This window comes from Puccinia triticina, chromosome 6A (genome assembly GCF_026914185.1).
Source record: "Puccinia triticina chromosome 6A, complete sequence".
Classification (NCBI taxonomy): Eukaryota; Fungi; Basidiomycota; class Pucciniomycetes; order Pucciniales; family Pucciniaceae; genus Puccinia; species Puccinia triticina.
The window spans coordinates 4,067,507-4,132,985 of record NC_070563.1 but is presented as its reverse complement, the minus strand read 5'-3'; the positions used below and the strand labels follow the sequence as shown (position 1 = coordinate 4,132,985).

Genomic DNA, 65,479 nt, shown 5'->3' with positions numbered 1-65,479 from the left:
CAATAGTCGACTGGGGGGGATCCCTCCCGGAGGACTGATAAATGTATCAGTCGTCCGGGAGGCATCCCTCCCGGTTGAGAGGTTCATAGAATAGTCAACCGGGAGGGATGCCTCCTGGAGGACTGATACATTTATCAGTCCTCCGGGAGGGATACCTCCCGGACAACTGCTCCATACAACAGTTGTCCGGAAGGGATCCCTCTTGGACGACTGTTCTATGTATCAGTCGTCTGGGAGGGATCCCTCCCGGAAGACAGGTTCATACAATAGTCAACCGGGAGGGATGCCTCCTGGACGACTGATACATTATCAGTCCTCTGGGAGGCATCCCTCCCAGTCGACTGATAGGTCGACATGGGCTGGTCAACATGAGTACCCTTTCATCTAGCCTTGTCAACCCCGCCTAGGAGGGGAGGGATTACTACTAGTCGACATCGGCGCATATTCTGGTTGACCTGGTGGAATTCCCCCCAAGGGCTAGTCAACAAGGGCTTGTATTATGTGTATGGAAATACATCCCCTTGTTGATGACCAATGAGCACCAGTATGGCTCAGGAGCTTGGGGCATGCAAATACTGAGCTATGATGCTGAGCTAGCTGAGCTGCCCTGCGATTAATTACGGAATGAAAGTGGATGTCCTGGAAGTCTCGCCCTGGATTGTGCATGTCAACTGACGGCGCTTTCTTGAGTTTTTTTTCACAGTGACATGTCCTATTTTTTGTTTTCAGCCATCATATACATAACAATGGCTAAAAACAAAAAAGGACATGTAGGTCTGCATCTTCAATGAAAAATGTTTACCAGATACACTCCATGTATTGTATTTGTTTCAGTGTTGGTACAATTGAGCATGTAGTTTGGGCCCTCAAAGTCCAAACTTCTTGAGAATCATTACCAAATCTTCAACTTTTACCTACACATTCAATAGAGGGTATCAAATATAAAAAATCCAGTATTAGAAACCAGTTGATAAGCCAAAAATCAAATTTTCCATCTGTGGGTCCCAGAGGGTGATAGGTGAAGAACCAACAGGTTTTAAAAATGGTTCATGTTTCAAAACCAGTCAATTAAATAATGGTGTATTAGACTACAAATAGTATAATAACTTCAAAATACTCATTGTGCACTACAGAGGGTTTCCACTCAATGCTGGGGCCACAGTGCATGGTATTTCAAAAGGGTTCACGGACTGCAAATGAAATGTTAAATTTACCTCTATGTTCAATTTCTACCCAATACAATTGTAACTGTAGTTCAATTCTTTGTGAAATGATGTGTAACTCAATGCCAACACACAAAAATCTCTCTGCTGAAGTTTTGTGTTTGATTCATCATTATTAAAATTGCAGAAGTGAGCTTTATTGCACACAAAATTTTCAAAGAATGTACCTATCTTTATGCTCAAATATATTCTTAGCCAAGTGCCAGGGAATATTTTGATTTGCAGAATTTTTCATTCAAAACCCACATAAAATCACACTATGGAACATACTTGTAAGAAATAGCAAATTCAGAGGATCTACCAACTGGCGGATGAATTGTTGTGGCATATTTCTGACATGCCAATTAGCCTATCAAATTGGCAGGAAAGTGTTTTGACATAAGATTTCTATTCTTCAACTATTAAAACATGTCAAAGCTAAGAAAACCTGTGTAACATGCAGTTGAACTCTCAGCAATATGAAATGTGAAAATACCAGATTCAGATTTCCCTACCATATTGACCAAGGGATCAACCATAATTTTTTGAGTTTTCAGTGTCAATAGCTGTTCATTTTGGAATATGCACCTTGCCTAGTACATGACCACAAATTGTACACTTTTGTAAATTTAACTACACCTAACTGAAAAATGCAGTGTAGAATCCTCATGAAGGCTGTTCAAGGGAAAGGGGGTAGAGTAGTGCACTGCCAACATAATTGGCTAGGTTGAGGTTATCCCAGTTAAACTGGGATGACCTCAACCAATTTAAACTTGGTTGATCTCAACTGATGAAATATAAATCCAAGGTACCCCCCTTGGTTTCATATTTCATTGGATGAGATCAACCCATTTTAAATTGGTTGAGTGCATCCCAGTTAAACTGGGATGTCTTCATCCCAGTCAAATATGCTGGCAGTGGTGGATAATCAAAGGTGCACCAATTTTCCCCTGCTTCTGAAACCAGCTGGAGAAATAATTCAACAGCTGGTCTGAGAACTCCAAATTGAACAGTCAATTCTTAAATCCCCACACAAATCACAGTATGGGTAGCACCATTTTTCTTGTAGACTGATCATCTTACATCTTTTCCCCCACCATTTTCCATTAATTTTCTTTTATGTTTAGAATTAGTTCATCACAGGTCCCTTTGTTTCCATGTGTATGGTGCAACAACATGGTGTGTATTTCTCTCATAAAATGGTGCTAAATTATCACTGGCTGTTATTTAAAGACTTCTGCACTGTGTGCTTTCTGTATCCAGACCACTTAAAATTATTGGCCATGGGCCAGCAGCAGTGACACAAATATGTGAGGAAAAGTGTTAAAAAAATTGTGTCTGGGAGTTTGAAGGTTGTCACAAGTGAACTATGGATGCGTGGGGAAACACAGATTGGCTTAGTATCCCCCTGTTTCCCCGGGGAGGGTTGATTTTCTTATGTAATTTCCACCCTTATATTTGGGCAAACATTGGGGTGGACATGGTTAAAATATCACACTTTTCCCCAGAATTGATGAACAGTGAGTTTTGTTCATCACGCTGGGAGGTACCTTCTCATTGGCCACCACAAGCTGGCCATCCATATGGGCTTTTCTGAGCTCTGCGGACAGCTTATACTGACTCACAAGCTTGGAAAGTCCAGCGCGATGACCAGTATGTCCTGGTCATTGCGAGAGGGCTCCCCCGACTCGGGGACCCCTTTATTTTGTCCACCCTATTTTTTGGCCGTACCATAGTGTGGACAAGTGTGGAAATCAATCCACTGCCTCGCCAAAGGCAAATTCGATGGCCAGTACCTACTGGTCATCACATGAATGCCCTATCCCAAGGACCAGCCCATACTGGTCATCGAGGCAGCCTTCCCAAGCTCCCAAGTCAGAATATACTGGCCATCCAGCTTGCAAAAGCCCAGCCGGATGGCCAGAATCTACTGTGTATTGATTGGGGAGTTCCCCAGCACAATTGATAGTAATTACTGGTTTTTCAAGATCATAAAAGCCCTCCTTGATGAATATCATGTAATTTTCATTGAGCTTGGCGGCTCACAGCCCAGTAAACTTTAATCAAGTGTATACCATCTCCAATCAATGGCCAGTATACACCAGTTATTGATATGAGAATCCCTTATCTCAATGGACATACACAACAGCCATTGAGATGAGGATTTCTCCACTCAAATGCTGGTATAAATTGTCATCAATTGGAGGATGTATTCACTTCATGGCCAATACACAGGATCATGGAGTGGAGAAACCCCCCACCTGATGGCCATCTAGAACAGTCATCACATGGAGGGTTTCTCCACTTGATGGCCATGTAACCCAGTAATCAATTGGAGTTTGTCTCAAATTCATGGCCAGGTCACCTGTCATTGGAGAATCTGTGTGTGTACTTGCTGTCAAGTGGAGAAAGCCATTATTTGAGTTTAATTAACCAAATCCAACAAGATGTGATACAGATAAGATCAGTATGAGTTGAGTATGAACACATGGCCAACACACAACTCATTTACACATGGGGAAATGGTTCATATCTGGCAGACTTCTAGACAGAAATTACAGCCTGGCACTCTCTATAGAGTGCAACACTTTCTTCCCTGGTGGATCTTTTTCCAATAGAACTGTTCACATTGGGAAATTCAATTATAATTTTAACAGGTTTGTGAATAAACTGTTACCACCTGATTACACATCATGATTTGGGTTTTTTAAGGATTCTGGGTAGATTTCAGGATGACAAACAAGCCTGGATCTCCATGAGCCTCTCAAACCATTAATTTTTCCATGAAATGTAATTTATAGCTATCTAGATGTGAGTCTGTGCTACAGAGCCTGCACTACAGCTCATAGCATTATCCTCCCTTTAATACCCAAAACCTCCCTCTTTTCTGATCTGATTAATGAGAAATTTTTAAAAAAAAATCTTCCTCTTTTGGCTCTGCATTCTGTCCACAGGAAGTGTTAAAAAGCCCAGAGGGAAAAAGCTTGCTCTCTCACTTTCCTCTCTGTGTCCACCAATGTCTTCACAACACCTTAGGAAATCTATTTTTGAAATCCACCAATAGGTCCCCACTGTTCCACAAGTTTTCAGCTGGTTCCCATGAATTCTCCTCAGGTCCAAATCCATGCCGACTGGTACTTCAATCCCCCACTCATTTCCACCTTTTTCTCTTTTTAATATGTTTCTGACTCAATTATCTCATACCTATCATCTCTAGACTCTCCTCTCAGTTTCAGTCATTTCCTAGTGCTTGCTTTGCCCCTGCATTGTGTTGGAGGCCTGAGAGGAGCTGCTGACTACCTCAGTCAATGAAAGGTGAGACAACAGCATTCTCATCTGATGTGCAAAGGATGGACTTTTCTTTTCATCTCATAACCCACATACTGGAGGGTGGTGGCATTGGAATTGGGTGTACCCTGGGCAGTGGGGTCTTATCTAACAGCTGGCAAGATAAACCCCACAGAACAGAAATAGAATTAGGAATCTGCCAAAAAAAAGAAAAGCCAAAGCTCTCCAAGTGTTTTTGCAAACACCATTGGCACAGTTTCTTTCTTCAAAACATAGTTACATCTACTTACGGCCTGTCTCCACAATAATGGCTTGAAGGTGTGTGTGAGAATTCAGAGATCCCAATCTGTGCTCAAAATTTATTACAAACTATTGCATCTTTTTCCTGCATTCATTCAATTTCTGCATGTATTTAAATCATGCCAGATAAAATTTAGAACCTGGTTTTCCATACTCAGACTCAGAGACTCCAAATCCAGCACAAATTAAATGCCTCTGAACCATTCTCTTTTACCAATAGTCTGATACTGCTGCAAAGAAAAACCCAAAATATATTCTCAGCAGTTTCAAAAATGGATGGCAGATGATGATATCTAAGTTAGATTTATAAGGTGTTCAAAGTTGAAATCATAAAATTTTCAATACATAAAATCATAAAATCATAAAACTTTCAAGTGATGATTTCATATGTACCATTCTAGAAATGTTGCTGTAATTTGAGTGTTTGGGTGGTACATATTTTTTTCAGCTCAGAATTTTATGATTTTATGGTGTTATGATTTTATGCAAGTCAACTTTGAACACCCTAAGTGGGTGAGTTGATATAGAACCTGAAAAGTAGATTTCCCCTCAAAAATAAGGACTTTTAAGGTCTATCTTGACATCTGTGAGGGTCCCAGAGTTGACATGAAGCCATCCATCCTGAAAACTCTGAGCAGTCCAATATCTCAACTACAATACCAATACTGATCCTAATTAGATATGCAAATCGAGTGAAACATTTATGGTGTTCAAAGTTGGTTTGCATAATTTTATGCATGCATAAATCATAAAATCATAAAAATATTTTGGTGAGGAAATTTTGTATTACATAATCAGACAGTCATATCCCCTGCAAAAAAGATTTCATGATTTTATGATTTATGCATGCATAAAATTATGCAAACCAACTTTGAACACCATAATAGAACCCGAAATTCTTATCAGACCACTGAGTTGAGGACAGATTCCGCGACCATGCTCGGAATGCCGGCAACAGAGTCGGAACTGAGTGGGAGGGGCAAAAAGGTATTGTGGTGGGGCCCTGTATCGGACATGGATTGCTGCCAGTCACAGGTCGACAGTAGTCCTAACTTAGCTGCAGTAGCATTAGGCTGAGTGCAGAAAATCAGTACATAACATGTTTTTTTAGAAACTGTTGAAACGAGGGTATGAGCGACTTGTGTGTTCAGGGGTTGGGATGCCGGGCCGCCGAACCTTTACGGGCCGAGCGGGGAGCGAGCTTAACTAAGCCTCAGGCGCGGAGCGTCTCCAGCGAGCACGGGAGGCACTGGTGTTCAGTTCGAGCGGGGAGGGGGTCGCAAGAGGCCAAGCAGACGGCTGGGAGTGAATACGGGGCCCCAAGCCTCCTGGATCCTCCTGCATCTCTCCGCCCCGAGGAGGAGCAGCAGCGCATACAGGGTGGATGCACTGCCTACGTAAATCCTCCGCTCCTGAGCAAAAAAAATAAACGACGCATACAGGTATGGTGCCCCACCTGTCAAGCCGAGCCCAGAGGCCGGCGAGGGACCAAATACTTGCAGGAGGCATATGCGATATGCTCGTGGCTATGATGTGGACATGCGGGGCTAGTCAGCATGACATATCCTTTGTGGCGAGCTTCGGCTTGGTTTCCAGGCGTCAGGAGGAGACGGAGACGCTAGGGCAAGCTTGTTGACGATCGGGCGCATATATGTGTGCCGATGCCGCCGGACAGTTGTGGGACACAAGGTTGTGGAGGCAGTGCAGCCGAGTCACTATCGGTGCGATTGGGCAACTGTGTCAGTGTCATGCTGGATGGTGTGGGATTGTCACTGCGAGTAATCGGAACAAGACATTTCATAGAATGGAAGCGACAAGAACTCTGAACAAAGGCATGGCAGAAAAGATAATCCAAACGACGGCGATCAGCACATGGTAATATATATAGATATACGGTTCCCACTTTTGTTTTCATGGTGAGAGGAGGGAGGAAAGGAAAAAATACAGGACCGTTATGAAGGGAGAGCCAGGAAAGACGGGAACACAATGGAATTAGGCATAACAGAAAGGGCAAAAAATGGACCGAAGTGGCAAACAAAGAAGAAGACAAAGAAAGATCAAGATAGGATATCAGAGGGGAAGGGAGACAGCCGGATCACGATTTCTTCGCTGCTGCTTTGACTTTCTTTGTCGTAGAGCTTGTCTTCTTGCCAGTAGACTGTAGAAAGTAAAGAGTGCCAATTAGTACCGATCAGACGTGCTGGGGATGAGGTGAAAGGAGGACTTACTGCCTTGGCGGCGGCGACTTTCTTTGTGGGGGCGGTGGGGACCTTCTTGGTTACCTTCTTGGCAGCGGCTGGGGCCTTTACTTTCTCGGCGGCGGGCTTCTTAGCGACGGGCTTGCTGGCAGGCTTGGCGGCTTTGGGGGCTGGTTTCTGCGAGACGGAAGCGGAGTCAACAACGGCACCAGTGGGGCTGCAGGATGGGAATGGGCTTACGGGCTCTTTGACTTCCGAGACGGGTTTGACGGGTTTGGCTAGTTTGACCTTGCCGCTGGCGCCCTTGGGCAGAGCGAAGACACCTTTCTCGGCCCCTCGGGCGATAGCTTTGTTCAGACGAGCAATGTTGGCCGGGGTGTCAAGAACCTTGAAGCGGAAAGCAAGATATCTGCGAACGTGGAGTAATAGAGTCAAAAAACATGTAAAGATCGCGGCGGGGGCAGAAAATTGGCTTACTTCTTGATGGCTGGTCGACTGACGCCACCCCGAACGTTTTCCTTGTCGTTCTTGATCGCATCCTTGATCATGTCCTCCATGGTAAATTTGATTTCGGTGGGTGCGGCCTGCAAACGAACATCGAAGTTGGTCAGATGTGCAATGCTTGGAGCGAGATAGTATGAGATAGTACATACCTTGGGTGGGGATGCCTTCTTAGGAGCTGTGGCTTTCTTGGTGGTGGTGGAGGTAGGCTTCTTGGTAGCCGAGACGGGCTTCTTAGGGGCGGCCGCGGCAGACTTGATCCTGGACGATGGCGCCTTTGACTTGGAGGCAGGTTTCGCCTTGGAAGCAGGCTTGGTAGCGGCTGCTGCCGGGGAGCCGGCGGCAATGACTTGAGGGTCAATGGCGGCGCGGGAGGGGGAGGCAGACATGTCTGATGATGTAGAGTCAGGGATGGTAGCTGAAGGTGATGAAGGGTGTGTAGGGTGGAAGGGGTGACTTTGGATGATATGTCAGAGTCAAGGACCTTTGAGCAGAGATGTGTTGTTGTTGTCTGTGCTGTGGGCTGGAAGGATGTGTGTAGGGGGAGGTGTGAATGTAGAAGTGTGGGTGTAGTGTAGGGGGATTTTAGGGTGAGACAGATGTTCGGGATGGGGGAGGGAGGACGGAAGGGCAGGAAGGGGGGTGCCCTTTTGAGCTCCACAGGGGGAGGGATGCTGGACCGCTGGACTGGCGCCGGGTGGTTGCTCAGACGGCCGCGCGTGGGTAGGAGCAGAGCCCAACTGGTGAGACTAGCAGTCCCGGGTGGTACGTAGGGCTGCTGTTGTAAAGGAAGAGAACAAAGTGATCGCTCAGCAACTGTCACGCTGTTTGTGTAACGCTCGAGCGCGGTTCCACTGAGTGGTGAGCTGTCATTGGTCAGGTTTCGAAGACTTTCGAACTCAGCCAACCGCGTGCGATATCCGGCTGATAATCCGGGATTTCCTGTATGGGACCACGGATCACACCAGATGTCTGAGAGTCGAGGCTCCAAGACATGCGGATAGGGGCGGATATTTCTTGATCCCACAATCTTACACCACCGAGCGCGCCCAACCACAGTCTGACGCGGGAGGCCAACCTTCCCGCCCTCGCCTTGATATTTGGTGTGCTCCACCGCGGGAGGACTCGGCAGCCGCGGTCTGCGCAACCTGTCAACCGACAATGGCCGGCCGTGGGTATCCGTCAAAGGAAAATGACCAGGGCTTGAACCCACAACCTCACTCATTCCAGAGGTGCGCAGATAACCTCATGCAGAAACCACTATTACAGCCCGCAAACAGGTGACAAAATTCGAATTTTGTCATGATGATGTTTTCTTGTGCTGTGTTGCTGGCAAAACATCAGTGTGATGAAGTCCATATTTTGTCACCTGCTTGCAGGCAGTGTAACCCAAATCCACATTATTCCTAGTATCCTCAGTGTTTCAGACCTTCCAAATTGGTCAAGTCTTTCTGTGTGTGTGTTTTTTCTAATTTCTAGCTGCTCTATTGTTCACATCCACCCAATTTGCTTCACAGACAATGGAGTAATGCTTCTTGTTGCTGTTTTGGTGTTATGTAGTATCTTTTATCACTGCTCATTATGTTTATAATGATTTTTGAAAACCATCAGTTTTTGTCCTGATATGACTTGATTTGGGGTGCCCTGGTTGCTTGATCCACTTGCACCAGTGTAAAAAACAAACAAACTGTGATTTGATAAGAATCATTATAAAATCACAAGATTATGTACTCCTTCTGAGTTTGGGTAGGATGAAAAGCATCATGTAGCTCTTCAATAAACCCTGACCAGACATCCTCAAAGTTGTGAAGAAAGCTTTTCAATGCAGTTTAAAGTTTGCTCCCACCCAAAGAGTGGAAGATCATCACCAACCCCAGTTTGCCTTCCTGAGGCACAAGTTGCCCCTGCGGGGAGTTCCCTTTGCAAACCAACTGGAACACCTTGCTGGTTGGTGCCCCCCCCCCCCCCGCAGCAGAAGAATTGTGTGAAGTTCACTGTGACCTTAGTTGGGCAGGCGCCGGCATGGGTGGCCGCCAGTGGTAATTAAAAGTCAGTTTGACTGTATTTTTGACTTTGACCATAGATTATTTCTGCAACCAACCTTTTTAACCTCAAGTCTTGGAGTAAACTCAGTGTGGTGGTTTCTGGTTCTCTTCCTGAAAAAACAACATCAAGGTTAATCATGGGCCCAAATTGGACAACAATGTCATCAAAGAGAAGGAAATCTCAGACCCTCAGAGTCCAGCACCTAGCAAATCCCAAGAATAGAGTCAATAAAAGAAGCAAAGAACTTACAAGTGGGGTTTGGGACAACTTATCCAAGATCATAGGTGAGTGATTTCCTATTTCTGAATCTTAAATATTCTTCTGCCAGTCATCTAATGGTAAGCTATGTATTGATTTGTAGATTCCAATGGCAAATAAAAGGTTAAATGTAATTACTTCCAAGCTAAGTGTAACTTATAAGGACTCTGTCAAGTCCTTTACTGGATTTTAGTTGAAGGGGCACAAGGGGTGGAATGAATGGGTACCTGCTATCCCCTGTTTGACCAAAAGGTGCAGATGTGGGTGTGGATGCCTGAGATTCAAGTTAAAATGGACCAAGTACCCAGGTATTTACAGGAACACCCACCCACATATGTGGTACTTTTGGCCATCAAGGGAGTCAACAACCCTCTTGATGAATGGCACAGACCAGTTATTGAGGGTACACAACCTCCTGATGACTGGCACATACCGGTAAAAAACCCTCTTGATGACCAGCACAGACCAGTCATCAGAGGGTATTGTACACCTCTCAATGACTAGCACAACTAGTAATGGAGGAATGGTTGGTGCTGCTCATAAGTGTATTTTAAGTGACCTGTGGAATACGCAAATGTAACCAGACCATAGCACATCGAATTGAATCGATTTGAGTATTTGTATTCAAATTTGATTTGAGTCAAATAATGCCTGGGCAAATTTAAGCTCGAATATTTGAATAAATTTGAATAATGGCTCAAAGGGGCGCGTAGAGGGTCAATGCAAGCTTTCCTGGGGCCCAAAGGCCCCAGATGAGTTTGAAATGGCCCAACAGTGGGTCAGCTATGCTAACCATAGCTGTTAGCGTAGCGTAGCGCAGCGCAAATGCGCTATTTTTTAGTGTGGCGTTAGTGCAATTGCGCGCATCTGCGCTGACGCTACGCACACAGGGCGCAAAGCTATTTTAGCTTTTAGCGTAGCGTTAGCACAGATATGCGCAATTGCGCTAACGCTAAGCACGCAGGGCGCAAAAGAGCGCGCGCTAAGCTGCGTCTGCCACTATCAAAAGTGTGTCCCCCACTATGAAAAGTTTTTTCACCACTATCAAGAGTGTGTCCGGCACTCTGAATAGTGTGTCTGCCATTATGAGATATGCCTCCAGCAATATTGTAAGTGTCTTTGGCACCATGATATTTTTGAAGGATGACCTCCTCAAAATTTATGGGCCAGAAATGAGCCAAAAGAAGTCAAAAACACAAAAAATGTAATTCTTTGTGTTTTTAATGTATTTTGGAGGTTTTTCCGTCAAATATCTCCGAATACTTGAATATTTGATGAATCAGTATTTGACGGGCCCAAAAAAAGCGTCAAATACCACTGTGCTATGGTCTGAATGTAACTGCCCAAGCTAGCAGGTACACACCAAAAAGTGTGGATGCAGGTGCAGATGTCAGGATTTGGCACAAAAGGTCAGTGGGTACACAGGTTCAAAATCACTGTCTCTATTTTTGGCAATGTTACATTTGTCACAGTTAACAATGTAGAAACCACAAGAAAAATTCTAAAAACTGCTGGCAGTGAAGATTGAGAAGCTCAAAGGAAGCTTGAGGTGATAATCAAGCCTTTCTCAAAGGTTATTTCAACCACTACAAGAAAAATTTGTGCAACTGATGGCAGTTGACATGCAAGATAGTCCACCATAATGGCCATTATGACACCACCCAAACACATGATTTTTTTTTATTTTTGAAGTCACTGTGCAACATGAACAGTGAATGTGCATTGAAGCTTGATTGAGTTAACCTTAGACAAAGGTCAAAGTAAGACCACCGGCTGCCTCAGAGCTCCTGCATTTCAACTGGTGGCAGTTGCTTGAATTTTTCTTGTAGTGAACCAAGCTTGAATGCACATTCAGTGTGAACATTGCGCAGTGAATGTGCATGAAAGGGCTTGCTGTAATTATATTGAGTTACAATGAAAGTTACACTGGAGTATTCTGCATGTCAAATGCTGGCAGTTTCTAGAGTTTTTCTTGTAGTGAAAGCAAACACTGCAGCCATGGTTTGAATTCATTTTCTTTTTGATGATCATGGTGTTATTTTAACCCTGGCACTGCAACTTTTTCCCAATATCACATGCACTGTCTAGCTCACATAATCAACTTGTTCATCAATGATGGGCTCAAGATTGCCACTTGCCAGTGAAACTGTGAATCAAATACATATCTGATGATGTCCATTTGATTCATGGATCTTTTTTTTGCATAGACAGCTTTGAAAATTCCCCATCCACATTGATATCAAGAACAAACCTTGTTGTAAGGACGTCCCAAATTGATGGAACTCAACTTACAAGGCATTAGAGATTGTCAATAGGTAACCATTTGGCAGTACCTGGCACCGCCTGGCAGGTACCGCCTGCACCTACCCTGCACCCCTGTAGACCCTCCTCCTTTATTGGGGTTCACAAGAAGTCAACATGTGAACTTCAACCTATCACAAGCTTGTATGTACTCACAGCTCTCTTTCTTATCTGGCTAAGCAGAGAACTGACTGTAGTCTCACAAAGTCAGAACCACACAATTTAATTCTAGTTTCTCCCAGAGCTTACCACAGAGAGCAGCCCTTCAAGCACCTGTGATTATTGTCATTATCCGTGACATTTTATCATTTACCATCCAAGCTCATCTTACCTGTTGCATAGGAGTTCCACATTGTTGAGGGGAGTACCCTTGATGACCATGAAAAACCTTTTAATGAACAGAACAGGTTGGTCATTGAGGGGAGAAACTCTTGATGAATTATCCATTCCAGTCATCAAGAAAACCTCTCCATGTCCTGTTTGATGAAAAAAAGCTGATGGTACCCACCTTAATTATCACTGGTACCTGACAGGCACTGCCAGGTGCCAATTTCGGGGAGAAAACATGCAGGTACCTATTGTGCAACTGGTACACGGGTCCATTTTTAAATTCTCTACAAGGCATACTTGCCATGGAATTTAGCCTTCCAGAAATTTAAAATTCTATAAAAAAAGTTTGGATCTTGTCTGACTAAGCTTCAATGGGAGGAGCTGGTTCTTATGGACCAGTTTCTTGACTCATTTTACCAAGGTTTATGTTTCTTTGCTTATCACTTTCTCAATAACCTTTGGCTGATATTTTTCCCACTTGTTTTATTGAGTGGCACCCAATATCCAACAATCAATTAAGCCTACCTTGTGATGAAAGGAATTGACAAGCAACTCAAGGAGTTATTTTTAAATCCAATTATTGAAATATGGTTAAGCCAATGAGGCCCAAACTCAATATCATGAAAATATGATTAAGGCCCCATTTGGATGCACCATTATACATGATAAATGGGTTGAGTTATCAAGCACAACCCCTGGGGGTTCTAAAAGTTTGGTGGAGACGGGGGGGTTGTAACTTGTGTGTGATAAATTTCCCCATTTATCATGTATAACCCAGGCGTCCAAGCCATTGATGCCAAACTTTGAGAAATACTGGGATCCAAAACAGGAAGTCCTTGAAATTGGAGTTTTCTTTGACCCACATTTAAAGATGTGATATCTTTGCTATAACCATGAGCAGGGCTTGGCGGGTTACATCTTGCATAACAATGTTATATGGGGTTTGCAGTGCATGGGTTACATGCTGCCTAACAATGTTGTACGGGTTTGTGGTGCCCAAAGATGACTCCCAAAGAGGCCCTCTGCAAAGGGCCTTTTGGGCAGAAAACTCCCATTCCTTGGCAAAAATAAGTAAATAATAATAATAAATTTTAGTATTGATGACTCCCAAATCAAAAACTGATTTGGAAGAACAGCTCCCAAATCAAAAACTGATTTGGGAGAACAGCTCCCAAATATGCTTGCGGTGATATATGGGAGTTGTTTTCCCAAAATATGGGAGTTGTTTTTCCAATCCTCATTTCTTATTGTGAGATCTATCAAATGAGACTTGGCCAACTTTGGACACACCATTAATTGTCCTAAAAGGGGCAAATTTATGACACAGGACCTAAACTTTGCCACCTGTTGCCACTTTATGATGTACAAGAGCATCTCCACCCGGGGAGGTAAACCCGGTTTCTATCCTGCATTTACCAACCCAAACCCAAAAAACACCACCCACTCAGGGTGGCAAATGAGTTTCTATTTTCTCTCCGGAGGTAAAAATCAACATTGGGTAGCTACATCTGGCAACCCGCTAGCAACTCTATAGCAACTCCTCCCAGCTCATCCCCCCTCCAAACTCACCAACTCAAATAGATATGTACAACAACCCGCCATCAAAACAGTCATTGAGAGCAATACAAGCTATAAATGACTGGCTGTTCTGCTTAAATATCTGTCTGGTAATTGAGAGCATCAAAAGCTATTGATTACCGGTTGCATATACCAAACATTGAGAAAATTGATGACCAGCTATACTGGTCATTGAGATCTCTCTCAATTAATGGCTTACTGGTCATTGAGAGCTGTCTCTTGCTGACCGGTACAGCCAGTCATAAAGAGCTATCTCTTGCTGACCAGTACAGCCGCCCCTTGAGATAGCTCTCAATGGATGGCTGTAGTCATATAATGGTCATCAAGAGCTCTCTCAATGACTGGCTGCAGTGATATACCAGTCATTGAGAGATCTCAATGACTGGCTGTAGTCATCAAGAGCTATCTGTTGAAATTAAAATCTCAGGCCTCACAAAATCAACACAAAATATGAGCCAAGATGCTTGAGATAAGGGACATTGAGGGTGAGGTGAAAAAGCTCACCGGATGCGGTTCAGGGTGGTGCGGAAAAATAAGAGGTAGAACAGATGATCTTAATTGCTTGTTGTATGCTGGGTTTAAGTAGACTAACAACAGGCGGCCAACATGTGGTTGGAAGAAAAATTGAAAGGGAAGGTGAGACAAGTTTCAAGTATACTTTCTTAGAGACTACATGTGATAAATGTATGGCAAAATTTCATCTACCACTCATGGTTCAAGACTACATGGTGTGATGGATTTTGTACTAACAATGATTCTGGCAATGCTTCAAGAATGATGCAAAACATTGTTTTAGAGGTGTTTTAGAGGTGTAAGTAAGACAAAATGACAAAATTCCCACACTATCTCAATGACTGGCTGTGGTCATTGAGAGAGACCCCGGTGGTCAAGAGCTCTCTTGATGACTGGCTACACCGGTCATCAAGACGGTTATCAAGAGCTCTCTCATTGACTGGCTTCACCAGTCATTGAGTGCGGTCATCAAGAGCTCTTGATGACTGGCTATGTTGGTCTAAGGGAGGTTTTCAAGCTATCAATAACCGGCTACACCGGTCATCAAGTTGTGTGAGTCATCAATGACCGGCTGTATGGTCATGGAGCGCTGCAGCTCCATTGGATGACTTGGTCATTGGGGGGTGCTTCTGGTGTGTATGTGTATTATAGCACCCACAGGTGGGTGCCAGAACCTTGCAGGTTGCTATATGCAAAAGTTGAGTTGCCATCCCGGGGTTTTAGCAACCCGGTTTTACCTCCCCGGGTGGAGATGTTCTAACAGCGTGTTCAAAAGGGGGCTTGAGGATATGATTTTCTGAAACATGACATATTTGAAAGATAGTAATTGAAATATGTCTTGATGTGTCTCATGAGCTGTGGCGCAGGCTTAGCAGGCCCCTGTCACATAGCTTATATGTACATGTCACAGACCACACTCTTGAGGTTTGAGAGTCTGAAGATCCAGACTGCTTTCACATCCTGCAATCTACCATATAGGATCCAGAACCCCCAGATCTCATCTTTCTCTCCATAATGGACCTGACCATAACAAGGTGTTTATTTGATTGTGCAATTTTTGAGTTTCAACACTACACCAAAAGTGCCAGCTCCAGCTTCAGGACTGGGACAAAATCTATAAAGATTAATTATGCTATGGTCATTTGAGGTCTTCCCGCTGAATTTATTTGGTTTCCTGTGGTTTTTTTGTTTTGTGTGCTGTCACCAGGAATCCAAATTGCATCTAGAGTGTAGATGCTCAACTCATGTACGAACCCTGAGATTGAAATGATACTTTTTTCCCAAAGGATATTGATCCAATCTATTAATGTGAGTCAAACTGTTCAAACAGCTCATCAGGGTTCTGAATTAAGAATAATCTCCATCTTCTTGTGAGAACTGAGTTTTCTTTTGTTGACGGTTGAGTGTTTCAAGTGTCCGACTTGGGATCGGACGACTGGTCGGGAATCGTTCCTGGGCTAGTGAGCGGAGAGGGGAAAAGAGAGGAAAAGAGGTAAGCAAGCGTGTCAAAGAAAATGAAGTACAAGATACGTAACATGTGATCGCTGCTGAGACAAGGATGATGAAGAGAGGAGAAGAGAGTCAAAACATACGATTTCTTTTCGGTAGTGTTGGGCGGCTGGTCCTGGGCAGAGTTCGAGAAAGAGTTAGCCGCATTTTCGACGACAAGTTTAGGAGCCTCGAAGAGTCTGTTCATGACAGAAGCACGCTGAAGGACCGCGAGTTCGTCCAGCGACGATGACCACCAAGCGTGCAGGTCCTGCTGAGTTTTGGGATCAATTTGCGCTAGAGTCTTGTCGTCTATTTGGCTCGTCCCCAGGACTTGTGGTAGTTGTTCGGAGAACTTCTGTCTGGTTTTCCGGGTAAAGTACTCCCTAAAGTTGTACGATCCAAACTGGCTTGAAGCTGCGATGAATGATGCCTCTAAAGAACGGATGTGTTGCTGTTGCAGTTGCCCAGTAAGACGTCCTAGTCCTCGGCCTACTGACATCCTGGGTTCTTCTTTCGTACGTGTGCAGGGTGATTTTTGGACTATTGAGCGTGCTGGTATGGTTTTGGGCAATACTGGACTGTGGGCGCTTGAGAGGAAACTTTGGTCGCCAAGCTTTAAAGTTGAGTCCAAGCGATGTCAATCGGGCGGCTTTGAGCGTTCCGCGGGCTGGCCCGTCTCAGCCCGCAAAATACATACATAGTATTCAGCTGTCCGAGACTCTCCCCAGCTCAGCACAAATACAGCTTGCCATGTTGAATTCTTCCTAATACCACACGTTTTTCCTGCACATCAGGCAACAAAGATTTACACTATGATTATGTATTTGGCAGGACTTATTGTTGCTAGTTTCGGCAACGCATTGAGAATGTAGTTCAGAGGTCAATTCATTGAGCAACACGGAGAATATGTACTGTCCCGCAATTTCGAATGTATAATTTACAACATGTGTGCATAGGATTGTGTTTTGACCGGGTCATTTTTACATTCGAGTTTTCGTTTAGGCTAGCACGGTGGCGGGAGGGAGTTCAACTTACATATAACAACACAACCTGAGTGGATGAGTAATGGGGGATCAAAATGGGAGGATGCAGAGAGCTCAAAAGAACTTGACTCCATCGCCATCACCGGCGACGCCATCGATAGATCCTTTGAACAGTTTAGCCTTTCCCCCCTTGACCAAGATGCCTAGGGCCTTACGGAGGATGATTGGGTCGAGGCCGACGAGGGGTTGGTCCGAAGGCTGGTGGTCGGGGCTAGTGAGCTCGTGGAGTGTCATCACCGAATTTGTCAGCCCGTTCGAGCTGATATATTCGTAGATCCGATCGGCCCACGTCGTTGGTGAATCATAGTGTATTAGTATATACGTCTTCGTCGCCATCGGCGTGCTCATGCCCTGATTCAGCTTGGTGGGGTTCGACGGCCGCGTCGGGTAGTACTCTGCCGTACCTGTTTTTCTCCAGCAAGGAACTGTTAGTAATTTCGCCTCACCACTATTTGTTCGAGGCGCATGGACTCAACCCGACTGAACCATTATTTCAAGGACCGACAGGATCGCCTCTGAATTCAACCTTCCTTTTTTTGTTTTTTATCATAAGTCGTCTACTCTCGAACCTGGAAGAAAACGATGTTGATGATGAAGGAAAAGAAAGCTCACTCAACTCGAAATCAGTGGATTACTGAACATTTCAGATTCCTCCAGAAACACTGTCGATGCGCCAGAGATGTCGAGCTTGAAAACTCGATGGTATTTGCAGTACGACAGGATAATCTGTTGCCAGAGAGAAGCTTGATGGGCCCATGTTTGCTGGTTCGGCTGCTTTCTACCAAACAAAAGGACACGGCAGTTCTTTGTTCAGTTTTTCTTCGCTCAAAAATCTGACACCCCGTCTTATTTGTCTCTAAATAATGTAAGAAACTCGATAAAATAAGTTACTGATGGAATATTTTTCAACTTACGTGAAGAACGGGGGAAATGAGAAGATGGAGGGAAACTTGAAGCCCGTCTTCGTGGTCAGATTGGCCAATTGAATTTTGCTAGTCGATGCGGTTGTTGGTCTTTTCCCGGCTGGATGATATGTGTCGTTCATGGTCTAACGTTAATTTACCGTCAAAGCCTCAGAGGGGACCAAGTTCGGTGCTGTACTTGTCGTGACATCTGACATGCATGTCACAACAACCAGCCCGGTCCAAGTCGATCGAAAGCCGCGCGGGGGCGATTGTGTACAGGAAATCCGACTTTTCTTGAGAAGCAAGATGATAACCACATCTGGTGAGTACCCAGTGCCTAACTCTCGCAAAAAAAGGACTTCTGCTTAGGGTACTCATGGTTATGCGTGTTGACCTTCGGTGAACGTGTGTAGACGAGCTACACTTCGAGTGTATGCGCAAAGCGATAGCACTAGCTCGTCTCTCCAAACCGATCCCGACGGCGTTCTGTGTAGGATGCTTAATGACCAAAACGGGCACCTTGGAAGTGGTCTCTACGGGGTACTCGAGGGAACTAGAGGGGAACACCCATGCCGAACAATGTGCGATAATGAAGCTATTGGATGGACGCTCGGCGAGTATGCCAACTGGGGACTTGGACCTGTACACGACGATGGAGCCATGCTCTGTTCGACTCTCCGGAAATAAGCCTTGCGCGGATCTGATCCTCGAGTTCAATCGATCCCATCATCCTCATCTTAGGATCAAGAACATCTATTTGGGTGTCGTCGAACCAGATGACTTCGTGAACTGCGACGGCGTCAAAAAACTGCAGGACAGCGGTCTCACGATCTTTCAAGTCATTGGGTTCAAGGAGGAGTGTCTGAAGATTGCGCGAGGTGAAGATACGAATAGTTCATGAGCACCTTCTCCAGACTTCCAAGATACAAAACAGCCAATGGCCCTCTTCGTGGACCAGGGCTTCGCCTTTAGTTAAGTTGGTCACAGGAGTCAGAGCGCGTCCCACCGATCTCCAATTCAGCTACAAAATGCTCTCAATGACCCGTCATCCTCAAATGAGCGATGCAGAAGTTTGTTGGAGGGAATTTAAGACTTGGTCCAAGCTGAAATAGATAGCGTTATGCGGGACTTCCGATCATCGCAGGGTTTGGTGGTCTAGTAGTATGATTCACCCTTAGGGCCTCCATCAGGAGCTGCTTGGGTGAGGTCCCGGGTTCAATTCCCGGCCAGACCCTTCTTTTGCCCCCCAGTTTGGGGCACATCTTTGCACACCATGAATTGAGCCCTAAAGGCGCCCGATCAGTGGTAGTAGATCTGCTTGGCATACACCACGGGTGCAACAAAATATTTTGAATACCAGTTTGATTGGTTTTCAGATTTTTTTTTAATTGAGTCCGGACGTCCTGAAGAACAAGCCGGACTAACCATTTTCAGATATTTTTAAAATATTTCTGGAACCACCTGAGGTGGTTTTAAAAATATTTTGGAAACCAATTTGGTTTGAAGAATCTTTGCAGAACCATTTGAAATGGTTTTGGAAACCATTTGGATGCTCCTTCTCTCACGGCACGGTTTTTGGGACCTTTTTGGCAACGGAATTTGTCCACAAACCAGATTCAGACCAATTTGGTTCTGAAAACCACTATCCAATCAATTTGGTTTTGACAACCATCCCAAAAACTTTTGGTGCACCCGTGGTGTATGTGTGTGTACACCACCGCTCGATAAATTTTGAATCAGTGCGTGGGCTCGGCTGCGGGGTCAGGAACAGGTCTGGCATGACCTCTCCTCCCTGCTTTTCACAACGGAGACGCTTTGACGCCGGCAATGGGTCAGAACTACGTGGGTCTGACCCATCCGACCCACATGTCAAGCCAACACCGCCAACACATTGTGTTGGCATGTCACGTGGGTCGATCAGGGGTCATAGATTGCCCAGCCGACCCCATCCAGCCCTGGCAAGCAGGCTGACAGTGTCATCAGGTTGGACATGCCTGATTGGCTCCGTCAGCTTGATCGCCTGTCAAATCCAAGTCCAACAGGACTCCGCAGCGGACAAAGGCTTGTCTCATTGAGCAAGCCAACGCTGCGAGCTGGTTGGACCTGTGTCGAGCCTCAGTCATGATTGGCTTGCCGTCCGGGTTAGCTAAACAATTGGTTGGGCTTCTTTTTTTTTTTTTTTATCAAGTCACCTGGATGCGCCTCTTTTGCTGTAAGAAAGAGGCTACACAGTTCAATTTTTTTTTGAAAAAAAAGTAAAAAAAACAAACATGTCAAGAAGAAAAGCCTCCAAACTTTACAGGAATACATGTGTTGCTGTCTATATACGACAAACAGGGAGGGTTGGTACAATGCAATGTGCCGTAGCAGTTAGTGGTGGCGTCATGGCCTGGCCAAGGGTCGTGGCTGACGTTTGGGTCCCGATGAGTGAACTTTTTGATGGGCAAGCTCAATGACCAGCCAACACCCACTGTTTTGTGCGGCCGCTGTTGGAAGATGAGCCAACAGCTGCCCTTCCGTGGGCCTGCCGTTGGAAGATGAGCCAACAGCTGCCCTTCTGTGGGCCCGCCGTTGGAAGATCAGCCAACAGCCGGCATGCTGTAGGCCCACCGTTGGAAGATCCGCCAACGAAAAACCCCGATACATCCTGCTATGAAACATTAGGTCGGCCACCCAAATTTTTGGGTGGGGTCGGGGGGGTTGGGCCCACGCAATTCATTACGTCGGCACCCAATTGACCGCAACCTGTGGTGTAGTTTATGCAGCAGGCAGGTCAGTTGAGGTTATGTTTTGTGACTGATATTAAGATTCAGGCAGACAGTACCACTAGATTGTTTGGGATATTCACTGATTCAGTCAGCATGTACATGCTGGCATTTTGATTGAACTTTCCTGTTTTGAAATGTATTGATTGGGCTGCAGACTGCTGCTTGGACAAAATCCAAAAAAATCATATCTTCTGGTATTCCAGATATGCATGAATATGTCAGTGTCCAAGTTGGTTATGTTACATGATTTTACATGTGACTTGTTAACCACAAAAATAAATAAAAACTGCCCATTGGGAAGAAAAGCCTCTAAAGCGCACATATTGAACCACATGGCATAAGCACACACCAGGAAAGGGGTGTGCTACTCTTAGCCATGGGGCCCAAACTTTCACAGTGTCAAGTCAATTATTATGCACCCAAAGGTTAGCTACTAGGCAGTGACCCACCAACAGAAAATAGCACTGTTCACATAAGAAATCTATGACCATGTGAGAGATATACATCAGCATACTTTCCCAGCCAAATTGGTTGGCACAATGGGATGAACTTTATTTCAATCTTGCTGATGTTTAGCTTACGTGAACAGTGCTAATAATTTTGAGGTGGCAGAGGCTTTTGGTCATATCTGCCACTACTAACAATGGCAGGTAAACTACGCTAGTAAATAGTGCCTCTGGCAGTCAATAGTGCCTCCATCATAATTGATGGCCACAGAGATTAAGGTTGTATGGTTTAAAAGATGAACTCAGTATTTAGGGTGTTCAAAGTTGACTTGCATAAAATCATAACACCATAAAATCATAAAATTCTGAGCTGAAAAAAATATGTACCACCCAAACACTCAAATTACAGCAACATTTCTAGAATGGTACATATGAAATCATCACTTGAAAGTTTTATGATTTTATGATTTTATGTATTGGAAATTTTATGATTTCAACTTTGAACACCTTAACTGTTTCAGCACATAGCTTTGAAGAAATCTGGGACATGCAAATGAACCCAAAAACCCCGTTTTAGCCTCTCAAGCTCAAGAAAGCTGCCCCAAATCTGTCCATTTATTGTTTACAAAAAAGAAGCCTAATAAACAGACGCAAGGTCAAACACTGTTCATTGATTGAAAAATATATAAGATAAAAAAAAGAAACAATGAATGTCCCGCGCTCCATTTCGGGAAGACACCTCCCTTCTTGAGAATTGGATTCGCTGTGCGGTGTGCAATAAAGCTGACACCAATACAAATCCGATGGATGATGATAAGAGAAGTTGAAAAAGATGCTTAGCTAACATTACAAGCTGACAGAGGTTAACAACAAGGAAAGATGCAGGAGACAATTGTTTATTGATGGCTCTTCTGGTCACTTGGTTGCAAATTTATGGTCGGGTTGATCGACATCATCCTCGTCTTCCAGGGAGAAGATTTGAGACTGATCATGGATATGCGAAGGTAAGTCAGAAAACAGAGAGGTTCTCCTGGAGAGGGTCGCGGCCTCGACGCTTGAAGCCTCTTCAGCACGGGCCAAAGCTTGATCCTCCTCGTCAACGGTGAGATGATTACGATGGGACTTGCGTGATGGATGGTGTGGTTGTTTGCGCTGGGTGGGACTGGGCGAGCGGCGCAAGAGAGTGTGGCGATTGCGGTACGTGTCTGCAGACCGGGGCTCCATGCAGATCGCCCGTCCCTTGTTCTTGGACATGCGTCGGCCCCGTCGACGTCTCCGACGCCATTTAAATAGCATCACAAGCCCCAGAATCAGGCCGGTCAGGAGAACGAGGAGGGCAACTGTCTGACGCGGCCCGTAATACGCTTGCCGCTCCTCGATCGTCTCCAGAACCGGTGCAGCCCCAATACTGGGCTTCTTATCCAAATCGGGTATCAACTTGTCTTGGTCAACTAGCGTCCCGTTCGGATGTGTTTTTACAATTATCCCCGTATGATCGTCCGTCCCCACTTGAGATGCCAGTGAGCCCATTGGTCCTGCTGCTACTAAGGGATCTACTCCCATAAATCGCAGAAGCATATCATGTGCGGCATGTGGCGCATCAGCTGGCACTAAGTGCGACTACAAAAAAACAAAAAGGATTGATGATAAGATTATGGATGAATTGCCAGTGATCAGAAGTATGAATTCTTATCGGTTGGCTTACAGCTTGATCATACTTCACAAATGATAGTCCACGGGCTTCAGTCCAGCTCCCCTGTTTGGTACCGTTAACGTAATAATCTTGGGGAAAGATTGGCTGGCCTTTCTCATCGACGCCCCAGCCCTTCTGGCCGTTCCATTCCATTTCGGATATCGATCGGTTCAGGCCCAGTGAATTACACATGTAATCTTGATCTCCAACGTAAATCACTACTTTCAACTTCTTGACCAAGGTAGGTATCAATGTCGAAGAGGGTGCCGATTGGGGCACCCACATTTCTTTACCTGGTAATTCAGCCATTCAACGTAAGATAATCATTGGTCTGGCTTTGTTGAACAGATCTCCGCACCTATTGTATCATTGCAAAGAGTCCATTTTCCCATTTTAGCAGTCGCATGAAGTGCTGCAACTGTAGAGTTTTGCTTAAAGGTTCGTCGACCAACATGGGCCTGATGTCAGTGCGATGGCTTGTGACTTAGTACCTGGAAACGACTCACGAATAAGTATGCCTTGAGATTCTGATTCCTTTTAGGCCATTCAATAGCCTCCTCGGCTGACATCTCGGTGATGTTGTAGGCAACTGGAGTCATTTTCGTCCCGTTAATTCTATAAAACATCACCAAACCACGTCAGCCAGAGTCACACGGAGACAAAGGAGTTTGTTCACCAACACCTTTGCGCCAGCATTCAGGATAGATTGCAAACCATCTTCACAAGGGTCGACCAAAATGCGGTTGGACTCGGTTGGTTTCTTGAGCGCTTTTTCGCACTTTCGAAAGGATTTTTCTGCTTCTATTGCGCTCGATGTACCTTTTACAAGGATACCTCGTTCATATGCGAAGTCTGTGTTTTGATTTGATAAATGTTTGAAGACACCGAAATGAATAAAAAAACGCTTTTGAAACGCGTGATTTCAGTGAAGACTAACCTAAATAAGATAAATACTGGACCTTAGGGTTGATCCATGGGTTACCCATTAATAGCCCTAGTAGAGGAGTCGAGAGCGCTGCGGTATCAAGAATAGCTTGCGCAAAGTAAGGAATGTACTGTCCTGCGAACGATTCTCCAGCCAAGTAAGTCTGTCAAAAAGAAATATGAAGAGTGTCAGTGATCATTGTTATTTTCAAGCATTTAACAATTTTGCAGAGAGCTTAGTTAACAGGGTGGAAATTGGATTTACAAAAACTGACGTCGATTTTAGAGAACTCTGGAAAGACTTTATAAAAGTTCTTGAGAAATACCACCACTTGTTCAGCCGCCTGCAGAGAAGGGGGTGAATGTCAGTTTCTTGAGTGCGTAAATGGGCCGTGAACGCGGTTAATTGGACCGCAGTTCTGGATTCAAGTTTCGACATACCCACCTGAGCCAGCTCGCGAACATCATCTCCAACATTAACAAACGAGTAGCCTGTCCCAGCTGGCTGGTCGACTAAGGGAGAAGGGCGCAAGAGAGAAAGAAGTGATTAGATTTCATCAATCAACATGACATTTGGGTAGTAGAACACTGACCGAATAACAGATTCGCGTATTCTGACCATCCGATCGTCGACTCTACTAATTCAATTGGCTCTCCAGGTTGAGCATTTGGATTCGGGGTGAGTGGGCCAATTTCCATGAGAGCACCTTCGGCAGAACTGCATCCGGGACCGCCATTAAACCAAATAACAAATCTGATTGTTTCCCATACAAAGGAAAGAGAGGGTTCAACGACGCGCGATTTGAGAGCAGCCTGTGAAACGATTCCAAGAAAGAAAGGAAACTGCGTGTGGATCCGTACTTTTCGCGGTGTGCGATGTGCCTCGATCGAATGAGCCAAAACCATAGGTGAGAATCTGGAGGAGGGGTGATGGTCGAGGGAGGGTGAGAGGGCAGGTGGCCGGCATACTGGATAATCGAACTGATGGTCGATTTCGGCTGGCCAGGAAGGGCGTCGATGAGGAAATCGGCTGATGACGGAAGCTCGGAGGGTGCTTCTTCGTTGGTTGTCGCACTCATTCCTTCAAGCAGTCGGAGCAAAAGATTCTTCTCGGATGTCCTGTTCAAATACTTCAGGAGTCAGCTCCATGTGCCCGGTACCACCACTTCGCCCAGTGTGGGCCGGGGAATCAGTAACAGCTCCCGGGGGCTTGAGCTACGTCTCTACAGATGCTTGTGTGTGACGGTTAAAAAAGGGGACAGGAAAGCGTAGTCCCGCGTTAATTCCGAATACGGGAATCGAACCCGTCTCTACCGCGCACATGAGAGGCGGTCATACTAGCCGATATACTAATTCGGATTGGCTGCGCTTTGTGTGGCATGTGGTGTTTGAATCCTAAAGCCTTACTTAATACTATCAAGTGACGAAAAACTGTTTCATGCCCCGGCAACACTTCCTTAGGCCAGTAGAAACTACGCCTTATCACCTATGGATGCTCTGTGAACTTGTTGACAAGTCTAGATTTTTCCCAGCAATGACAATGTATAAACAAAACAAAGAATACCTCTGCTTCAAAATTCACGAAATCAAGCATCTTTAAAGAAAAGAAAGCCATTTTTTTTTTTGAAAGGTTAGAAAAACACCGGAAATACAGGCTTTAATCTTCCTTCTCCGCGTGCAAATTCATTTTTGCACTTGATTTTGAAAAGAAATAATTGATAGGTGCAACAAAAACGCTTCTTCCATTTGTCTTTGGCAAGGGAGGATTTTTGGGCGGAGGGGAAAAATATTGCCTGGGGGTCTGGGAGAAACACTGAACAAAAAAAATCGTGCCAGAGGAGGGTACCGTTAAAGTTAAGTAGACGGCCCAATTGACACCTTTGTCACACCATTGCTTGATTCAATCTCAACTTCACCACTCTAAACACATGGAATATCAAAACTGATCAGTTAATTGGAAACCCGACTGAAAAGTGGTCAATCAAAGGAACTACACACATGCAAGTCACATCCAAATATTTCCTGTATGGCAGCGTCTATTTGTAGCTTTGTGGCAGATGCTCTGATTTTGAGGGGTCATATATCAATAAAAGTGCATTTATCTCAAATTTCTTGCTGTTTTGCAGTAAGATTTACTCACACTCCATGAGTAGCTCCATCTTCTTTAGCAACAATGACCTTAAGGTAGAAGTAAACTCCTAATCAATGCTAGCGAGGAATGAAATCGAGTGCATTCGAGAATAGTATGTTGGACTGACAGTGCACTTTCCGCTTTGAATAGTCTCTGGTTGATCGGAGACAAAGTTTTTGTCTTTGTCGTCAGCGTCTGCCGGTGAGTACGGGATTTTTTTTGCTGCGCTGTTTAAAAGCAAAAATCCAAAGTGAGTAAGTAGTCCCAAAATTGTATATTTGGGCCGTCAGAAAGGGCAATGATTAAGATCATAGGACATGAAAAGGCTGGGGGAGACTAGGCCTACTCTGAACATTCTGCTGGGTCCACCCGCATAACACCACAACTTGGATCGGCTGATATATGGCTGAAATTTAACAGACTGATCAGCAAGAAAAAATTATAAACAGTCATTGGTTTCCACATTGATGAATGAGCCAATGATGAAGTTCAATATGAGATCGTAGGAGACCACTGAACAATGGTGTGGTATGAGTGATCACAGAATGCGAGTGCGAATTGATAGCAAGATGGGCAAAGTGGGGTGATATACCAAGTTCAAACCATCCGCACTGGTTTGGCTAAAACCAGTAGTTGCTAAATGTAGCGATAGAAGCACCACACGGGTCGTGATTTTATTCGGTGGGTGTGCCACTGGGGCTTCCTGAAGATAGAGGTTCGCGCGGGGTTGCCATATCAACAGTCACAGTGCAACCGGCGAAATTTTGACCAGGATGGCGAAGCCAGGACTTCAGGAGGTAAAAATCCAAAGGGGGGCTTACATGACTGTTTTTGCTCTTGTCTTGACTTGAGCGCAACCGGAGTGGCCGGCGAACTCGGCGGCCAAGCAACGTTCTTCAATGGTTGGCGTTCTAATGCCATGATGACCGAACCCCAATAACCCAACCCCCATCATTCCGCGGGCCAACCACCCAGTCCGGGCGACCAAGCATCATCATGGGCTTTCTGGCCGGGAGGCCGATCTCGCTCTGACTTCTATAGGTACAGATGTGTTTGATCGAACTTGAAGTGTCAATTCCTGCACATCAAGGTCCAGTGATTTCTGATACATATAAAGTTTTTATCGTCAGCATTTTAACAGATTTTAAATATTCTATATACCAATGTGAACAGGTAATTGGAGGAGCAACCACGCATATTTGATTTCAGCGGGTAGAGTCATTCTGCAAAAAAAGCTATGGGAAATGCATTGGAGGCAATCCTCATGGTTTTTGGAGCATGCCAAACTACCCACCAAAGATACCTGCTGCTCTCTGCCTCTCTTTCTACCTTTCTTCTTCCTTCTTCAGGTTGTCTGAAGGGGGTCCCATCTCAAAAGCAAAATTTGTTGAACAGTAGTTTACCGGGCACTAAACAGATGCGTGTGCTTGCAAGTCCCCAGAGACCAGTCGTACAGCCCTCCCATAAACAACCCAGCCAAAACCATGAAAAGCACCCAACAAGATAATCGAGCGGAGCGGAGAGGATGTCATGAGTGCGCCGAGGACCAGGACGAGTGACTGGCCAGGACTGGCCCACTGCAATCTTAGCACATTCAGGCGTTAGAGGCCCCGTTCATCGCTGCTCCACGCCATTCTTATCGAGCCATCATAAATGGCAACGATTGAAATCACAGGCCACCTAAAAAAACACTCTAAACATTCTGTTGGGTCCATGGGAGACCCACGGGCCACGGAGACCTGCATAGTGAGCACCATCAGCTTTGATCGGAGTGTTTCACTAGTAAACACCCCAATACATAGACAAATAGAAATATGTGAAACTCAACGCTCGAAACGGCAAGATAGGGCAAGATGCGTGGGCATAGTATCAGATAACCAGGTCCATAGACATTGTTCTCATGGGTTCCTTATGTAAATATCCAATGTTCCTATCAATCCAAGACTTGGGACCCAAGAGGACCCAAGGCTTCTACGAGTGTAAGCTCTTGTTTTATCTTAGCCTGAAAATTGGATTATGTTACATGTATCATAGAAGAGTCTAGAAGGAATTTTGAATGGTGAATTTGTAGCTGTACCATGTTCTATGTACGTTTCAGTTACCACAACCTGAAGGGGGGGAGTCGGACAGAAGTTCTGGATGCTCCAGAATTTTGGGAAGTTTTCGAAATGCGGGCAAAGGGAGCTTGGAGGCTGTTTCCCACGCTGGTAGGTATGCTTCGTAGTAGGTCTTATGTTGACTGACCAGGTGGCCTGCCTTGTCCTACCTTGTCCCGACTTCGAATGACTTCTTTTAACCATGCCCTAGAGAGCCCTAGAGTGATTCACTTTTTGGTGGGTCGTTGATGAAACCTGTTTGATAACGCGGTTTGGCCCCTCAGAAAAAGGAATGGACTTGGAATGAAAGAAAAGCTCGCCTTCAGGCTTACCCAAAGCACTAGCCAACCCCCACAATCTTGACCATTGATCATGTGGCTTCCTCGTTATTTACTAGCTTTTGCCTCGATTAGCCAGCTCATAATCAACATTGATGCCTCCCTCGATGCCACCACATCAGCACTTTGGCTTTGTGACCGTGCGTTCTTCCCAGACGACGAAGGCGTTCGGCACGCCTTGCGAATGTTTCCTGGCATCACTACAGATTACTGGAGAGGATTCTCCTCAGGGAGAGGAATCTCCTCAGGTGCGTTCTTACCAGGTTCAAATCTTGTCAGGATCTTCCTAACCACCACTTACTTGATTCTCATTCTCCTTTGCACCTAAATCTTCACCTTGTCAGAGGAAGCTGCAATTGCCGATTTCAATAAGCAATGGCTCAAGGCTCAAGCATCCGATTCTACCACTCACCAGAGTCACCAGGCTATACTGGTGAAAACAGTGATAAACTATCTGCTGTTCAACCAATCCATGTCTACAAAAGATCTGCTCAAATGGTGCAATGCACTCGAAACAACAGTAATTAAGCACTATCAGGCACATGGAAAGCTTTCTGATTTCATTATCTTTGCTTTTCACACTCTCTTACTGAGGCATCGCAATGTCAAGGGTTTCTGGGGAAAACTCAACAACATGGTGGACCGCATTAAGAAAGGTCTTGGCCCGCATCCCTACAACATCCCATGGGCGCATGGTGTGTTTTTCGAACATTTTTCTTTCTTTCTGAATGTAATCTACGCACTCACAACTTATCTCAAAAAAAAAACACTTTCAGAACTCTACCACCCTCATCTCAGTGTCAATGGCAATTTTCGTGAGTCATCCAAAATGCTCATCAGGAGACAAAGCAGACATTTCATTACAATTCTGATCTGGTTTCATGATCTGCCCAAAACTGGTTGTTGCCCAGGTATTTGGAAGTGTCTTGGGGACCTGATAAGCGATGAACCAAGGTTGAAACTCCTCGGAGAGGCAATAAATAACTACCCTGGGATGCCCCCTCTCTGTGCATCCAAAAATGTGCCCGAAAAGTCTAGCTTTTCAATCGGAAAACTAGCTTCAAGTCTAAAACAACTCAAAGTAGGCCACAAATCTTCCAAGGCAGGGGAAGTCGCCGAGGAAGTCACCAAGGAAGTCGCCGCCTATCGATATATCACCGAAAACATTAACAGCATCTTTACAGAAATCTTCTTGCGTGAACCAGCCAAAGACCTATCCTCTCAGACTAGAGTGGTCTCAATAGCTGTGCTGTTTTATCTTCGGAATACAGATATGAAGACGAGAGCTGTCAACATTGCACAGTCAATCATACAGAACCCAGGCCTCCACTTCCTCTTTGATTATGAACATTCACTACTCCAAAATTTACTAAAGCATGCCTGAATTTAGCCAAAGAAATGCCAGCTCAATCTGTTTGCTAACTGGAAATAGAACAATACCTAAATACATACAGTTGAAAGTGGGATGGAAAAAAGAAACTTTAGGAAGTGCCTAACACCACCAGCCAGTTGGGTCATATAGATGAGCCCATTCATTGATATTGGCCCTCAGAGCCAAGCGGCCAAGCGGGATTCTTCACCGGCATGCTAGTGCCAACAACAGCTTACCTTTTGAAATCCCTGCTTGGCAAACAGGTGCTGGCTGTCCGGCGATGGGAATGTCTCCGGGGACAGCTGGGGAAGTATCAGGCACGCGGGAACACCTTGTGCTTGCTGGGAAGGTATCCTCATTGGCGAGAACATACATTGAGGTTGACAAGAAGGAGGCCTCTTCCGCAAGCGGGTACACCTTATGACTGCTTGCTGGGGATGAATCTTCCTCGGAATAATCCCCGACAAGCGGCAAAAGCCCCAAGTATTTCCCCACTTGCTTGGGGGGATTGCTCCTGCTCTAGCACCTTTGCACCTACTTGCCAAGAAATCTTCCCAGGCAAGCAAGTACATGTCATCTTGGGGGAGCGGAAGAACGTTCATCCCCACCAAGTACAAAAGGGTGCTGAACTTTTTAACAGCTCACAGAAATCTTCCTTTGTGTTGGATTTTGCCTTATGGTGCAGAATCTCTCAAGAGAAAACACCCAGGTGAGTTGTACAATGTGTACATACTCACAAGGTTAGAAAGACTGAAGTGATTCTTTCACATATTGTGATTCTGCTTAATCTTGGACCACTCAAGATTTTCATTGGTCTAAAGTTATGGGTTTGGAGTGTACAGCAAGGCACAGCACCAGTAAAGGTTTGGTTTTCTGCCCAACACAGCATGGAGCTGATCTATTGTGCCCTCTTCCTCTCCTTGTTCTCAACAAACACCTCCAACTCAACTGACCACGCTTTGTTACTGTCGTGGTTTTTGTACCCTATCCGCCAGCAATCAAGGTTGGGGCAGTCCGAATGGCGCTCGAGGGGTTTTCCAAACCGCACATCTGTCAAACCCTCGGCAAGACGATCTCCAGGCAGTCCTTCCAGCAATGGATGCTGCTTTACCAAGAAACCAAGGTGATTGTTTGCAGTCCTGAATCTTACAAAACTCGCGGACAGCCTCCAACACTCTCAAGCGAGGAATGCCAATTCATGGTTGAGTTGGTTAGTTCTGAACCAGGGTTGTTCCTTGAAGAGATGCAACAGCAACTGTTTGACTCAACCGGCACACTTCTTAGCATCCAAGTGATCCACAAGAACCTAGTTGACAGGTGATCAATCACCTTGAAGAAACCTTCAACGGTGAACTTCAGGAAGTCATTGGTTGCAAAGTTTGCATTTGTCGAGCAAATGGAGTTCTTTCCTGCCAACTTTCTAGTTTTGACAGGTGAGTCAGTTTAATTTTCCTTCAAGCTATGATGTCTTGGACTAATGGAGGTGTCCTCTTTCTTTGAAGTCAAATTGGTGAGTACATAGTTGAACAGTTTTTGGGAACTCTTCACCATCACTTTTATTCTTGATTCAAACCTTAGCCCTGTTATTGACCAATCATCTTTGTTTTCCAATAGCTCAACTTTCTTGTCTTCAAAAAATCACAAGCTTTATGAGCCCATTTATCTTCCAAAAATCCTGTTGTAAAGATATGATTCCATTTGTTCAGTCTTGCAATAAATACACAACCAACAGCATAATTTACTGCCCAAAATTGATTCTAGTTATAACATCTTTGGAGGGAATGCGTGCTCCCATCTTCACTTCTGAGAACCTCATAGCTCCCAAAGGTGAAAACAGCAGACATAAGCCAAGAAGCAGCCGGGCACGCTACAACTAATAGGCTTGATTGTCTTGGAATGGTACAACCTCTTGTTGACCAAAGCAATGCAGGAATTCTAGATCATGGTCTTCCAGACAATCAGTCCGATCAGGTGGAACCTGTTGTCTGAGTATATCACTTCCAAAACAGGACATTTTTGTTGAACAATTTCAAGTGAAAATAAACATTTAAGCAATATAGCAAGCTGATGGCTTCGCTTCATTGAATGATTGAGGAAAGAAACCTTGATCACCACCAGCCACCAATAGTGATCCCTTCTGCTGTGGCAAAGGATCAAAGATCTACTTTGAGGTTCAGAGATCATGATTGTTGCCAGGCAGAAAGTCATAAAATCCTGAACTCGGATTTCAGCATCCCATGATTTTGAGTGCACAGCATTGCACAGCTCAAAAAACCGTCCAAGCGTTCATGGAATCACAATAGGTTCAGCAGGTTCTGATGTAGAACAGCCGGGAGCCAAGCAATTTGCTTGTGTGCCAAAGAGTAACATTATGATTAGGGTTGACAATTAGGCGGGTTCTGGCCGCCCACGGGCTAGCCCGCCTCAGCTCGCGACTTAATCGGACAGGCTGGGCCAGGCCAAAAACTCAGATTTTGCTGTCCAGCCCAAACCTGTTTCCGCAATGAGACGGACACGGGCTGTCCAGCGGCGCCCCTTCAGGCCAAATGGCCAGCGGGCCATGGCAGGCTGCCCGCGGGCAGCCCCCTGGGGGCCCACGGGCCAGGTAGAAAGACCCTCAAAAAATCCAGTTTTGGAGGAGAATCCAGTCTTGAGTGCATAAGAGTGCTTTGGTGGTTTTGTCGCTCAGGCGGCTTCTGTAGTCGTCTGTCAGCGCCGGTCTCTTATGTGACTCGGTGCTGATGGGATTTTTGGTTGCGGTCCGCGGCGGTAAAGTAGTGGAAGCAAGTTTAGGGTCACACTATAGCTAAAAGCCAGTGGAAGAAAGTCCAACTCGACGCCGAGAGGCGGAGGGACTGGCACCCTTTACGTAAGTAAGGGGACGCGGCGAAAATCAGCCAAGCGCCGTTGCGGTATAAGGAGTAATCTCACTTATCTTCTAGGTTACAGGTGTGATAATAACACCTGTACCTAGGGGAAGGATACACGAAGAGAAGATAAGGCTGTAAGGGAAGAAAAGGTTAGTAGATTATGTATAAACCCCACTCACTGTATTTTCAGTAAGGTACACGGGTTTGTATGGCAATAATCTTGGTGGGAGAATCTCTACAGGGGAGAGACCTCCCTTTTTATATTGCAGGGATCAGCTCCCTCCTTCGAGTCAAGGTCCTGAAGGATCCTTAACTCCAAGGAGGAGTGATCACGGAATTCAGAAGGGGATTTACACAAATGGGTATGTAATCTCCCCATTTGTACATAAATTGAGCTTAATCAGGATAAATACAGAGAGATAAGATTATCTCTCTCTGTATGTACAACTATGTAATCAGTGTGAAATAAGGTTAATTACATATTCAAAAGAATGTGAAATATCTAATAAGTACATAATAATAGTACATATGAGTAAAAGGTACATAATTAATGTAATGACAGGGAATTGAACTCTTGACTTCATGTACATGAGTCAATTATTAAAGCAGTCTTTAACCATTAGGTTATAAGACATGTACTATACATTGTAGACACATGGACTTAGTGTCTCAGTGTCTGACATTCGCCCCCACCAAAAAATTACTCTTCAAGAGGAATTTTTAGATCTCTTGGAAGCTCTGAATTGCCTAAGCAAGAATTGGCTGTTGCTGATATTCTCAGGTTCTAGCCATAGATCTTCATCTGGTTGGCTATTCTTGAACCTAACTAAAAACAACTTGCAATCTTTTCCCTGCTTCCTTACAGTCTTCTCTTTTAAAATTTTGAGGGGCAATTTTGAACTTTGGTCCACTTCAATTGGTGGAACAACTGGTACTGCAGAAGTTCTTACAGAGTTGTCATCAGGGTCAATGTACTTTTTACATAAGCTAATTGGAAAAGTAGGGTGTCTCTGATTAAATTCTTCAGACAAGATAACTTCTACAGCATTTCTTCCATGAAACCTATTAATAACAAAAGGGCCAATAAAAGCATCTTTTAACTTCCTTGGTCCTCCCAGGTTGTTAAAGTTTACAGTTGAGATAAGAACTCTGTCGCCTATTTCAAGGTTATGATCTTTATGGGTCTTATCCCAGCGTTCTTTGTTGTAGTCAGTTGCTTCTTTAACACATGTAGCTGCTTGTTCACCTGCCTGAAACATCATTTTTTGGAAACATTCAGAGCTAGGGTGTAAAGCAATGGTTTTAGAGAGCAAGAAATCCTTAGGCATATTTGGGATCCAACCTCTTTCGAGTTCAAAAGGAGTGATTCCTGTTGTGGAATGTTTGCTTGAATTATAAGCAAATTCTAGAGCAGGCAAGAGAGATACCCAGTCATGTGTATATCCATCACTGGTCTTGAAGTCTACTCCATAGGCACAATATCTCCTGATCATATCCTCTAAAGTTTGGATCATCCTTTCAGCCAAACCATCTGTTTGAGGGTGGTAAGCAGTTGAAAATGCCAATTTGGTTCCAAGGATTTCAAATAAATTTTGCCAGAAGTCTGACGTAAATTTTGGATCTCTGTCACTAATAATTACTCTAGGACAACCAACATCACTAACAATGTTGTTCCAGAAAATCAAAGCTATGTCCATAGCACTGCTATCCTTATAACATGGTAAGAATCTGGCTCTTTTGGAGAATCTGTCACAAACTACTAGGACAGCATTATAGCTTTCTGACCCTGCAGGGGGGAGTGCTGTAACAAAGTCCATGTTAATGACTTCCCATCTTCCTTTAGGTTCTTCAATAGTTTGTAAAAGACCAAGTTTCTTACCTGTAGACCTATTTGCTTTCTGGCATCTGTCACAGGAGTCACAGTACTTAGATACTTGGTTTCGCCATTCAGGCCACCAGGCTAAACCTTGTACTCTGTTGATGGTTCTTTCCTTGGAAAAGTGTCCAGCAGTAATGCTGTCATGACATTCATTCAAAATAATATTCTTATGATCATCTGATATGAGTACTACTGAAGAATTATGTTCTCTTCTGTGGTACAATAACCCATCTAAGAGTACAAATCTTTCTTCTAAAAAATTCTTTTTCCAAACTCCTTCAAGTTTCTCTACAAGACCTTGATCTGAATGTTTAGATTTAAGCAGCTGGAGAAGAATAACTGTGTTTTTGTTGGACTCATAGCTCTTCTCAATTAAATTCCAAAATGAACTGGCCAAACCTGAGACAGAGACTGCCATTATTGGTTGAGTGTCATCAATAATCTCTTCTTCAAAAGCAGGATTATTTTCGTCATTAGGTAGAGCCCAATTAGCAAGACACTCAGACATCCTCATGGGAAAAGGCAGGATAGATGTAACTGGAACAGCTGTTTCTTCATCTTCTGCGTCATAAGCTGGATTATCTGAATTGTTTGGAAGAGCCCATCTAGAAAGTCCATCAGCATTTTTATGGATAATACCATCTCTGTGAATTATAGTCATAGACCCACGCCATTCTTGGATGGAAATTTGCCATCTTAGATGTGTCTATTTGGTGTTTTCATATTGACTAAAGATCTTAGTGCAATACAATCTGTGATAACATCAAATTCACAACCATCTAAATAATAATAAAGCTTATCAAGGGCCCAGACTAAACAAAGACACTCTAGTTGAGAAGCTCCATACTTTTTCTCTGAGTCTTTGAGTTGTCTGGAAATAAAGCAAATGGCCCCTTCATCAGGTTTATCATCAATTATTTGGATTTGGTGCAATGCTGCTCCTATTCCTTCCATGCACGCGTCGACGTACAATATGAAGCGTAACTTAGGATCTGGATGGAAGAGCAAAGGAGCATTTGTTAAAGCAAATTTAATTGCTTCATAAGCGGCTACGCGTTCTGCAGTCATTTCGAAAACTACACTAGGGCTACACAGTTTATACAGGCTGGAAGCCATAGCTCCAAAATTTTTAATGTGTAACCTGTAATATCCTGCAAAACCTAAAAACATTTGCATTTCTTTTAAGTTTTGTGGTATAGGTTTCAAAAGAACTGCAGCTACTCTGTGCTTGTCAATTCCTAGAGAAAGTCCACTAACAATGTGTCCCAAGGCTTTTAACTCAGAAAAACCAAATTGACACTTGGAAAGTGAAATTTTCATATTCATTTTAGTGACTTTGTTTAGGACTATTTTTAATCTGCACAAATGCTCATCCCAATTATCAGAGAAGACAATAATATCATCTATGTAGATAATGAGCCAAAGCTGATTCAATTCATTGGCAAATTCACTATCCATCATTCTCTGAAAATATGATGGTGCATTTTTAATACCAAAAGGCATGCGCAAATATTCAAATACACCTAGATTGCAGAATATTCTCAAAAATTGTCTGCTGTCTGGGTGAATAACATTTTGGTGAAATCCTTTAAGTACATCCATGCAAGTGATGTATTTAGAATTATGCAGTTTACTTAAGGATTCCATAATTTTAGGCATAGGGTACCTGTCAGGATTAGTATAGGTGTTAAGTGCTCTGAAGTCTCCTACTAGTCTTGACTTGTTGTTATGCCAGGCAATAATAACTGGTGTAGTTATATCAACTAATTCATTTGCTCCCACTTTTCTAATTACTTTGAGCTTAAGTAGAGCCTGTATATGTTCTTCTAAAGCTTCTCTGCTTCTAGGACTAGCAGGATATGGTGCTTTACGAAGTACTGGGGGATAAGGTCTATCAATACTTAAAGTAATCTTAACCTCATGGCCTTTAATTGCGCCAAATGGTTCTTCTATCGTGGCAAAAGCTGATTTATTGTCAAAAAGTAATTGAAATAATTGTTTTCTCTGAATTTCAGAGAGATTTACATTTATTTTAGAACTCTCAATTACTTCTTGAGTGAAAGCTTCTTGTGATGATTGAGTCATAGCTACTACATTGTTTTTATCTTTCACAAATTGATGTTTAAAGTTATCTGTACCAATTTTGAAATAGCTGCCTGAGTCATTCATAATAGAAATTTTAAAGTGACTTAAGTAGTCATTTCCTATTATGAAGTAATTGACAACTGCATTTTCAATAACAATAAAATCAGTAGGGAAAACATAGTTGCCAAACTTAAGATGCACTTTAACTATTCCCAATGTGTTAAGCTTGTCTGAGCAACTGTGGAATTTGTCATAAGATTTTGATATGACAAATTTTTCCCAATCAGGGCAGAATTTAGATAAATAATTCTGTCCTACAACTGACTTGAAAGCTCCAGAGTCTAACAGGACTTTACATGTTTTTCCACGACATGTCATGGAAACAATCTTATTGCTACCACTGATAGGTGTGATGAAATAATCCAAAGTGTTAGGAATTACACAGAGGACATTTGGATCAGCCTTCTGGTTTCCAGAATCACTTTCTGAATCTGCTTCAGGTTTTTCTGTGTCATCCTCATCACCTATAGCAGCTACCTTCTTGGAATTTTTAGGGCAATTCCTTGAAGTATGCCCTGTCTTATCACAAGAATAACATTTGACTTCAGTATTGGACTTAGTTGAATTATCCTTATTTTTGTCTGATCCATTAGGATTAGAGTAAGTTTTGCCATTCTGCATATAACCAGGTTTTCTCTTGCCTATGTTAGTATATTCTGCAATATCTTCTAAAGCATTAATAAGAGAAGTTAAAGTCTGATTGTCTTTCATTGCATTTTGAGCAGCAAAACTAACATCTCCTTCCATCTGGGTCAAAAGCTTAAACATAAGACTTTCATGATTTGTTTGAGGTTCACAAGCCATGATCCTTTTATACTGTCTTGTGACCCAAGTTGCTGCTGGTGTAGTACCAGGAACAAATTTGTCTTTCTGGTAAATAATAAGAAGTCTGCGTCTCCATGCTGGAGTCCCATACTTCTGATTTATGGCATCTTTCCAGAAGGACCAAGGTTTATCTCCCACCATAGATCTAACACTCGAAAACCATGCATGGGCTACACCAGTGAACATGTTTTTCAATTTAGAAGTAATAACAATGTCCTCAATTCTAGAGTCTTGTTGAATTGTATCAATCCATTCAATAAAGTCTACGTGATTATATTCTCCTTCTCCAGAGAAGGTAGGCCAGGCTTCCATTTTAGACAAGCCTTGTAGTATAACTTTACTGGACTCTTGAGAAATATCTTGTCTAGTTGTTATTTGGGGCTGGTGAGGAGTAGTCATAGGAATTTCAAACAATTCACTTAGTCTACCAGGGTCCATTTCTGTTTTGGTCTGGTTAACATTGAAAAAATTCTCCTTTCCTTGTTGTTTGGGTACTACTTGTGGAATTTGGCCAGGAGAAAAGGTGCTTGTGTTATTTGGATTAACATTTACATTACTTGATGGAGCACTGGACTTAGTAACCAAAGTAGTGCTCAGAGTTTTCAACTCTTCCAATTTATCAAGTAAAGTAGAAAAGCGCTCCTCATTCTTCTTCTCCATTGAAAAAATTCTCTCATTAATGTCTTTAATAGGTTGTTCTCCTATTTCTACAAGGAAATCAAGTTTGTCATTGACTTCTTTAAGGAGCTCATGCTCAAACTTAAGTTCAGAGATTTTTTCATGGCAAGAACAAATTTGCTCTGGATTTTTATGACTGTTGGAAGTTCCTACAGCAGGTGGCAATTCAACAGAATGACATTTCTCAACATTTTTCCCTTTATCCCTGCTGGATTGAGCAGTCAGGTTTGAAGGAGGAAAAAAGTCAAGAGAATTATTGTGAGAATTTTTTAAAAGAGTTTGTTCACTCAAGGGTTTCAACTTATTGACAAACTCATTCAAATTGTTTTTATTGTCTTCCAACTTATCATAGACAAGTGCAAAGAGATTATCAAACGCTTTTTTAGAGAGGTCTTCTCTCTTATTAAGTTCGACCAAAGTATCTCGAATGTTTTTGATATCAGTAATAGAGACAGTTTGTTTGATTACCATGTCAAGCTTAGAAGAGAGATCTTTACAAGTTTTATTTGTATCTACAACAAGCGGGGATTGTTTGTACAAATATTCTACTTGAGGTACCGCTCTAACAATTTGTTGCAAAGTAGCAATAGAGTTATCGGAAGAAAAAATGAGAGAGCGAAACTTCTGCTCATACAAGTCGGATTGTCTATTCAATAAGTTACCCAAGCTAATAGTTACATCGCTGTTAACCTGTTTTGATAACAAAGAGCAGTTAGAATCAACTACCTTTTCGATACTTGTAAACAAGTTCTTAAGGATTGGGATGAGCTCACCTGAGGTTAATCCTCGAGCATCTGCTCGTCCTCGGGGTGTTGATGATGATTGTCGTATCCGGCGTTCTGATTGCGCAGAGATTCCAGCGCTTGATATTGCGCTTGGGTCGTACGGTTGAGGCGGATCATCTCGTAATGTATGGACATTTGATGAGAGATCCGCCGGCGCTCTCTGGCGTTGGTCGAGTTGTAAGGTTGATGATTCCTCGATTGCGCTGGAGGAGGGATCCAGGGGTCGGATCGGTTCTGTCTGGAGTTTCTCCGGCCTCTCCCCCTGCGATTTCCTCCCGACGGAGGGTTGCGGCGGTTCTGATCTGAACTCTCGGCAGCTCTTGGGGGAGGAGGTTGAGGAACCGTCGCCTGTGGATACTGGGGCGGAGGCGGGAGGGAATTTATGTTCTGAGTCAAGTTGGCCGTATGCTGAGGAAGCGGCCAAGCTGTCGACGGAGGAGTGTCCGTTACCATTGGTTGGTGGCTGGACAGCGGAGGGAAATGGAGCAAGGACTTCTCTTGCATCTGAGGGGTCATCGGCTCCAACGACGGTGCTAGAGGAGTCGGGCTCAACTCTTCCATAGGTTGGGGACCTGGGGTCGGAGTCGGTTCTTCGCCCCTCTTCCTCATATACATCCGGTGCTTCGGGCCGGATTGGTAATCCTCCCACTCCGCTTCGATGTCCCAATTCCCGTACAGTATTCGGAATTGTTCCGGACTGATGATATGAACGATCGTCGAGTTGAGACTCTTCGCTGCCTCGAGGCACAGGATCATCATGTCGTCGTCCTTCGTCTCCTCTGCTAGATTCCGGCCGTCCAGTTGACTTTTCAGTCCCTGGAGCATCGGGTGGATTCTGGGGTTGAGATTTTTTAGCATGTCGGCCCCTAGGGGCCCCGGTAAGATCTTGGGCCTCGAGAAGAGCTGGGCGGTTGCTCCTAGTACGCGAGCGAGACGAGTTGTTAGAACTCATCTTCGGTAGTTAGGATAAAAATGAAAGAAAATGCTGACCAGTGATGATATCTAAATCACTACTGTCAGCAAGTTGATGAGATTCACGAGTATCTTCGGAGCTCGGGATGATTGACGAAGTCGTAGAGTAGTTTGATACGACAGTTCTTCCCCGAGGGACGAAGTAATTCTCGAGCTTCTCTTTCGTCTTCGGATCGAAGGTACCGTCGTCAAATACGGATTTTTTACTCAAAGATTCACTTAGAGCGGGTTGAGAGGGGTTAGATTTCGTCTTTGACTCTACAGTCGCGGAACCTTGAGCAGGTTTGTAAACCTTTTTTATTTTAATCTGAGTGAGAGAGCCAGGAGTGTCTCGATCGATAAGCTTAGAGACTGGTTCGTTGCTTTTGAAGGGATCAGCCGATGGGGCGGCCTTCTTCGCTTTTGGTTTCGTCACCGTAGGACCGGCGGGGTTAGCCGAACCGCTGGGAAGATTGGGAGTTTTAAGGAAGGGAGAAGGAGGACGAGCGTTGTTATCGACAGGCTCCAAGTCCCACTCAGAAGGGACGACAGCTGGGCTCTTCGGTTTGCGAACTATTTTCGGTTTCTTGGGGGCCGCTACCGTTTGAGAGCTCTCTGACGCTGCGGTTGGGATCTTCTTGACAGGTTGTCTAGTGATCGCAGGGACCGGATTGGAGGTAGGAGTGGTTGAACGGACGGCTCCAGCGTACGTAAGCTTAGAAGTAGACACTATTGAAACGCAATAGGAAGATTATCGTTAGATGGTACCGAAGAAAAAAAAACACTAAAATGTTAGATGATCTCTTACTGTTTATGATACAGGATCAGGTGAAGAGTTCGGAGAGCTCAGTCGTTTCAGTCAAGAGTACTGGTTATCGTGCGATGACCGGAAGCGAGGCTCAAGTCTGTGAGGATAGCGAGAAGAACTCTTTATCAGCCAAGGTGTTAAGTATGAGCCGACCGTGATCGGGGAAAGAGCTATAAAAGCTTCTAAGAGAGGAGGGTTGTCTTAGAAACGGCGACCGGAGTCGGAGCGGACTTTTAATGTAAAGAGATTCTTTATATGTAAGAATTATATGGTTTGCTGGGTACACAGGAAAAGATTCCCGGCCAGACCCCCAATTGTCAGCGCCGGTCTCTTATGTGACTCGGTGCTGATGGGATTTTTGGTTGCGGTCCGCGGCGGTAAAGTAGTGGAAGCAAGTTTAGGGTCACACTATAGCTAAAAGCCAGTGGAAGAAAGTCCAACTCGACGCCGAGAGGCGGAGGGACTGGCACCCTTTACGTAAGTAAGGGGACGCGGCGAAAATCAGCCAAGCGCCGTTGCGGTATAAGGAGTAATCTCACTTATCTTCTAGGTTACAGGTGTGATAATAACACCTGTACCTAGGGGAAGGATACACGAAGAGAAGATAAGGCTGTAAGGGAAGAAAAGGTTAGTAGATTATGTATAAACCCCACTCACTGTATTTTCAGTAAGGTACACGGGTTTGTATGGCAATAATCTTGGTGGGAGAATCTCTACAGGGGAGAGACCTCCCTTTTTATATTGCAGGGATCAGCTCCCTCCTTCGAGTCAAGGTCCTGAAGGATCCTTAACTCCAAGGAGGAGTGATCACGGAATTCAGAAGGGGATTTACACAAATGGGTATGTAATCTCCCCATTTGTACATAAATTGAGCTTAATCAGGATAAATACAGAGAGATAAGATTATCTCTCTCTGTATGTACAACTATGTAATCAGTGTGAAATAAGGTTAATTACATATTCAAAAGAATGTGAAATATCTAATAAGTACATAATAATAGTACATATGAGTAAAAGGTACATAATTAATGTAATGACAGGGAATTGAACTCTTGACTTCATGTACATGAGTCAATTATTAAAGCAGTCTTTAACCATTAGGTTATAAGACATGTACTGTACATTGTAGACACATGGACTTAGTGTCTCAGTGTCTGACATCGTCCAAGACACGCCCCCCAGTGGAAAAGGCCGATTCTGATGCCACAGAGGTTGCCGGGCCATCAAGATTACCTTGGCAAGCTTTGAAAGGGTCGGAAAGCGGGAGGCATTGATCTTCCGCCAGCTGAGGAGATCAAACTGTTCATCACTGGTTATGCCAACATTCCTCTCCTCAAGGTAGAGGTCTAATTTGGCACCCGGTGTGTTGGATTGGCTGCTGTCTGTACACCAAGTTGCCAAGGTGAAGAGCACATAGTTCATAAAGATTAGATTTTCACAGGGTTTCCTATGGATTCTTTTAACCTTGTTCAACTCAGTAAATGCAGAAAAGGGAGATTTTCTCACAGGTCCTGTGACCGGGTCTTGGCTTCTGGCATGGCACACTTATCATTTGAGCTTCTGGCCGCACCAGATGAGCAAGGCAAAGCCCACGGGCAGCCTGCGCCAACCCGCACCGTTTAGCAACTTTAACAGGCCGGGCCAAAGCTCAATATTTCCACAAAAGCACTGTCCCCGCCCGGCCCAAACCCGGCCGGGTTTGGGCGGCCTGTTGGACACCCCGCCCAATTGTCAACCCTAATGATGATCAATTTTATATTGGATGAGAAAGACTGTAGATCTTTGAACTCAAGGTGAGTCAATGATTCTACATGGTCAGGAGTGATCATAACTGATCATCTTCATCTTCTCATTGAATTGAGAATTGTTCTTCATCATCACTCAACGCACCACTGAATCCTAAACTCATTGATTTATGGTGTTCAAAGTTGGTTTGCATAATTTTATGCATGCACTAGGGAAATCGCGGCTCCGCCGCGGGAACATAGGCCCAACCCAACTGAATCAACTGATACATATTTACTTGCATAATAACCAATATACCGGCCCAGGCACAGAAATGACAACACTGAAACAGAAATAGGCATTGTAGTGAACCCACCAAAGTGTCCTTGTATTGATTTATCCTGTTCTGCTCCTAAAGACGTGAGTTATAATGCATTTTTGTATGCGCGGATGTGCTTCTGGAAACCGCAGGAGACTGGAGAAGAAAAGGATTAGAATGTGAACCTACTTGAACATGTTGTGAGATCATAATTCCCTGTTCATACTTGAGTCAGTGTTGACCAAAAGCTGTTTCAGCATTTTGGGATAAAAGGCAGTATGGTTGGAATCAAGGCACCCATCTGGTAACAGCTTGGAAACTTGGCTTGTGGACTTCAAGTGCAGCAACATTCCCCTCTACTGCCCAGTGGAGTGCTCCACATTTGAGGCATCAGTTGTTGCACGGCCCAAGGTGTTGGGGAATTTGACCTCGGAAATGCTCTAAAATGGATTGTTCAGTGTTGTGTGAAGCTATTTTTGCAACTACGCCAGGATCAAATTGAGGAAAAAATAACATTGGAACTTGTGAGTGCAAAACATTTGTAGTGTGGCGGGCAGTTGGAATTGAGAACACAGTATTTCTAATAGGAATTTTTAGGCCCAATTGAAATATGTAGGTGACAGGTTTTTGAAATGTGGGTGGTTCAAATGAACTGACGGGGGGTCCTCTCTTCATGTATGTATCAAATTTATGGTGTTCAAAGTTGGTTTGCATAATTTCATGCATGCATAAATCATGAAATCATAAAGCCTTTTTTGCAGGAGATATGACTGTCTGATTATGTAATACAAAACTTCCTCACCAAAATATTTTTATGATTTTATGATTTATGCATGCATAAAATTATGCAAACCAACTTTGAACACCATAATTGTTGATTGCAGTATAACCGTATCATGCACTCATGGTCATCCAAGTTCCCTGGATTTGACAATTTTGAAGGCATTGGCTGGTCATAGACAACAGATTAAGGCCATGGCATACCGTGTAGAAGAACTAATCAATGACCTGGAGTTGATTCCGGTTGGCGGGCCCGGTCTTGCAATGCTTACCCAACAGAACAATAGATTCCGCGTATGGAGCTATGCGCAGCAGCAATGCAATTTAATCCCGACACAGGCAACTCAATCGCAACAACTGTACTGGTTAAACTTACAGGAACTGCCCCAAACTGGGTTGAGAAGGTAACTCAAGGCCACAGGCTAAAGAATGCGCTCAAAAGCAGTGCTAGTTGATTGACCTAGGTGCCGGACGCAGAGACAGTGAACTGGTGGGATAATTCAAGCATCTGGAGTTAAACCATGAAATACTGTTGATCAATACTCAGCAAAAGTGTATAATGCATCAGTTCCTTGGTACCGGTTATGGAAATGTTAGCAACACAGTATACGGGGTGTGGAGGAATTTTGGGTTCCAAAAACGGGATTCAATACGGGTATGGAAATGAGGATGAATTGAGAAGCGGAATGGATACTCACAAGCGACCAGAAATAGTTATTGATGTGGTTGCTGATGTGCTTTTGACAAAGCAGGATTTGCTTTTGAAAAGCGCCTTGATGAAAGCTACGACTTTTGCGACGAGGAGTTAGGCTGATTTTGTTGTGTGGCGCTAGCAATTGTGCATTCAAATCGTTGGGTTGTCTGTTTTAGAAAAGCACATCAGGGGTTGGAGCCATTTATGGTAGTAAGCATATCAGGTATAGAAACCGGAGATGAGGGTGATTTGATCGGTGGATTCTTGCCATTTGTTCATTGTATGTTGATGGCCGGAATTGAATGCCTTTGAAAAGGAACAAAAGAACCGCGTAGTGTGCGTCGGAATGTCAAGGACCTGCTAACGATCAAACAAAAGATTTGTGTGCTGTGTGTCGAAATGCTGTTGGCCCGCGCGCATCATGAATACAATAGGGGGACATAGATTTTTAACAAGTGCCTTTTACGGGGTACAAGGCCCTGTAAAAGTTGTGCCACATAAAATTCCACAAAAACAGGGGTTATGTGTAGTTTTACAAGTTTTGGCGCAAATTTGAGACCTTGAAAAGGTATGCCATGTGAAACACCCCGTGTATTATACTATCCTCAGGGTTCCAGCTACAGTATTACACCACCAAGTTTACGGGGTGGTCAGGTGTACTGCTTAATTCTCCCAATCGGGGGGATGCAGGTTGAATTTTACTATGGTACAGGCAAATAAGTGATTACAGGGCTTGCAAAAATACAGTTTCTGTGGCTGCCCATTACAAATACAAGCACAATTTACACAATTTACATTGTACATATCAAAATCACGGTTCACGGCATGTTTGGCGTTGTACTGGGCACGTATCAAGGAGATGAGGATGAATCTTGGTCGGTGCCAACAATATCAGCCTGTTTGATCCATCCCATAAGAACTCATTCCCTCTCCTGTGTCGCATTTTCTTCCCTTCTGGTCCCACATTGTGTCTGACAATGTCTGACTCTCCCTCATCAGATCAAGACCCGCCAGGTTCCAACCCATCCAGCATACCCCTCTCCAACAACCCATCAGACCTAGTCCTCTCAAATCCATCCAGTGTATTTACCAAGTGGGAGTTGCCCCTCGATTTTACAAGTTTCCGTACATTTATAGATCACGGATGTACTTTGGACCGTCAAAACTACCCCCTCTACCCAAATGGTGCTACAACATTTGTCAAAGAAGCCAATCAGATAGTAGTCAACTTTGGACATGTCGGATTTACAAAAACCACCGGAGTGGAGAAGCGAGCCAAGGGGGTCTGGAAAGTTCAAAGGACCTACTGCCTCAGGGCCCTGGTTTGCGATGTGGACACTTGTCAGTGGGTTGGCTCACCCCCGACTGCCAGAGGCGGCATTCAGGAGTACATCGATAGGCAAGTTTTCTGGTTTTGTCAGTTCCTCAGTTGCATTGGGCTCTCTTCTGATGCTCTTCTTATTATCATTTCTGCGTTTAGGGAGCCAAAGTGCCCGGGAGCCGCCGGACGATGCCCAGGAAAAGTCCTCTGGGTTTCTTGCAACAAGACAGCCACATGATTTGATTTTCATGTCCCCTCTGGCTGGGTGTTTCTCCGACATCGAGGTGTACACGAGCATCCATGGCCCGAATCCAAAACACCTGACCCCCTCTCTCGTGCAGATCTCAAAGCTGAGATTGTCAAGAACCTGTCAAGACTCGGGCTTGTCCCCAGAGCGCAGGAAGCGCAAGGAACGAAACCCTAACCCCGCCAGGGGCGATGGTGAGTTTCTAGGTCCATGCATATGCATGTGGCTCCAAGACAGAAAGTTGATGCGCATGCTGAAACTCTGTTCCTCTTCATAGCCACGTCAACACCAGACAAAGTGCCTAAGCGACCAAAGCGAAGCGGACCCTTAATTAGGTAAGTCACGCTCGTATAAGGTCAGCCACAGCTAGGAAAGCGCAGATGACTGATCATTACTACATGTATGAACAGCAGCAAGCTTGCAACCGACACCACCTCAGACCCAACGGGTTCCAGCCTCAACAAACGTATATCGGACCCCTCCACAGGAGGTGAGTTGATCGTTGCAGAAGCTAAAGTTAAGCTAAGAGAATCAGGAGACTGACTGCTCGTCACCTATGCGTTGGACAACAGCTGCTTTGATTCCTTAGCAGCTCAGATTTGGAGTCCGTGAGGATTACGCTCCATTGAGCCCAAGTAAGAAACATCTTACTCCTTAGCTCGACTATGATTGAGGTTAGGCGCTGATACTGATATCAGTCGCTCCGATAGAACCTTCAGTTCTCTCAGCACAAACTCGTGTCCTAACCTGCATTGCAGTGTTTTCATTTCTTTATTTTATCATTATAAATAGCCGGTCTTGTATCCACTCTTAGGTACATGACCGTTTCTCTTTTTCTATCTACATCTCTGAACATGTCAGATTAGATTGCATACTCACACAAGAAATATAACACTCTTAGTCTTGTGAATTCTCACAGATTTACAGTCTCAACAGCCGAATCAGTCGATCTCATCAGCATTTTCGCAAACTAAGAGTGGATCGAAATGGCCGGCGGATCTTGTAGCAATCCTGCACCAGCAGCTCCAGCTGCAGTCTCTGCTCCCGTTAGCGACGACAGGGACACCTTCAAATGTCCAAACTTTACCGGCAAGAACTTCCCCATCTGGCAGCGCAAAGTTAAAACTTACTTACAGTGCCCCCCATGACTTCTCAACTACCCCTACAGGGGAGTTCCAAATTTTGGAGATTTTTTTTCCAAAAATTATTTTAAAAGTGGGCTGATGCTGGGCTCTTTTTGGCCCATTTTTTGATGCAAATGTCACATTTCACCAACCAGACCTGGTAACATGCATGATAATAGTCCAAATTCATTGAAATTTCACTGGACTCGCTGCCAAGAGAGCAATGAAGAAATATTCTTCACATTGCCACATTCCAAAGAGTGTACTGATGGATATGGCAATCATCAATAACTAAGGAGGTGCATATTTGCATAAATACCTACACCTGTAGTATGTATGTACATAGATACTTTGGTCTCTAAATACATAATAAATATTCTATAAGTCCATAGTACATGTCTGTAACCACATACTATGGTCTTAAAACCAGCTGTTCCAAATTTTGCATCTGAAAAAAATGAAACTTTTTTTTGAGGCATTGCACAGACTTCAAAGTTATATTTTTGAGTTCTCCTACGTCTGTAGGGCTCAAAAATGTATAGTTTACATGTGATACATGTCTGGTGACTTTGAACACATTGTTCAAAGTTCAAATTTTTTTTGCAGGTGTGGGGTAGTTGAGAAGTTGTGGGGGGCACTGTAGCGGTAAAAAGTCTCACCAAGTGCATCAAAGAACCATTACCTCCGAACCCGTCAGAGGAAGTTAAACTGCAGTATATTCGAGCAGCCGCTATCCTGGGACAACACATCGAAGATCACATCTATAATCATGTGATCACGGACAAGAACGAGAAAGATGCTTTTGCAATCTGGAAAGAGCTCAAGGGAGAGTACGCCTCCTCCTCGGTACTTGCTATCTATCACGTTTGGCGAAAGTGGGAGGACATTCAGTATCATGAAGGCATCAACTCCTATGTCACCAAACTCGAAGAGACGCTAGCTGAATTTGCCGCGATGGGCTTGGACATACCGGCAACCATACTGAGCTGCACAATTATAGCTTGTATTTCTCAAAAGCGACCGTCGTTGATGCAGACTCTGATCAGTAACGCGGATCTTCTTTCTCAGCCGAAGTTGATAATTCTGGAGGGAACTGGCCTGGTGAAATATCGCGGGATAGTTGGGCAACTGTGGCGGAAAGTGGAGAAAATGATATGGTGGAATGCTCAGTGGATCAGCCTAGTTGCAAGGGGAGACTTAGGGCCAACAGTGGAGAATGTACGGCGGACGTGTGCAGGGGAGGGTGAGGCCAGCATTGCGTGTGCTGAAATCATTTGAACAGGGGGGCCGCGGGCTAACACTGTTGGGTAGGGGAGTTACAGCCAAGGCAGAGTCAATGGTACCTTTCAGCGTGAGTGGTGTTGTGTTGAGCCTAAGGGTAGACAAACTGGCGGTGGCTGTAGGCAAAACTAAGTTGGTTGTGATGATCACTGAGCGGTGCAGGGTGAGGATTGTGACGGGGCGGTGGCGGATAGTGGTGGCGGACAGCAACAATCAGGGTGGTATGTTTTCAGCGGCAAGTGGTGAGTGGAAGTGGCAAGCATCAACTGTGTGTATTTAAAGGAGGATGGGGCACAGCAATTTGTCCCCCCAGGGGATCTGTTTTTGTCCTACCCCCTCCCTGAGAGCCCCCTAACTGCTTGGTTAGGCCCTCCCTGGACACTTTTAACAACCGGCCCACTTTTGCTTGTTGCTACGGTACAGCTGGAGGGTCATCCATAGGGCCTTTGGGCCTTTGGAGATTTTCAACTTGTGCCTTTGTTTAACTGTTGTGTGCACTATTTTTTGTGGTAACTTTGTATAAAAAAAACACCCCAAAACTTAGATCCAGAGGTCTAGGAGTTTGTGGATTTAAGAAAGTGGGATCATTAAGCAGAAAATATCTGCCTTTAAGGTACAAAATTTCTTTCTTTCAGTATCAACAATATTGTATTTAGAAATTATAACTTGCAAGTAATTCACCTTTAAGTTATCCAAAATCTTACAGATTTACAGTCTCAAGGACTCTCATTGGCGATCACAAGTCAATCTGTTTTTTGGACTTACAAAAAGGCAGATATTGTTTGGCTATCATTATGGAGAACTTTTCCCGCAAAGAAGCCATGAACAATTGAGGTCTTTCATTGACGCCTATTCTTAAAGGCAATAACTATTTGCTCTGGGAATCAAAAATGCAGTTCTTTCTTGACGCTAGACAACTTCTTCAAGTATGCCTTGAGCCACAACCATTACCGCTTACTGAAGTTGTGAAGGCAAAAAATTCTTGTGCTTTATCACATTTATCCGCGACAGTCGATGATAGCATTTGTAATTCAGTCTTCAAGCTTACTTTGAATCTTACTCCTCATCATATTTGGACTTCACTCAAAAATAAATATGCCACTAAAAATATTTATTTGATTTGTAAAATTTGGGGCGCATGGGACACGATTTGATACAATTCTAGTCTACTTGAATTTGTTGATTGCTGTTTGGACTGTCTTGGTGAATTCAAAACGATTGATTTTGACATTGATAATGAGTGCTTCGCTCCTTGCATAATTAGCCGAATCACAAGCGTTAATCCAAAACTGATGGATTCGATTGTAACTGAAGAAGCTATTTTGAAAGATACCTTTGCATTACTCAAGAAACTTAGGACTATTGCGACTCATGAGCAAACCGTGCTTAAGCAGAAAAAAGCCTTGAACGCGGATGGCGGGCCGGCTCGGGCCTTCGGGATCGTCCTTCCGACGTTCAAGTCGCCCGGCAAGCTCGGCTTGGAGGCCGACGGCCACCGCGTCGCCCACGGAAAATTCGTCTTCCCCGACATCAAGCAGGCCATCCAGTTCCCGCCAGACTGACACCGTCTGCGTCATCATCTTCTGGGCTCGCGAGTTCGCGCATGGCTGCTTGGCCGCTGGCCCGCTACCAAGCATGGCAATTCTACGCGCTTGGCAATTCCACGCGCTTGGCAATTCTACGCGCTTGGCAATTCTACGCGCTTGGCCATGTGCATACAGCCCCCGGTCAGCAGCAAGCCAGGAAGACACCTCAAGAACAGCCTCTCAATCGAAATAAAGCTGAATGCCCCTCCTCCCCCTCTTCACCACTGACATCATATCGTAGCTTCGCCCAATCTATCCGATGCTGATTTGTTTCCAACTCTGTCATCAACAACTCCCACACGGACAAGCGAATTTTCTTCCCTTCTTTTTTTAAAAACAAAAAACACCTTCTGAGGCAGAAGAGAACGCACGAGCCCAGAGGCTCCTGTGCCAAAACGGGCCATTTCCCGGAGCAGCTGATCTCGGGCGTGACCAAGCCCGCGAGTGGGGTGAGACGTGCAGGTGCACGCGGGGCTTACGACTAAAAGGAAGATCGAGGGCCTCTCCGAAATCAGCGGGAGGATTGATTGTATGCAATGATATTCTTATTCTCTCCCAGCTGGGCGCTGGCATCTCGCCTATCTTCATCTCCGCCCAGCTTCTCCGCTCCCTTTTCCAGCATTTCTAAGTCATCAACGTGTTTGGCGGCCGTTGCCCGGTTTATTCGTTTCGCACTTGAGGCTTTGGTAAGTTTGAGCTGCCGCGAGTCCCGAGACGCCACTGTCGGAGGCTCGCTTCGCGAGATGACACGCCCGCAGTCGCGGGGGCTCAGGCTTGTTATCGGCATCGCCATCGAGCCATCATAAATGGCAACGATTGGAATCACAGGTCACATAAAAAAAACACTCTAAACATTCTGCTGTGTCCATTGGAGACCCACGGGCCACAGAGACCTGCATAGTGAGCACCATCAGCTTTGATCGAAGTGTTTCACTAGTAAACACCCCAATGCATAGACAAATAAAATATACGAAACTCAACGCTCGAAACGGCAAGATAGGGCAAGATGCGTGGGCATAGTATAAAGTCCATTCCTTTTTCTGAGGGGCCGAAGCGCGTTATCAAACAGGTTTCATCCACGACCCACCAAAAAGTGAATCACTCTAGGGCTCTCTAGGGCATGGTACAAAAGAAGTCATTCGAAGTCCGGACAAGGTAGAACAAGGCAGGCCACCTGTTCAGTCAACATAAAACCTGGTACAAAGGAAAACTTCCCAAAATTCTGGAGCATCCACAACTTCTTCCCGACTCCCCCCCTTCAGGTTTTGGTAACTGAAACGTACAGCAATACCAAAAAAGCTTGCGGGTGGGCGAGGCTGAAAATCCGACAGACAAAATTTTTCGCTTCAGCCCCGCCCCCTGTATTCTTCCAAATCTTCCCATCTTCCAACCTCTTTGCACTCAACCATATCCCATATTGCCCCCCACCTCCGCCATTGGAAATGGCCCCCAACCAAATTCCCCCCGCCGGACCCAACCACTGCCCAGCTGCCCCCAGCCGCCAGCCAGGAACCAATCCAGCAGCCGCCCATTTTTTTTTTCACCATGATTTGGCCCCCTTTTTCCGCATCCATGATTGATCTCAATCACTCACGTCTGCTCTGCAACTGCCCAGCCGCTGCAAGACATCCCAGCCACCACCCAGAATCCCATCCAGCACCCCCCCCCCCCCGGTCCCCCAAAAAAATTCAACGGTGAGCCGCCTTTTTTGCATCCTTTGACTGCCGCATCAACCACTGACCAGTGGTTGTTTGCCCCCTCCTTGTCCCCAGCCCAATTTTGTAGCCGCTGCCTGATTATTGTGAGTGTAGTTTTTTATCCTCCCCACCCCACCCCGCAAACCGTTGCTGACACAAATTGTACCCCCAGACAATGTCAATTCCATCATCCAACAACCAATTCAGTGTCACCCGCCGAGTGGACCCGCTGCCGTTCGCCAATGTGCATGGCGAGCCGCAAGAGTCATATCTGCTGCCGAGTCAGCTGCCTGACTCTCAGGCGCAGGCCTGCCGGTTGTTCTTCGAGGATGGCGACCCAGCGGCGGCAGAGAATTCCACTGAACAAACCGCGCCCGCGCCCAATGGGGGTCGACCCGTCCCAGCGGCTCCTGGCGCTCCCCATCAACCCGGCCGCGAGCCACCCTCCACCCCAGCTACCCGGGCAATCACCGTGGAGCATCATGTGTACATCCAAACCCCTTCTGGCCAGCTAGCTCTGGCCAATCCAACCGCCCCCATTGCCTCAACTACCAAGATTTGGGAGCGGGTCATTCCAAAGGGCAAGGCAGTGCTGAAGACAATCCTCCAGCACACCACCTGGCCCAATTTCAAGACAAACTGCATCGCGGCAATTGATACGACGATCCCCCTCCTCGGCAAGCACCTCCTTGCTTGCAAGGAAGAAGGCCTGCTCAAGTAGCAGGGGGTTATCCCAAGGGACAAGGTGTACGGCAAGGGAGTCAACGCCATGATCACAGCACCCAATGATTTTTGTGCTTTCGTTGATGTGTGCCTCGCCAACCCGTTGCGCAAGGTGTTGGTGAAGGTCTCAATGGCGGACCCGGCAAAGGTGGCGAAGGCCCTAGAGGTGGTGAGTCTGCTCCTTCACTCTTTTCTCCTCCCCACCTCTGGATCATGTACATCACTAACCACTATTCATTGCACACGCTGGCCTTCCCAGGAATGCGCCCAGCGTGATAGCTTGGAAATGGGCTACGGGCCCAACAATACTCGATTGGCGTTGGAACGCACAGCGAATTGGCTGGCCTGTAATGTAAGCCGCTCCGGGATTGTGTGGTGAGGGTCTGTGAGCCTTGACTGACTTGGTTTGTGTTTGGTCCAGCTGCATGCCAACGTGACTGAGGGCAAACGGTCGGCTGAGCGCATCCAGATTTGCGCAGAGCTGCAGCTCTACTTGAAGGGGAAATACGGCGGGAATGACGAGTCACTCCAAATCAAAAATCTGGCTGATCCCGCCACCTCTATCCGTGTGACTCGGGACGGGTTGAGGTGTTGGAGTAGATGCTTACTCCCCAAGCTCGAGGGGGTAGATTTTGACAATCCCCCTGAGGTACCTGATCTCTTCACCAAGGACCCGCAGCCGGCGCCCACGTTGGCAGAGTTGGCGGAAAAACAGACGGCACGTCTTGATGTCCATAGGTCGGCCTCCACCCCTTCAACGCCTAAGGGGGTTTCCGCAGGCAGTCCGTCTTCATCTGCGCCAATGGTTGCTGGGTCGCCACTCAAGCAGGCCCACTTGGCTGCCCATCCTGCTCTTCTCTCTAAAATCTCGGAACCTGGGACAGCGGCACAAATTTTCACTCCTCCCCGCCAATTACCGTCAGGCCAAATCGCCCCGCCACGCCCCGTGGCGACTCCAGCTGCCCAAGCTCCTTCAGGTCCTAAACCCGGTCCACAATCCGCAGCGCTATCCAAGCCATCCGCCATCCCTGCGGGTGGGGCTGCATCTGCCATTACAACCCACCAGACTACCCCTACCCCGGCCATGCGCACAGCGGCTCCTGCGCGGGAGGCTGCACTTGTCCCTCAAGCAGACAAGCTAGAGTCTGATCCCTCAGACGACGAAGTCGAAATGGTCAGCCCGGCTACCAGGGCCCCCAGTCCAACGAGCTCAATTGAGCTCATGTCACTGCCGGACGCCCAAGATGCAGTTGTTCATCGGTCCCCAGCCCAAAATGTCCCTCGAGGCCGAGCAGATGGCATCGCGCACACAATCAGCCGGCTCAAGTTGGCCCAACCCAGGTCGCCTCCCCTGTTTGCTCAAACCCAAAAGGTGCCCACACCTAAATCCAACACCCTCAGTCTCAGTTCTTGGATTAGCAATTCGTCCCCAACCACGCAACTCCAACTGAACAAGGCGGGCAGGCGATTGACAATGAACCAGTTCCTTGACCTCTGCAACTTCGAGGCTGATGATCCTCTCCCACGCGGTTTGATCAAACTGGCCCACATTGGGAGGTGGGATTTCTTCTTGGAAACCAACAACACCCAGCTCAGGCAACTCAACTTCCCACCCGCCGTGGCGTCCCAGCTCATGAAAGAAGCGCGCTGGCTGATTCCCACACACGCAATATCCCCAACCCCGGCCAAGAATAACCCTCCCGTGGCACCCAAGGAACCGCAGGACCCACTGGACTTGCCCAAGATAGGCGCCTTGCAAGGATCTGCCGAGCCCTTGGTCGCCCCCCTCCCTTCCGCGAAAGAACCCGCTATTGCCTTGCCTCACACCAATATAGGTACCCCGCAACGCCCGACCGACACCACAATTGCCCCCCCCCCCCTCCGCGACAGAAGCACCTCCTCCAGGCTCACCAAACTCAGGCTCTGAGCCATCCCTTAGTTGTGTTATGCGGGCCCAAGTCGAACCATCTCAGGAGATCTGACTTGGGCCACTCGGGCTTCAATAAATTGGGTACTAGACCCGTGGTAAGATTTTTCTATATTTAGTTATCAATGTTTTTTTGTGGTTTTTGCTTCCCCTCACGGCCTTTCAGAGCCGCGACAGCAATGAGTAACCCACAATTGAACAAAAATGAGAGAGATGCCATCCCCTCCCCACATTCTGTACCACACAAACCGCGGGGCAGACTGGATGAACGTGAGAATTCCGGGTGGAATGCCACCCAACTTGAGCCATTGTGTGGGTGGCCGCCTGCGCTTGGCCACAACCGTTAATGCCGCCTGCTCTGAGCCCCGGGCAATAGCGGGAACTTAGCGAAAACCCGTTTGCTGGTTCCTGGCCGTGCTGGGGTGAACTTAGCCAAAACCCGCTAGCTGCATCCAGGGCAAGGGCCACGAACCGGGAACTTTGCCAAAACCGTACGTATCTAGCCCGTGGCCCCGGCCACGGACTTTGCAGGAGGTCGCTGTCCCCTTGGAGGGCAGCAAATCTCGGACTCTTGGGTCAATTTTTCCCCTCTCTCTTGTGTAGTGACCCTCTTGGTCTTGGGTCAATTTTCCCACTCTCTCTTAAGTAGTGTGACCCTCTCGTTAATTTGATGTGACCGTCTCATTACATTGTGTTGCGAACATAAGCCAGACAGAGAGGAAAAAAAAGAAAACAATCAAAAGGGTCCACATCTGAAGGGATAAGAACCCATGAAAAAAAAACAATCAAATGGCACCACATCTGAAGGGATAAGAACCCATCAGATACGAGAAAGATAGTAATACCACATGAGGCCCATCAATGTTGGCCCTCAGAATATCCTCTGCCCCGGTAGAGGCCCCTTATCAAGGCCGGCGTTACGACAGTCGGCAGGAAAGCCTTGACCAGCTCTGCGTCCGCCCAAGTCCCGGTCAGAATCTGTGCGCGTTTGAGCTGGGACTTGAGCGCCAAGAACACCTTCTCTATTGGGTTGAAATCCGGCGAGTAGGTTGGGAGGTACTGGAGCAAAACGCCAGCCGCCGCGCAAATCTGAGGAACCCGCCCGCCGTGATGAATGCGCGCGATGTCCAGCACAAGGATTGACTTCCACCCGGGGAACGGATTCATCTTGGGGAGCTAGGGGAAATGATGGTGATACATCACACCCAGTGAGCAAATTTTCGCAGGAAAGGGCAGTGGGTAGGGTGAGAAGCTTACCAACACGTCTTGTATGAAATACTCCGTGTCCAAGCGGCTCATTGAACCCACTTGGGCTATGCAGCCCATCAAGCCGTCCAACAATACGGCAGGCATGACCGTGTCCCAATTTGCGCGAACGGGCTTTGGAATCCTTTTTGTGCGCCAGCCCCAAAGCGCCCAAGCAGTGTCTCGGGAGTGGGACCTCAGGGAGACGCCAGCCTCATCTTTACCAAGGGTAGTATCAGCCACCCATACAATCAAGGAAAGATCAGCGCAATGAAAGGGACTTACCCATGAACACCAGATACTCGACGGGAAACCCACCAATCCTGTCGGTATATGCCATCCAAGACGCCTCGTCTTGGTTGGGATCCACTGTTCGGGCCTTCTTCTTGGTCAAGAGCAGGCGGGCCGTCAACTCGTCTTGGATGGTGGAGATTGGATGTCGAGTTCCGGTCATCGCGTGGATATGATTCTGGATTTTGTCCAGGTAGAGGGTTGGTTTGGCCTCAAGCGCGGCCAAGACAAACTCCGCCTCTTCACGGGTGAAGGCCAATGGGCAGCCACGCTTGTCATATAGGGCCGGATCCCTCACGACATCTCTGGTTCAGCGGTATAGGTTGTTCCAGCGGGTGAGCAAGTCGGCCGATATGTTGTGGTCGATCAGGTTGTTGATCTCTGCGAGCGAATTCCCTCGCTGGCTGAGCTTCACCACGATGGCTTTGACCTCCCGCAGGTATTTGACAAATGTCATTGTACCTCTAACCGTGCCGGGTCAGGGCTGGGCGCTGGGATGGCAGGCCGCGGATAATGTGAGCAGGGGACAAGGTGGGAGGCGACAACAACTCGTGAGTGGTTGATCTGGCGGGCCATCAATGCAAAAAAAAGGAAAAAGGGGGGGGCTCACCAATGGTTTTTTTTTTTTGGGCTGGGTGCTTGATGGGCTCCTGGGCGGTGGCTGGGATGTCTGGCCCCGGCTGGGCAATTGCAGAGCGGACATCAGAGGTTGAACCAGCGGGTGATGGGTGCAAAAAAGGGAAAAAGGGGGGGGGGCTTACTGGTGCAATTCTTTTTGGGGGGGCAGCTGCTGGATCGGTTTGGGCGGCGGCTGTGCAGATGCAGAGCAGGCGTGAGTGGATTATCCACGCGCAATGGACGGAAAAATGGGGGGGGGGGGGGCAACACCGGGGAAAAAATTTTTTGGCAGCTGCTGGATTGGTTCCTGGCTGGCGGCTGGCGGCGGCTGGGCAGTGGTTGGGTCCGGCGGGGGGGATTCGGTTGGGGGCCATTTCCGATGGCGGAGGTGGGAGGCGATATGGGATATGGTCGAGTGCAAAGGGGCTGGAAGTTGAGAAGATTTGGAAGAATATAGGGGGCGGGGCTGAAGCGAAAAATTTTGTCTGTTGGATTTTCAGCCTCGCCCACCCGCAAGCTTTTTCGGTATTGCTGTACATACATAGAACATGGTACAGCTACAGATTCACCATTTAAAATTCCTTCTAGACTCTTCTATGATACATGTAACATAATCCAATTTTCAGCCTAAGATAAAACAAGAGCTTGCACTCGTAGAAGGCTTGGGTCCTCTTGGGTCCCAAGTCTTGGATTGTTAGGAACATTATGAGTATGATACATAAGAAACCCATGAGAACAATGTTGATGGACCGGGTTATCTGATATGGATGAAAAGCTCGCCTTAAGGCTTACCCAAAGCACTAGCAAACCCCCACAATCTTGACCATTGATCATGTGGCTTCCTCGTTATTTCTTAGCTTTTGCCTTGATTAGCCAGCTCATAATCAACATTGATGCCTCCCTCAATGCCACCACATCAGCACTTTGGCTTTGTGACCGTGCGTTCTTCCCAGACGACAAAGGCGTTCGGCACGCCTTGCGAATGTTTCCTGGCATCACTACAGATTACTGGAGAGGATTCTCCTCAGGGAGAGGATTCTCCGCAGGTGCGTTCTTACCAGGTTCAAATCTTGTCAGGATCTTCCTAACCACCACTTTACTTGATTCTCATTCTCCTTTGCACCTAAATCTTCACCTGGTCAGAGGAAGCTGCAGTTGCCGATTTTAATAAGCAATGGCTCAGGGCTCAAACATTCACCCCTCACAAGACTATACACCACGGCTGCAAGCAAACTTTCTTGAGTGGTATTTGAAACCACTCAAGAAAGTTTTCAATAGAATTCAGACTGGACGTCGGGTCCCGTTTGCGGCGGAAACCGAGTTGAGATGTTTTCCAAGACTTCTATCAAATAGTTTGCATTCGGTAAACATTTGGTTTCTATTCCAGAAAAGGTTATGAGGTGGTTGGGGAAACTTTTTCTTTGCGGGAAAAACTTTTTGACAACCATGAAAACTTTTTCAACTCAATTGAAAAAGTTTTTCAGAATTGCAAAGGTTTTGGGAAACTTTTCCAACTCAATTGAAAAAGTTTCCATAACGTACAAAAGTTTACGGAAACATTCTGTAAACCCGCAAACTGAACTGGAAAAGTTTGCGGTTTAAGAGGAAGTTCTGAGAAACTTCCTCTTAACCCGCATAAAAGTTTCTCGCTCGCTCATTACAAATGGGAAAACGTTTTGATTCTCTCAAAACGTTGTGCACCCAATGTTTTTAGAAATCATTTTTATTTTTAGAAATCATCGCAGGGGAATCACATTGCATATATTATCATCATTTTCTTCTCACTAAATATATGGATGGCGTCATTTATATAAGCAATCACAGCAAGGATATCGGATAGTAACTGAGGGAGGAGAAATGTTAGGAAATACTCCAAATGTGTCAGGCCTAAATATCGCAATGTTGTGGAAATCCACAACAATGTCAGGATCAATGTGAAACAGATGTTGGTTCCAGCGGACCTGCCATATACCCACCACCTTCTTGAAGAAATCCCAGTATCATATTTCCGCCTGAAATATGATCAAATTATGACCTCATCAGGTGGTTCTTTTATTGCTCAATGCAATAACTGCATATATGGCAAGGGGATTTCATTAACACTCAATATTGCCAACTTTGATACTTGAAACTGATTTTGAAACTGATTTTCCTCTTCTTTCAGAATGTCAGACTGGTGGTGGAACAACTAAGATCCCTGTTCCCAATCCTTGGAGGAAGGAGGCTGACGGAAGGATAATACGTCATGTTCCTATCACATTGTATGCTGATGACACCTCTGGGAACAAGTCCAAAAGATGGAATAAGCACAATTCATTTTGCTTTACACTAAGTGGCCTTCCTCCAAGCCTCTCAAACATGGAGTACAATTGCCATTTTATATGCACATCTAATCGTGCCGGCCCTCTGGAGCTTGCTGAACCCATAGTTCAAGAGTTGAAGTAAGCTATCACTTTTATGACAAAACCTGTAATGATTGACCTGATAGATAGATTTGCAGTGAATTGGCCACAGCAGGTAGTATTGCTTATGATTCAAGTGTTAAGCAAGAAGTCATGTTCATGACTGTTATGCTTGCATTTGTTGGAGATTCCCCCATGGCTGCCAAAGTGACCAATACACCAAACCCAGGAACCTCCAACAACCCCTGTCGCATGTGCGGACTGCAATGCCCTCAAGGGGAGGAAAGATGCACAATGGAATACCTCAGACAATTTTTTGGCCACCCTCATATGCCACCACCACGCACATGGCAAGAAACAATAGACAATACATATGACTTATGGGAAACCTCCCAATCGGGCACTCAAAAGGAATTTGAAAGAAAGCATCAAGCATATGGAATCAGGGACCGCATCAATTTTGCATTAATTGAACTGAAACGCTCTGATTATGAAGAAAGGTTAAGAATAATCAAAATCCAGGCAGATACTTCCAAAAGGATGATTAACCCCTTTGCTCATTTGATAGCATTTGATGGTTGCAAGGATACTCCTATAGAAATCCTGCATGTCATACTTCTGGGTGTTGTCAAATACCTGTGGAAGGATTTTATGGGACAGCTGAAAGAATTGCAGCATGCAGAACTGGAAGCCCGGTGGCGGGCCTTCAATACAGAAGGGATTAATGGACCACCAATTCAGCCAAAATATATGATACAGCATTACAAAAGTCTCATTTGCAAAGAATTCCGTCTCATTCTGCAGGCCACCCCATTTGTACTGTTCCCAATGATGAGTGAGGAACAGCAGGAAATCTGGACATCATTAAACCAGATTGCAAGTATGGCTTTTCAGACCCATATAAATGACATGGACCAATATATCTGGGAGCTTGAAAATCGCATTCATCTCTTCTTATATCATGTCTGTATCATGAACGGGAGGTGGGCCAACAAACCCAAATTTCATCACCTCTTGCATCTCCCAGAATCTATCCGCAGATATGGCCCAGCAAGCTTGTTTGCAACTGAAAAATTTGAAAGTTTCAATTGTGTGATCAGGAATGCCTCAATTCATTCCAACCGGCTCAGCCCCAGCAGGGATATAGCCACAAACTTCAACAACTACAACATTATTAGGTTGCTTTTATCAGGAGCAATACTATTTAACCACGAACACCAAAGATATTTCCAAGCCTCACCAGAAATTAGAGCACTTTTTGAAAATAATCAGTTCATCCAAAAAGCCATGGGATATAATTCACATTGGTTTGGGTGTGGGCAACTCAAACCAACTATCCACGGCCATAGAGGGGAACGCAAAGCTGGAGAACTGGTTCCAGTTCCTCTTTTGAGAAATTTTCCCACCCTCCTCATCACAAGGGTGAATGCAGTCAGAGTGGATGAGAAAGAAATTATCCGGGATGGGACATTTGTCTTGGTAAATCAACATCATCACTGTATTTGCCAAATATTTGTGCTAACTTCTCATGCCCAATTTTCCTCCCTTGTAACAGGTCCAGGAAAGAGAGTGTCCTCATGGTATTATTTTCTGTGTTGAATCCATATGGGAAGTGGGAAATAATCAGTTCTATGCCAAAATTCAGAGATGCATAAAAACAGGCACTCAGCCAGAAAATAACATGAACATACTTGTTAAGCAGTTGGAATTTCAATATGTACCAGCACAGGTAAGTTTTCCTTGTTAATTTAGAGATATGAACCTCACAATAATATACAAAACCATTTCTTGCTATTTCCAGCGCATTATATGCACCATCAATGTTCAACATAACTGCTTTGCTGCCCAATGCCATGTGAGACATAAATTTGTTCCTCTCACCGGAAGCCAAGAAGGAGGATCACACATCAATTATATAGATCACACACCAATGAATAGCTACCTACTGAATGCTGTATCACATCATGCCCCATATTTGCACCGCAAACATTCAAATATGTATGTCCAACCAATACCTGAGGAGATGATGAAACTGGCTCTGGAGGAAGGCCTGCATATGTGGCAGAACGAGGGCAAATGAATAAGGTCATCACATTCTTTTATTGTGTTTTGGTCATCACATTCTTTTATTGTGTTTTGGTCATCACATTCTTTTATTGTGTTTTGGTGGTGTTTCAGCCCAAGATATCAATTAAAATAGGGTTATAGGTGTTTAAACAGACCCATTATGTGTGATCTTGCTTAGTGCCAAGTTTATTATATTTCAATTGTCAGTCATATATATTTCAAATTTTGTATATTTCAATACTCAAATTTCTTATATTTCAACATATGAGAGATATGCAACAGCATCTTTCAGGGAGAAACAGATAGACCAAATCATATTTATTTCAGGCACAAGACATAGAGAATTTTTTTTTCAGGAGAGAGCTAGGGAGAGATAGACAACAGCATCTTTTTTATTTCAGGCACAAGACATAGACAACTATTTTTTCAGGAGAGAGCTAGGGAGAGATAGACAACAGCTTCTTTTTTAATTCAGGCACAAGACATAGACAACTATTTTTTCCGGAGAGAGCTAGGGAGAGATAGACACAGCTTCTTTTGTGCAAGAGGGATAGACAAGTAATTCCGGGAGAAAGAGATCAATCGGGGACGGAGTAGATAGAAAAATTCAAACGGGTCAATCACACCAATTGTTGTTGTTTTCGAGGTCTTCAATGATTGCGCGAGCCTTGCGCGAACCCTTCAAAAGCAACCGAGCCGGCCCCCACTTGAAGCCTAGATCGATGAAGTTCCTGAGTGGAAGATCCTCAAACGCAGTCCAGTGGATTACCTGATGCTTGGTAATGACCTGGAGGATCTTGTCGTACTCTTTGGAGTCGGGGGTGATGTTGCACACGGCCAGGAATTGGCAGATGGTGAAGTCCTTCGGTGGCAATGGGACCTCGGCACAGCGTCTTTTTGAAGAACTGGTGAGAGTGGGCGCTTCTGGGTGCGTACAGATGGGTGGATTGGTAGGGGTCCTAGTATCGGAGTCATGCGCTTCCGGCCTCGCCTCAATAGTAAAGCCGGCGAAACCCTTGCAGCACTAGTTTCAAAGGAATCGTTAGCAGCTTGCAAGGGATAGTTAGATTGTTAGGCGGAGGACTTACTAATAACGAGAGCACAGCATTGGGATGGGTCACAAGGACATTGGGATCCATCTTGAGGGAAAGCCAGATTCTCCACCCCAAGTGGGTGTCCATCGCCTCAAACCGGAAAGTGGGAAAGCAGGTGAGGGGTGTCATTGCGAGCGCGGCTGGATGTTGGACGAGGCCTTTGGTGAACGCATGGTTCCAGGTGAGGATGGACCTGGAATCCGAGTATACTGCAATGATATCGACGGGGTATTTCTTGCTGGTCTGGCGAATGTAGGCAATGATCCGCGCCTTGAAGGTGGCCAAGTCGAAGGAGTTCATGTCTGCGGCGCTGATGGTCAAGGGCTGAAGATGGCGGTTGGTCTGGATGCTTTTGTACCCCGCAGTGTTGTCAGCATTGTATTGAATGTTGGCATAAAACTTGTAGCTGATGTAGATAGCAGCGTCGGTGGGGGTCTCTGAAACCTTGTAATGAACCTTGCGAATGTCGGTAGCAGGGGGCCCGGTTGCCACGTCAAAAGAGCCCGGTCGGGTTGGCCTTGTGGGAAAGCTGGATATGCAAAGATAGAGCCCGGTTGGGTTGGCCTTGTGGGAAAGCTGGATATGCAAAGATATCTGGAAACTTTCTTGGAAACCTTCCAAGAAAGGTGAAACTTCCCAGATAACCACTTTAAGTGGTTTTGAAAACTTTTTATTTTCAAGGAAAGTTTCGGCCAACTTTTTGGAGCGGCCAAATAACTTTTTCCATCCGGAAACGTTTTGTCAGGCTGGATAACTTTCCAATAAACTTTATCTTGAACCAGATTGAAAGGTTTGGGTGAAAAGTTTGGGCCAGAAGTTTCTGGAGACTAATAAGTTTCCTGAAACATTTCAAAATGGTTGGGGGAGAGCAGAAACTTTCCCAAAACCATCTCCAAACCGGAAACTTTTCCGATAACCGTTTGAAAACTGCAAAACTTTTCCATAACCGCATTGGAACTGTGAAAACCTTTTTCAAAACTTTTCACACCCAAAAACGTTTCCCATAACCAAACTCAAACCACAAAACTTTTTGCACACCACTTGAAAACCTAAAACTTTTCACATCGGTCACAAGAAACTTTTCTTGCAGCCGTGGTGTACTGGTGAAAACAGTGTTAAACCATCTGCTGTTCGGCAAACCCATGTCTATGAGAGATCTGCTCAACTGGTGCAATGCACTCGACCAGACAGTCATTAAGCACTCTCCACATGGAAAGCTGGCTGATTCCATTATGTATGCTTTTCACACTCTCTTACTGAGGCACCGCAATGTCGAGGATTTCCGGGTGAAACTCGACAACATGGTGGACCGCATTAAGAAAGGTGCACTCCATGACCCGCATCTCTACATCCCATGGGCGCAGGGTGTGTTTTACAAACATTTTTCTTTCTTTCTGAATGGAATCTACGGACTAACAACTTGTTTCAAAAAAAAAAAACTTTCAGAAATCTACCACCCTCACCTCGGTGTCAATGGTAATTTTCGTGAGTCATCCAAAATACTCATCAGGAGACAAAGCAGACCCTTCATTACAATTCTGATCCGGCTTCATGATCTGCCCAAAACTGGTTGTTGCCCAGGTGATTGGAACGTTCTCGGGGACCTGATAAGCGATGAACCAAGGTTGAAACTTCTCGGAGAGGCAATAAATGACTACTCCGGGACGTCCCCCCCTCCAACTCAGGATCTCTCCGCATCCGCAAATGTGCCCGAAAAGTCTAGTTTTTCAATTGGAAAACTAGCTTCAAGTCTAAAACATCTCAAAGTAGGCCACAAATCGTCCAAGGCAGGGGAAGTCGCCGAGGAAGTCACCAAGGAAGCCACCAAGAAAGTCGCCGCCTATCGATATATCACCGAAAACATTAACAGCATCTTTGCAGAAATCTTCTTGCCTGAACCAGCCAAAGACCTATCCTCTCAGACTAGAGTGGTCTCGATAGCTGTGCTGTTTTATCTTCGGAAGATAGATATGAAGACGAGAGCTGTCAACATTGCACAGTCAATCATACAGAACCCAGGCTCCCACTTCCTATTTGATTATGAACGTTTACTACTCCAAAATTTGATAAAATAAAGCACGCCTGAATGTAGCCAAAGAAAAGCCAGCTCAATCTGTTTGCTAACTGGAAATAGAACAACACCTAAATACATACAGTTGAAAGTGGGATGGACAAAAGACACTTTAGGAAGTGCCTAACACCACTAGCCAGCTGGGTCATACATACATTGATATTGACCCTCAGACTCCAGAGCCAAGCGGCCAAGAGGGATTCCTCACCGGCATGCAGCTTACCTTGTGAAATTCCTGCTTGGCAAGCAGGTGCTGGCTGCCCGGCGATGGGAATGTTTCCGGGGACCGCTGGGGAAGTATCAGGCAGGCGGGAACGCCTTGTGCTTGCCGGAAAGGTATCCTCATCGGCGAGAACATATCGCCGAGAAGGAGGCCTCTTCCTTAAGCGGGTACACCTTTTGACTGCTTGCTGGGGATGAATCTTCCTCGGAATGTTCCTCGACAAGCGGCAGAAGCCCCAAGTATCTCCCCACTTGCTTGGGAGGATTCCTCCTGCTCTAGCACCGCACGCTGAAGAGGAAACCTCCTGGGCCAGCGGAAGAGAATCCATCCTCCTCCCGGGGGCGAGTGGAGAATTCATGGTGCAAAGGTGCATGTAGTGTACCGACCATGCACCTAATGGGGAAGTGCGATGGCTGAGGGTGATCATCCCGCAGGTATGTACATATTTACATACATAGCTCAAGGTGGATTGTCCAATTCTGGAATTACTTTGATCACCTGGTGACAGGTAGGGGAAAGTATCCGGAGCCCCGGAGCCCGGCCCTAGGTTCATCTCCCCGGATGACCTTCGCCGGATCCTCTTCTCCAGGACCCGGCCATGATTTCGCCTGCAACTGCCGATTCTCGACCTGGGGCAACCATCCGCGAGGGGAGCCACGACCCGGGCGGACGACGATCGATCGAGCGCAGCCAGCCGCAAGCGGAGCCAAGCGAAGGCCCGCCGGCAAAGAAGAAGCGTCATTTGAGCGAGTGCGTACATCATGTGCACTGATTCGACGGATTCCTGCGATGCTCGTGCTACCATGCGGGCCGTGCCGACTGACCGTTTCTTCTTCGGCCGTGATCCGGCTTCTTGTAGAGTACAGAAGGCCTATCAGAAGTCGCACAGGAGGGCATGTAACACCCGGAAACAGATGAGGGAATTCGAGAGCCTGGTCTCGGACAACACTGCGGCCGTTGGCTGCTATTTCCGCAGACCCAAGGCGAACAAACTCGCGCTGTTTCCGGCTATCTCCGAGGAGCTGGCCATCGAGCGCGAAAAGAGATCCCAGGAACAGGCACCGGGCCCCGAAATCCGGCCGCCGGTTACGCCTCGGGAGCCTACTGAAGAAGAGCACAAGGCGGCGCTGGAAGAAGTCGAGAGGAGTTTCCACGCCGTCCGGGAGGGCTATGTCCATTGCAACGTTCGGACGACTTTCCGGATAGTCTTTGTTGTTGAACTGCTGAAAATCGCCAGCTTGAGTCCAGCTGAAAGGGCGGGTCTCGACTGCCTCTGCGCCTTCGTCCACGCCTGCAGGCCGTTTGTCGATCTGCCCGCGCCGCCGGCCGCGGCCGATATCATGGCGGCCATCGGGTGGTCCGAGGACTCCACTCGTCTCGA

At 45.6% G+C, this 65,479-nt stretch overlaps 6 protein-coding genes across 6 annotated transcripts; 2 read left to right on the top strand and 4 right to left on the bottom strand.

Annotated features, from left to right (window-relative positions):
* Positions 1 to 6,885: 6,885 nt before the first annotated feature.
* Positions 6,886 to 7,878, bottom strand: PtA15_6A500 (uncharacterized protein; the record flags this gene model as incomplete). Its single annotated transcript, XM_053170213.1, has 5 exons — positions 6,886 to 6,948; positions 7,019 to 7,165; positions 7,229 to 7,397; positions 7,466 to 7,572; positions 7,642 to 7,878. 5 exons carry the CDS (start codon positions 7,876 to 7,878, stop codon positions 6,886 to 6,888), a joined length of 723 nt encoding a protein of 240 aa, XP_053021426.1.
* Positions 7,879 to 15,923: 8,045 nt separating this feature from the next.
* Positions 15,924 to 16,505, bottom strand: PtA15_6A499 (uncharacterized protein; the record flags this gene model as incomplete). The annotated part of the gene is made up of 2 exons (XM_053170210.1): positions 15,924 to 15,972; positions 16,108 to 16,505. The coding sequence occupies 2 exons, from the start codon at positions 16,503 to 16,505 to the stop codon at positions 15,924 to 15,926; spliced, it is 447 nt and encodes a 148-aa protein (XP_053021425.1).
* Positions 16,506 to 17,103: 598 nt separating this feature from the next.
* Positions 17,104 to 18,094, bottom strand: PtA15_6A498 (uncharacterized protein; the record flags this gene model as incomplete). The annotated part of the gene is made up of 3 exons (XM_053170209.1): positions 17,104 to 17,453; positions 17,667 to 17,827; positions 17,964 to 18,094. The coding sequence occupies 3 exons, from the start codon at positions 18,092 to 18,094 to the stop codon at positions 17,104 to 17,106; spliced, it is 642 nt and encodes a 213-aa protein (XP_053021424.1).
* A 73-nt stretch (positions 18,095 to 18,167) lies between these two features.
* Positions 18,168 to 18,855, top strand: PtA15_6A497 (uncharacterized protein; the record flags this gene model as incomplete). Its single annotated transcript, XM_053170208.1, has 2 exons — positions 18,168 to 18,276; positions 18,368 to 18,855. 2 exons carry the CDS (start codon positions 18,168 to 18,170, stop codon positions 18,853 to 18,855), a joined length of 597 nt encoding a protein of 198 aa, XP_053021423.1.
* Positions 18,856 to 22,083: 3,228 nt separating this feature from the next.
* Positions 22,084 to 24,864, bottom strand: PtA15_6A496 (uncharacterized protein; the record flags this gene model as incomplete). Its single annotated transcript, XM_053170207.1, has 10 exons — positions 22,084 to 22,788; positions 22,874 to 23,154; positions 23,220 to 23,292; positions 23,368 to 23,476; positions 23,542 to 23,713; positions 23,799 to 23,949; positions 24,061 to 24,129; positions 24,231 to 24,298; positions 24,379 to 24,539; positions 24,647 to 24,864. 10 exons carry the CDS (start codon positions 24,862 to 24,864, stop codon positions 22,084 to 22,086), a joined length of 2,007 nt encoding a protein of 668 aa, XP_053021422.1.
* Positions 24,865 to 28,384: 3,520 nt separating this feature from the next.
* Positions 28,385 to 63,879, top strand: PtA15_6A495 (uncharacterized protein; the record flags this gene model as incomplete). Its single annotated transcript, XM_053170206.1, has 7 exons — positions 28,385 to 28,598; positions 28,695 to 29,045; positions 29,127 to 29,165; positions 29,262 to 29,546; positions 62,918 to 63,169; positions 63,251 to 63,289; positions 63,386 to 63,879. 7 exons carry the CDS (start codon positions 28,385 to 28,387, stop codon positions 63,877 to 63,879), a joined length of 1,674 nt encoding a protein of 557 aa, XP_053021421.1.
* Positions 63,880 to 65,479: the final 1,600 nt, after the last annotated feature.